This window comes from Symphodus melops, assembly GCF_947650265.1.
Source record: "Symphodus melops genome assembly, chromosome: 5".
Classification (NCBI taxonomy): Eukaryota; Metazoa; Chordata; class Actinopteri; order Labriformes; family Labridae; genus Symphodus; species Symphodus melops.
The window spans coordinates 3,835,248-3,907,336 of NC_136695.1; the positions used below are offsets into that span (position 1 = coordinate 3,835,248).

Below are 72,089 nucleotides of genomic sequence, written 5' to 3' on the forward strand. Positions count from 1 at the left end.
ATTTAGTTGTGTTGGAGCAGTTTAAAAATTCTTTACCTGGCCACATTGCGGTTTACATCAGCGAGCATAAGGTAAAGACTGCTGCCGAGGCTGCTGCGCTGGCCGATGAGTATGTGCTGACGCACAGAGGTGGTCGTGACTTCAGGGTCCGGACTGAAGGGGGTACGTATCGTTCCTCGGCTAGATGGGAGGAGAGTTCTCATTCTGGTCAGGATGAAGTGACACATGTCCAGTCTCACTTTGACCCTTCTAAAGTATGTAATTTCTGCAAAGATAGAGGACATTGGAGAGTTGATTGTCCTAAAGCTAATGCCAGAAGGTCAAATAGCGGGGGTCGGGGTAACTCTGCTGTTTGTGCTGTGTCTGTTGAACCTGTCCCTGTTTTTTCTCACCCGCAGGCAAAGAGTGGAAAACCCAGTAGTTGGGAGGATTCAGGTTTCTCGGCCTTTGTGTCTGACGGTCGTGTGTCACTGGCTGGGAGTGACATCAGCAGGCCAGTAAAAATTTTAAGAGACACTGCAGCATACGACTCATACATTTTGAGCTCTGTATTACCTTTTTCTGAGGATTCAGATACTGGGGATTTTGTTTTGATGCGAGGTATGGGATTGAGCGTTGTACCTGTTCCACTACATTCTGTTGTGATCAGCTGTGGTTTGGTACAAGGGGAGGTTGTCTTAGGAGTGCGGCCTGCATTGCCGATTGGAGGGGTGGACATCATCCTTGGGAACGGCCTGGCTGGTAACCGTGTGTGGCCTGACGTTCCACCACCTCCTATAGTGTCTGCTTCACCCACTGTGACTGAGAACCCAGATGAGAGTGCACAAAGTTTCCCGGAAGTGTTTTCAGTTTGTGCTGTTACACGGGCTATGAGCTGTGCACAGGGGAAATTGGAGCAGAGTGTAAAAGAGGTGAGTGAGGAGAATTCTGTTGTTGTTCCTGACTCATTGTTGTCTGTCTCTCGCACTGATCTAGTGGAAGAGCAGAGAGTGGATTCCTCTTTACGTCCTTTGTTTGATGCCGTACTGTCTACGATGGATGGAGACAGTTCTGCCAGTGGTTATCTGCTGCAGGGGAAGCTGCTGGTGAGGAAATGGTTGCCACATGGGGAGGACTTTCTTGGTAAGCCAGTATTCCAGATCGTGGTTCCTGTGCGATTTCGTGATGACATCCTGAAGGCGGCACATGACCAGTCGGGGCATCTGGGTGTTCGAAAAACGTATAATTATATGTTGCGTTATTTTTTTTGGCCGCGTTTGAAGAAAGATGTGTCCCGCTTTATTAAATTGTGTCACGTCTGTCAAATGACCGGTAAACCCAATCAGAGCATTAGGCCTGCGCCTCTGTGCCCCATTCCTGCGATCGCACAGCCATTTGAGTATCTGATCATTGATTGTGTTGGCCCTTTACCACGTTCCAAATCTGGTTGTAGCTACTTACTCACTGTGATGTGTCAGAGCACGAGGTATCCCGCCGCGTATCCACTGCGTTCCATAAATACCAAGGGAGTAGTAAAAGCACTAACTCAGTTTATTTCCATTTTTGGAATTCCAAAGGTAATTCAAAGTGATCAGGGCTCGAACTTTTCATCAAAATTTTTTTTGCAAGTGTTAAAACAGTTAAAAGTTCAACATAACCAGTCTTCAGCTTATCATGCACAGAGCCATGGAGTTTTGGAAAGGTTCCATCAGACTCTTAAATCATTGCTGCGTAGTTATTGTGTTGAGCTAAATCAGGATTGGCAGGAGGGGCTGCCGTGGCTTCTATTGGCTGCCAGGGAAGTTGTGCAGGAAAGCACCGGTTTTAGTCCAAATGAACTTGTTTTCGGGCACACCGTACGAGGTCCGCTTGCGCTGTTGCATGACGCTATCGCACTATCTGAACCTCCTCCTAGCCTTCTTGAGTATGTAAACGGTTTCAGGCATCGTTTGTACTCAGCTGGGGAGATGGCTAAGGAAAAGCTGTTGTCTGCCCAGGGTAAAATGAAGTCCCTTTACGACCGTAAAGCCGAACAGCGACTGTTTAGTCCTGGGGATCAGGTCCTTGCCTTGTTGCCGATTTCTCATTCACCGTTTCTGGCCAAATTTACTGGACCCTTCACAGTGCTGCGTCAGGTGTCTGACCAAAATTATCTCCTTTCCACACCAAAGCGTAGGAAATCAACTCAACTCTGCCATGTCAATCTGCTAAAATCTTACTATGCTAGGGAGTTCAAACCTGTTTCAGCAGCGGCAACAGTGGGGAGTTCATTATCAGCAGGGGAGGATGATGGGGTCACCGCACCGGATGAAAGTTTGTTGCGTGGTAGACTGAAAAATTCTGAAACCTTGTGTAATCTTGAGTCCTTGTTGGGTCATCTCTCTGCAGAAAGATGTGCTGAGTTGTCTGCTCTTATTCACAGTTATCCTGGGTTGTTTAGTGATACACCGAGTCAAACACATCTCATTGAGCACGACATAGATGTAGGTGATGCACAGCCCATTCGACAGCGTTTCTACCGGGTGTCTGAGGAGAAGAAAAAGGTAATGGATGCAGAAATAAGCTACATGCTTGAGAATGGAATAGCAGAACCTTCATTTTCGAGTTGGGCATCCCCTTGTTTACTGGTGGAGAAGTCTGATAAGAGTCCGAGGTTTTGTACGGACTATCGCAAGGTAAACAGGGTTACCAAACCCGATGCTTATCCGCTACCCCGGATAGAAGATTGTATTGATCAGGTTGGTTCTGCATGCTTTGTCAGTAAGTTTGACCTACTGAAGGGTTATTGGCAGGTCCCTTTGTCTCAAAGAGCTAAGGAGTTTTCTGCTTTTATTACACCCTCCGGGTTGTATTCGTACACTGTAATGAGTTTTGGACTCCGAAATGCACCATCGACTTTCCAGCGCCTCATGAACATGGTGTTGTCAGGGCTGGAAGGGTGTGCTGTGTACCTAGACGATGTTGTAATTTATAGTCATAATTGGGAGGAACACATCGGGCGTATTAAGGAACTGTTTAATCGTCTGAGGGATGCACGACTGACCGTGAACCTGGCGAAATGTGAGTTTGCTAAAGCCACGGTCACTTATCTTGGCAAAGTCGTGGGACAGGGGAATGTGTGTGCAGTTCAGGACAAAGTTGTCGCCATTGAGAAGTATCCTGTTCCCACCACGAAGAAAGAGCTTCAGCGTTTTCTCGGTTTAGTTGGGTATTATCGCAGTTTTTGCAAAAATTTCTCCACTGTGGTATCTCCTTTGACTGATCTTTTGAAGGGAAAAGTTCGGTTTGTTTGGTCCTCCTTGTGTCAACAAGCTTTTGACAATGTCAAATCTGTTCTGTGTTCACCGCCTGTTCTCGCAGCTCCTCGCATGGATCGGCCTTTTAAACTGCACGTGGATGCAAGTGATGTGGGTACCGGAGCCGTCTTGTTTCAAACAGATGGTGATGATGTTGATCGTCCCGTGAGTTTTTACTCAAAAAAGTTTAATTCATTTCAGTTAAACTATTCTGTGATTGAGAAAGAAACTCTCGCACTCATCTGGGCTCTACAGCATTTTGATGTTTATGTCGGCTCTAGCGTTCCTCTGGTTGTGTACACTGATCATAACCCCATAACCTTTTTACATTCTATACATTGCCCAAATCGCAGGCTGATGCGGTGGATGTTGTATTTGCAGTCCTATTGTCTAGACATTCGTCACATCAAAGGCTCTGATAATGTTGTGGCCGATGCTTTGTCTAGAGCCCCTATCTCTTAAGTACTGTTTAACGCTCTGGTCTTCTATGTCTCTGTTCTGCCTTCTTAAATGCTCCTTCAGGCGCTCGAGTTGCTGAATGGGAGGTATGGAGGCGGGTTTAGCTAGCTGGAGAACACTACTTCCCAAAGGGTCAGTATGTTTGTAAATACAAGTTGTATAAATGTTGTTAAAAAAAAAAAAAATTCACTGTGGGTCCGTTTAGCTACCGGTGTTCCTATTGGAACTCCGTTCTTATGGGGGGGGGTGTGACGACCCCTCCACACCAGTTGGTGTTCCTGTGCTGCTGGTTATATTCTGTTGCAGGTTCCAGGAGGCGGGCTCGTAATCAGTGGATGTGCTGCACCTGGGACCAGAGTAGTCTTCCTCCATAAAAGCGATTGAGGAAAGATGGCGCTCTCTCTCTCTCTCTCTCTCTGAAGACCGCACAACGGGACCGTGGGAACGTGGTGGCGCAGATGTGTGGCTGTATGGCTGGATGACACGAGTTTGGCTGGATGTGAATAAACGTGATTGCGTTCTGAGCAGAAATCGTGTCCGGGTTCATGTTTCTTGTTGCGGCCGAGAGCCGGGTTGTAACATCAAACATGTCTTAAATAACAAATACCAGAGTCATCTGCCCTTAAACATTTAGCCTTTACTTATAGATGAATACAGATCCCAACACTGTTTTTCCTCTGTTATAATAAACAGCTCACCATGTCAATGATGTCGGCCATGGTGAGGATGAAGATGGCCGCCATGGCCCAGGTGTTCCGAGCCCAGCGCGTGTGGTCGATCCAGGTGGAGAAAGACACCAGCTTCTTGGGAAACACCTGACACACACACACACACACACACACACACACACATACATCAAGTGAGTGAAATTCACATGTTGCTGTGTGAGGACTTTGACTGTTGAGATTCTCCTGACGTCCTGACATTAAATCACACATTTCTAAAAAAAAAAAAAAAAACGAGCATTTTTAAAACGTTATTTGTTGCTTTAAACTTGCAGAGAATTGACTCTACATGAGGTCCGAGTGCGTTTATCAAACCACCAATATCGTGGATTGAAGGTGCCTTAATGGAAATGTTATCAATGTAATCATGAACACGTGTTTTTTTTAATTCCTCATGCAGACTGTGACAGGTCTGAATGTCAGCAGTGACGAGCTCAGTGCTCTCATTCAGACACGTGAACACTAATGGACTGATTGTGTTCGTGGAAATGGTGTGTAGGCCCGAGGCTCTGTCATATTACAGCTCATATTGATGAGCAGAGAGAGGAGCCTCGAGCATCATTCACATCGTCTCAGTGTGTGTGTGTGTGTGTGTGTGATCGATTAGCTGGCCGTGCTGCTGATGGTTATCAATAACTCTGACTTTCCATCACATGGTGAAATCAAAAGATCTGTTTAATGCAAAACAACTGAACCATACACACCCAATCTGTGTGTGTGTGTGTGTGTGTGTGTGTGTGTGTGTGTTGTACACCAGTGTGCTCTCCTTCAATACACATACTTCAAAATCACCTGTCCAAAAATTCAGAAAACTTTCCTTTCATAAACTTTCTTGTGCTTTTATTAACGAAACGGCGACCTCTGCACTAGTTTAAAGTGGAAAGGATCGTCTCGTGCAGAATGCAGAGCGCTAAAATGTGCCAAGCCTTAATATCAAGAGTGGGGCAAACATAATGAAAACAATCCCTGCATCATGATGAGTGTGCACACTCGCCATGATGCAGGGATTGTATAAATCTGTTTAAAGGGACAAACTCCACAGACACGACCTGCAGGGAGGAGCACAGACTGGCGGTACCATCACCGCCGATGTTCGCCACACTCGACCATTGTTTACCCGCTGATGCTGTGAGGCTGTTCAGCCGAGCCCGACAAAAACAACAACAACAACAACTGTGCTCATAATTGTTTTTGTAACTTACTCTGGGGAAGATGGCCGCCAGAGAACAGATGGTCAGGACGAGCAGCAGAACTTCTCCCACAGCGAACGTGATGTAGTTTGCAATCAGCCTGTCAAAGCACACACACACACACACACACACACACAATGAGACAGCTCCTGTGTGACATGAGTCCATCTGACCAGGGGTCTATGAGGGCCTCCATGGCTGCAGTGAAGAGCAGCACCACGCAGGAGCAGCAGAAAGCCGCTCCGCTCTGCTTCTCCTTCTCCACAGAGTACCGAGTCTCCAAGTCCGGGTCCACGAACCTCAGAGAGAGCCTGTTGGTGTGTTTCCCCTTCAGACTGAACACACACACACAACAGAACCAGAGAGACAAACAGTCTGCTGTTACGTCGATGGCAATTTCATATTCACAGCGCTTTTAATTTATGATTCCACTGACTCTTCCATTGTTTGTGCATTATTTGAATCAAGGTCAAACTAAGGTCAAACTCTTGTTGTTACATTAGTGCAGCATGGACTCAATTTATTTTCCTCACAGCCACTTCATATGTAAAATCAGGGCCGAGGTTTAGATGTGAGAAACAAAAAGTTGTCCTCAGGAAGCAGCTTGATGGATTTAAATGTAAAAAGATGAGATCAGCGTGATCTCTTATCTGTGTGTAATCAATTTATCTAAATGGGTTCAAATGAAAGCAAAGAAGTGAACGAGTCAAGAGTTGGGTCATCTGACGACCCCGTCCTGACAAAAGACCTTTTCAAACTGCCTAATTCGCAAAAAGTGGCGTGTCGACGTTCAGCCGTCATCGTGTCTATGTAGGTTGAAATTGATTCCAAGGAGGTGTTTTATCTGTGAGTTCATGTTACATGTGCTGGCTGAGCCGAGCTCAGGTCTGAGAGAAGGTCATGATCATGATCACGTGTCTCTTACGCCTGCACCGTCTCTCTCTCCAGCAGAGCCTCGTTCAGCAGCTTGTTCAGCTCCTGCTCGTTCTCCTGGGCGTCGATCACCCGCTCTGCCAGGTCTCTCAGGCGCAGCCTCCGGCGAGGGTTCGGGAACGATGGGTTCACCACCTGAGCACCACAAAACATCTCCTCTTCATCCTACAAACACCAGATCACTGACATGTGTCCGCTTCAGATACACATTTACAATAAAGGAACGGCGTAAAGGGTTGAAATAAAATCAGCCGTGTGTGTGTGTGTGTGTGTGTGTGTGTGTGTGTGATGTCCTCAGATGTGCAGTTTAACTTTGACTGATCCTTGAGCAGTTACCTTGGTGTCCAGCTCCTCAGGCTCCTCAGGCGTGGTGCACGCCGTGTTCACGCTCCCGTTACACTCTGTGGTGTTGATCAGCAGCGGGGAGTTTCCATTGGATGACGTCACAGACAGCTTCTGATGTGAATGAACAAACAAAGAGGAGGCAGAGAGTGATAATCACAGACCTGAACAACTGAAGTTTGAGTATCGATTGGAAGTTATAGGAACATCTGCGTCGTAGGTTTTCACTCACCACCCCGTTGATGCCGTTCTTGCCCACCGCTCCTTTAGGAACCACCACCAGGTACGTCTCGATGCCACGCTCTCTCAGGTAGTCACAGCGCTCTCCTCCGTCTCCGGGCTCAATGTCAAACTCTCCATGCAGACACTCCATGGTGCTCTGAGAGATGTGGACACGCCTGACACACACACACACACACAGTTGTGAACTAGCAGTGTAAGGTCATATGTACGGTGCAGACGTCACGCGTCAAAGAAAGACGCGGTCTGAGTGGAGACAAAAGGAAGCAATCACACATGGAACTTTTTTTTTTTACTGACGGTTGAACAAAAAACACAAGAACAAAGAACAACGCAGCACGAGTTCGAAGCCCCGCCTTCTTCTTCTTTGTTGATTGGTTAAATGTTTTAGCATAGTTGCACTGTCATTATTTGCTGCTCCTTGAATTCCTTGAATAAAGCAGTTGTGCAGGGAAACTTCAGCCTTGAACATGTTGGGGAATTTAAGACCAGAGGTGCCACTCAGTAGAGCCAGGCAGTGAAAGAGATCTTGATCTCAACGGGTTAATTACCTGCTTAAATAAAGGTTAAATAAAAAAGGACAAATAAATCACTGATTTTTAGAAGAAATCTTCTGGATGTGAGAGCAGAGAGAGCTTTTTAACTTATTATCAAAGGTGCTTTTTTGGATGTATTTTGCTAAGCTTACTGGAGAGCACTGTGGTCCGTCCTGGCTGTTATAAATGTGCTCTATAAATGAAGCTGTCTGCTCTTAATAAATGAAGGGAACCTGCATCAACCCTGAAACCAAACCCTGCTGCTCAGGTAGTGCAAGTGTAACCCAAACAAACTAAAGGTTGAGTTTTGTTGCCATGGTTACAGCTTGATAACTTTCATCTCAATCGAACACATCAACATGTTTTCCAGCTCTCACCCCGGTATCCCTCCGGCCTCCATCTTGTTGGCCACGGTGACGTCGGTGGACCAGACGTCGTACTGCCACCGTTTCTGACCCAGAACTCCCCCGAGAACCGTCCCGCTGTGGACTCCAACACGCATGTCCACGTCCGTCTGAGTCTTCTCTCTGACGTACCTGTGGACACGTGACGGAGCAGACGTGTGAAGACACGACACATTCTGGTTTCAAACCTCAGGAACGTCGAGGGACTAAAGGACGTGTGGCGTCACGGAGGTCAGAATGAGTCACACCTGTTCTACAGGTGAACACAGGTTACAGCCATGACTTAAACGAACACTGCTGCGTTACTTTTGGTTTAATCGGCTGAAGACCTCTTGAGTTGAGAATGAGCAGCTGTTCACACACACTTTGATGCTGATGCTCAGCGTAGCAGGCCGAGGGTTAAAGCGTCACGCTGACATGTGACACACGCAGCTGGAACACTTCCCCATGTTTTCAGGAGGTTTGGTGCAGACGTGAATCTGTCAAACTCTTCAATCCTTTTTCACTGAGCTCAACAAAGAGTGACAGGCTTGAGGAGACCAGCAACCCTTGAAGTATGAAGATCAACTTTATAAAGTGTTCTTTTTAGATTTTTTTAACTGAATTTGAATATAATTTGCATCAAAGCTTTGAATAAAAAACGAACTCAAAGCTGCTGCAGCGGTGAACCAATCAAACTGTCTGATCGGTCTGTTGGGCGTCTTCTAAAGATGTTCTGATCATGTCTCTGACACAGACCGAAGCGGAGGACAGGACACGCTGTCGAAGTCGCACTTACACAGTTGTTGTTGCCATGGTAACAAAACTGGTATCGATAGTTTGATTTCTGATGATTCTGGTACCTTGCATGGCGTATGTATCATTTATTCATGTGTCGGGGCGGCTGTGGCTCAGTGGTAAAACTGGAAGGTCGGGGGTTTGATCCCCAGCTCCTGCAGGAACACGTCTGCACCCCAAGGTGCTCCTGCTGCTTTGTCAGCAGTGTATGAATGTGTGTGAGCTGACATCAGAGTGTGCATGTGGAGCTGCGCTGTGAAAACGCTTTGAGAGGTCAGAAGACTGGAAAATAAATAAATCACCATTTATCAGAGCAGGAGCAAAAGTCGCTGCTTCTTGTCTGGAGTCTGAACGAAACGTTGCATCACGCTCAATCTGACCTCACTGACCTTTGAGGGTCAGCCAGCGCTCACATCTGAGGTCCTCAGAGGGTCGATAACAGCCCATCAGAGAGATCAATGAGCCAGCACATCAAAGCCCCCCTCTCCCCCCCTCCCCCGTACTCACGAGATGGCCTCCACCATGGCGAGGCCCATCATGATGGAGCAGGCGGCGTGGTCCTCCCTGTAGTCGGGCAGACCACATATACAGTAGTAACAATCTCCCAGGATCTTTATCCTCAGCTGGTGGTATTTCTGACAGAGTGAGGGAGAGGAGAGATGATCCTCTGAGTGAGCGGACATGTCTGAAATACTTCACCGCTCATTCTTATCAAACATAGATGATTTTAAAATATGACTTCTAATGTATTGTCATCAGTGGGAGTAAGAAAGCTCTAAACACAGCTGCTCATATCTCTTCATATCGACTGATCATTAATCACATTCAATAAGAAACTTCAAACCCGTGTGAGTGTTTAACCTGATAAAGACCTGACATCAGCGTGTCAGTGTGTGTGTGTGTGTGTGTGTGTGTGTGTGTGTGTGTGTGTTGTTGTGTGTGTGAGACTCACAGCAGCCAGTTTGTCAAAGCGAGCGAAGAGTTCATTCAGCAGTTTGACCAGTTCCTGAGCGCTGCAGGATGACGACAGCTGAGTGAAACCCACGATGTCTGCAAACAGGATGCTGCACAGGAGAGACACACACACACACACACACACACACACACACACACGTACACATGAGACACGTTGAGGTACAGGAGCTTCCTGTGAGCACGTTGCAACACTAAAATCAAAGTGAGATGAAAAGCCTTCAGTCAGTGCGAGGCTCGGGGTTACCTGACGTTCTCGTGGCGGTACATGTACATGGTGTTAAACTGCTGCATCTCCTTCTGACTGGGCTCCTTCTTCATGTCCTGAAGCATCTCATCTGCTATGTGCTTTGGCAGGATGGACAGCAGGAGGCGCTCCTGAGGACGACAGAGAGACAGGCGTGATGTTGACACTTCACTTCTTCTTCTACTCTACTGAGATGTAAAGGTTGCCAGTTAGAGGCTGCACAAAGGAAGCATGGATCACGGATGACAACTGGCGTACAGCGTGACGTGATGCCGGGCAAATAATCAAGTTTCCATTTCTATTTAAGCCGTGGCAAAGCGGCGAAGAACGGGCCCTCGCCGCAGTGTGTCGGGGAACAACATCAGGCCAGACACTAAACGCTCTCATCAAACATGTCAAGCTTTGGCCAAATGCTTCAGAGGTAGTCCGAAGTGATAGCCGTGTATCTGCTGAGTGGACAGAATCATCCGACCAGCAGGAGGCGCTGTGATCTAAAAAACAAGGGTTATGTTTTATACTTCCAACACACTGATGGTTTGATCCAGAACAAAATAAAGAAAGGTTCATTTTGCTAATCTGATGATAATCGGATTATGTATTTAATGAACAGGATCCTCAGTGGGACATTCTGATGGTCGGCGTGCAAACAAAGATGGACGACAGGAACCGTGCGGCTCGCTCACAATCTCAATGACATTATTTATTTTTTTGTCAGTCTCTGTGTTTAATAGAAACGCTTTTAACAAAGACAGAACAAGGAAATGAGAAGCAGATTAAACAGTGAAGAGAGATTACACACACAACGCACACACACACACACACACACACACACACACACACACACACACACAACGCACACACACACACACACACACACACGACCGGTGAATACATAATTAAGTCAGGACTTCTCACACGCACAGACACACACTCTTATCAGAACCCGGCGGCTCTGTGATTACAGCTGACACAATCTCAGGAGGGTGGTTACCGTGGTAACCACCAGCCACCGGATGCCAGTTGATTGGTCGGCGGCCCTTGTCTCCCAGCATGCCCTGCTGCTACACTATCAGCATTCTTCGAGTTTCTTGGTTTTTAACACAATGACTGTCAGTCTATTCCTCTCTGACACTCTGTCCTGTCCACACACACACACACACACACACACACACACACACACACACACACACTGTCTCTCTCTCTCTGTCCTCTGTGTTTCCTGCTTGCTCGCCCTCTGTGCTAACCATCTGTTACATTTAGAATCATGATGGGGGAAACCCCGCGGCCACAGGTGAGAGAGAGGAGGTGAAACAGAGTCAGCTCAAACAGACAGACAGTAACAACACAGCACAAACACACAAACCAGTGACCAGTTTACTTCAGACGCTGAGTGATATTAAAACATTTCAGACAGTGGTTACCATGGAAACTGCAAACTTAGCCTGGTCCAGATCTGACTAGTTCCCATGTTAAAGCTAACCCACTGAAATAAAGAGCTAGCATATCAGCTATAGTATTTACATTGCTTATCTGCAAGTTCAGCATGCTAATGATTAGCATGTGAACTCAACATGTGGTGTGTTGAGTAGTTGTGTTGCTGTGTGTCTGACCTGCTGCTGGCTCTGCTCCTCCAGGTTCAGTTTGACCTCCAGGGACTGTCTGGCCTCCAGGAAAGCTTTGCGGTGTTTTCTGTCGGCCATGTAGTACGACATGACGCCCACCATGATGGAGCACACGTAGATCACCATGTTGGCCAGCAGCTGGAAGAGACGGGCCGCAGTGTTACAAGAATGAAGCACATCTGATTAAAACATGCATAATAGCAGAGTAAAACCACGTCTTTGTGATGGAGACTTTTCAACACTCACTCATCTAACAGTCAAGTTTTCAGACTTTTTTCCCGAACACTTCCTGGAGTTATCAGTTCGGTTGCAGAGCATGTACAGAGGCTACAGACCTCCAAGCAGACGGCCCATGTTTAAAACTCACATACCGCTCCTTTCTGCATCTGCATCGGTCTGTTGGGGCCCGAAGCAAAAACTCATTGGGGGACAGATAACTCCTCTTTATTTTTTCATTGATACATTTTGGTTTTCACAGGAACACTTAGCAGGGCATTGAGAGTAAGTGCAGTAACTGTCGTTGCAATATTTGCACATTTTGAGGCAACCCTTTGGTTTAAAGTCAGGACTTGAACCAGCAACCAGCAAAGTATTACGAGCATCATCAGAAGATGCAAAGAACGTGTTTCCATCCCCTCCTGATGTGTCTTCAACACAACATGCAAGCAGTTTACTCTTCACATCTCACCATTCAAGATTTAGCTACATTAGCTGTTCATTCTAATGTAGCATTATGCTAACTCAAAAGTGTGCTCTTCACACTTTAGGTGAAATCATCGTTACTGCTGGATTAACAAGGTTTGAAACTCCCAAGTTGCATTCAAAGAAAACATCCACAAACGTCTGGAATAAGACAAATAAAAGGTTAAACCGTGTGTGTGATCCCACAGCTCAACAGAGCAGACACTCGGGACGAAGCACTGCCTTCATCAGGGACTATTTACAGCAGCGGATGAATCCACATGAGGGCTGTAGTTGTAATATGTGTGTGTGTGTGTGTGTGTGTGTGTGTGTGTGTGTGTGTGTGTGTCTGTCTGTCTGTCTGGTGGTAATTAAAATACAGTGTGTTGAAAACTTCATCCTGTGTAACAGTGCAGATCACTGATGTGTTTATATCTCTCAGAGGCAGTGTATACACACACACACACACGCACGCACACACAAACACACACACACACACACACACACACACACACACACACACACACACACACACAGTCGGCCTCTGTTCATTCGTAAAGTCAGTCTCTCCATATGACTCTGTACCTCCATCGGTTCAGCTCTTCACAGTCTAAACGTTTCTGCATTATTATATTATTATTAACTGTGAGGATAATTTCTCCCCTCTCTGTTCGAGCAACAACATGTACATTTTCCACCGTTTGGTCACATGTCCTCCTCCTCCTCTTCAGTGTAAATAAGTTATGAGTAAACATGTGTGTGAAGTGTGTTGCTGTAAATCCACTCTGATCCTGTATTTGATCATGTCTATAAACCCCTCTATTTCAGCCCTGCTCAGAACAGGCTGTTTCTGCGTCTGTAGCTTTAAATATGTAAATGAGCTGTGTCTGACCACGCCCCCTCTCTGGAAGGGCTCGGGTGTACTCGCTGCTTTCTGGCTCCATGTCCTATTGTTTACGGTGAGAAGGCAGACTCAGAGGGCAGAACAAACACCTAGCTGTGGGAGTGTCACCCACCTGGGGGAGGGGCTACTGCCCCTTGTGATGTCATGAAGGGAAAATCGCCAAACGAACTATGAGGACAGAACGGTTCAGATTCTATCAGAACACATTGGTATCTAACGTTCGGCTGTCCCGTTCGGCTAACCCTAACCCAAGTTAGGTTTCAGGTTTGCAAACAAATAAATAAACAAGTCCATTTTATGCTTAAACAGTTCCTCATCGATCTTCAAGTTAGCTTTATAAGTTTGGAACCATAGAAAACCATCTCAACATCATCATGCGCACATTTTTGGGTCAGATTACTGAATTCTGTCAGTCAACATGGTTCTGTGGCTTCACGTAAAAACTTTTGGTGTTGTCAGCAAAGAAATTGAGAGACATTCTGCTTGTCAACAAAAGCATGTTGTCAATGACGGGGGGGAGGGGGGGGGAGCGTCGTCATTATCAGCACCATGTGTTTGAAAACAGTGCAGTGACACTCGGAGACCTCCGGTGGACGCCAAAGCGCATCGACCCAAAGTCGTTTTAAATATGACCCAAAGTGTATAAAGTCAGCGTATGGAGCCTCTCTCGTCGGTGATCCATTTAAATATGATGAGAGACTCCTTCATCTGTCACCCCGTCTGACTCACAGGACTGTTCAGACTCCGATCACATAAAACTGATGCTAACCATTAAACTGTTCCCCTGAGAGGATCCTCACAGAGATCAATGATTTTAATATACACCAGAAACAGCTGCTCCATCACTGTGCACACAGACAGCAGACTCCACAGAACACGAGCTGCTTCTCCTCCAGGACTCTCTGAAGGACTACGTTGTGTTTCCACCAAATCTGCCGAGGTATCAAAGCAGTTCTGGGGTAAAAGATCTACCTCTAAAAAAACACCCTGCTCGGGCTGATGTACTTTCTACATGTCCAGGGACTTTGGAGAACAGAAAGACTGTGTTATTATGTGTCGCATGAAAAGATTCTACCGGTCCAGGTGTCAGGAAACAGGTCGGCAGTGATGCTACCGACCTGCTCGACCTGCTCGACCTGCTTGACCCCCCCCCTCCGGTGGGCGTTACAGATCACTGTACGTCAATAAAACCAGACACAAGAACAGTTTCTTCCCCCAGGCGGTCGCTCTGCACGGTCACAGAGTGTCAGACTGAACGCTGTCAAAATACCCTGGAACCAAACGTGCACTGTGAGTGTACCTAAGACTATTCAATAAACATATCCATCTTAGCACACTGTAGCATATACTGTATATAAATGGACCCACCTGTCACATCAGAACATAGCCTATGATAATGTTGATCTCTGCATCAGTGCACTTCGGTCTTATTCAGTCCTGCACATTTTAGTCTTTGCTTAACTTCTGTCGATATTTAATGTGTTGAGAGCTCAGCTCACGGAGTGTCTGGAAACAAACCCGGCAACTAAAGCCGATTCTCATCCTAAAGTGTTTTTTATTTCACCATCTCTGTTTGTTTCCTCTCACCGGAAAAAAAACATATCCTAAACCCACACGTGGGTATGAAACCTTTTCCTTGTTTAGGGGTGAAGAGCAGAAATAATCACGTGTGGTTGATGATCTGCCGACTCACTCTTTAACGAGATCAGTCCTGATTTGAGTGTTCAGGTTCGACCTTGGAGAGATGTTTACGTTAGAGAAACATCTGGATGGTTCTTACAGTGAGGCAGAAACAGAGTGGATTAAGAACGTTTGCCAATAAGTCAAAGAACATGAAGAAGACGCTGACGGGACGTTTATCTGGCGTTTGGGGTTCACATTAAACTCGGACGGGGTGATGAAGGTCTGCAGCTGATGAAGACCATGAGAGACGGGATTCAGGATGTAAGAGGAGCATGAGGGAGTTATTTTAAAAAAGAAACATAAAACACTTCCTGGTCTCAGTCTGTAGTCCTTAATGTGACTCTAATGCTGCTCTGTGATTGGCTGAGAACTTCTCTGGAAACGGAAAAACAACTAAGGCTGTTTTTTTTCTTTCTTTTTTGCATCTGCCAAAAGCTCTGGTGTTAGTCATGTTGTTTTCTTACCTGTCGTCCCAGCGCCGCCCCCTGGATGTCCTCCTGCTGCTGCTGGGCGATGGTGACGCCCAACACCAAGGTGTGGACCCCGCAGGACACCGTAGTGATGAGGACAATGGGCGTGAGCCTGAGCGGCAGCGTGAGGAAGAAGGAGAAGCTGAAAAAGGCCTGCCAGCCCACCGTGTCCGATGCCTGGTGGAAGCGGGCGTAGTTCAAGCCCAGGTAGCAGAAGACCTGCGCCGCAATGAGCACCCACAAGGCGTAGGGCACCACCCGCCGGGTCACGCGGTCCGGCAGCAACCCAAAGCGGCACAGCAGGTATAGGATGATGTCCGCCGCCAGCCCCAGAGACGCCACCAGCACAGAGGCCAGCTTATCAGAGGTGTAGATCACGGCGCACATGACGATGATGTAGCTGTCGAAAAGAGCGGCGAACACCACCAGTACCAGCAGCGTCTCGTGTCTCTGCCTCCTGAAGTAGGTCTGGTACAGGTTCTCCAGGGACTCGGGTGCGAAGGTGAGCCTCATGAAGCGGGGCAGGCAGAGGCAGCACCCCGAGCTCCGCACCGTCACCTCATTAGTCCGGCCCACCGCCTGGCCAGGGTCCGAGGGCAGCGTCACCGAGCAGTCCGCAGAGTACTCGGCTGAGTACTCGGGCTCAGAGAAGGCCCGGTTCCGAGGCATGATGGATTCTTTGAGAACTGAGGATGTGTTTGTAGTCCGTAGTCTCAGGCGTGCATCACCTGTGCATCTGTGTCGCGCTCGGTTCTCTCAGTCTCCCCCCTGAGAGGCGTCACAAATCAGCGCGGCGAGTCTGATCGCTCCATCTAAAGCCAGCCGCTTGCATCGTCAGTCCTGTGTGACACGCTCAGATCGGACACGCCTCCCCGCCCTCGGACACGCCACCCAAACACCCGGCTCCTCCCGTCTCCTTGTTCAGCGGCGCAGACGTGGCTCCTCCCCTCCTCCTGCGAGCTCCTCCGTCCTCAAACATGACAGATCGCTTCACCTGAGCTCCTGCTCCTCACATGGCCTGAACGAAGAAGAGACTTTTAATACCTCAGAATTAGACACACACACACACACACACACACACACACACACACACACACACACACACACATCTGACTGAGCACAGTGATCAGGGTCCTGACAGCAGACATTTACATTTAGAAATCCTCCTGGTGAAGTCCTGCACACTTTCTTCATTGAACTTTAAAGTCTATGTGAGCCAAGACCTGAAAACAACAGAAGAGCCTTTCAGGAGAGGAGGAAGAAATCCACCATCCGGAATTTGACTTTTGCATTTCATGACGATGAAGCTCGTGTTTGGGTTTTTGTTGTTTGTTTGTTTGTTTGTTTTTTTTACAGCTAATCAATCTGAAATAGTCAAATGAAGTCGTCAGGGTGTTTGAACACAGAGTCCAGTCTGTGAGCTGCAGGCCTGCACAGCTACATGTTGCTCTCTGAGTCACACACACACACACACACACACACACACACACAGGTTGTAAAAACAATGAAAACATCATGACAGTGTCTACAAAAACCTAATCACGTCCTGTGAGGGTCTCAGGTGAGCTCCGTCAGGTGATGGAGGATCACTGTCACTGATCGGACTCTTTAATGGCTGCTTCTTTAGCATCTGAGCTGCTCACTGTTGATCCAAACCTTAATCCGATTATTCCTCCTCTTCTTCTTCATGTCCAGTTAAACCTCTGAAGTCCGATTACCGCCCACACTCTGCCCCCCCTTTTTTTTCTTCCTCCAGATGTGGACAAATGTGAAAACAGGATCCAGCCTGATGCTCACCTCGTCTTCTGGAGCCAGATGTCGTCTCCTCTGAGTGCTGATTCCCCTGACACAGCTGTGCGTGTGTGTGCGCGTGTGTGTGTGTGTGTGTGCGTGTGTGTGTGTGTGTGTGTCCTCAGTCACACAAAGAGACATCAGTGTGATTTCAAATATAAATCGATGAATTGCCTTGAAGGAACATGAGCCACACAATCCTCGCTCCTGGTCTCTGAGCTCCCGGTTTCTGTGTTCCTGGGTGTTTTCCGCAGAAGAAACAGGACAGATACACCATCAAGCTGCACGTGTTCCAAACAACAGGACTTCCGGTGGCCTTCAGTGTAAAACATGCATGTGAAGCATCGAGGAGGATGAAGCATCATTTTCAAGTTTGGGATTATTTACAGCTTTAGTTTGAATTAGTGTTTAATGCTGGTTTGTTTGTTTTAGTTTAGCTTTAATTTTGTTATGATGATATACTATTCCCGAATGTGCCCTACAAATAAAATTCATTATTATTATTATTATTAATATATTTTTTTTTCAACACTGTAGGATGCTGATTGTTCTGAACAACAAACAGCTTCATTTTCACCCTTACTTTACCTGTACTTTTTTTCCTTCCAGCCCATCGAGAGAAATGTTTTTTTGTGCATGCATTTATTCATCAGCAGCTGATGTTTGAGTCATGCACGTGGCGAAGCTGCTTTTTACCCTTTTCGGATCTCCAGTATATTTTTTTCAATGATTTTGTTTTTTTTCTGTGAATATGTTCAATAAAATGTGGCATAAAGGCATACAGGTCACAACAGTGTAATGATGGGACATATGAATATAATATCCAAATAAACCTGTATAATTGAAATATTATGTTGCTGACGAATGACAGAAAATACCTAGCTAGTGCCAGCTTTAATTTAGAGGTTAAGGTCAGGGCCAAAATATTGAATACCCAAATATAAAAACAACAAGAACTAGAATCTGTCAATTCAATGCCCTCACATCAGACTGATAAGATACACATGCTTTTAATTTGAAAGTAATTATCTAAAGGTTTTCGTATTACCGTTTCCTGTCTTGACGTACACCCCCCCCCCCCCCCCCCGTAGCCCCGCCCTCCATCCTCCATCCTCCGGGAGGTGAAGTTGAAGACGTGATCAGAAAGGACGAGGTTCAGCCTGTGTGTGTGTGTGTGTGTGTGTGTGTGTGTGTGTGTGTGTGTGTGTGTGTGTGTGTGTGTGTGTGTGTGTGTGTGTGTGTTGCTAATACATTTATAATACTTTCTGTCTGTGTGTAAACAAATATGCCTTCCTCGCTGCAGACTGGTTGCTATGGTTACTGATAGTTCCCCCTGTAACAGCTGCTCAGTGAGTGGACTGTCTGCTGCCTTGCTCATTTACTCTCCTGCAGGTTTACAGGTCTGTTTAAGTGAACAGGAATGAAACCTGCAGAATATGACCATGAGGGAGTGTTAGGGAGCGTCTCGTTGTTTTCAAGCAGCTCCTGTTAATGAGAAGAACACAGATAACTTACGGATGATATAAATGTTGGACAAATCTTCCTGTTTGTGATTGGAAAGAGCCGTCGTCCCTGGCAACAGTTCACTGTCATTTCCTCACTGCATCGTGTTTTTTTCTAAAATAATTTTGTTACAGAGAAAGGATTGAGGAGGAAATTCAATTCCAACGGGAATATTCCAATTGAGGAAAGGCTGTTAGCGTGACGTAAATCTGGATTTGATCATGTCATATCAAAAGTGTCTTTGCATCCTGAACGTCTGAATGACTCCGAGCTGAGGAGACCACTGAGAGAGAGAGAGAGAGAGAGAGAGAGAGAGAGAGTGACGTCTTACACGCAGGGCGCATGAACCGACCACAGCTGCATTGAACGAGAAGCGGGTTACACCATGGACAGGTCGCCTGTCAATCACAGGGCTGACATTTAGAGACAGACGGATGGAGCATTCATGTTGTGTTGGACACATCGGAAAAATGAGTTTCCGAGTTGTAAAATGCTCATGAACACCTGCTCAAGAGGGGATGACAACTCGGGAACTCGGGAAAATAATAACGCGCCCAACCTGACATCGAAGTCTTCATCACCTGAGGGGGCAAAACACGTTTTGTCACGTGAACATACTTTTTAATTCACGTATAGCACATCAACTTTTTTCAGAGTTACATTTCATAGATCATCGTAGCATCAACGCTGTTTTGTGCTGTTGTTACAACATTAGGACATTCCAAGCTGAAGAACGACTTCCTACCTCGGAAAATTGGACCTTCCTGAGCAGCACAACACAGTCACACACACCTACAGACAATCTAGGAGCAACCAATTAAGCTAACCAGCGTGTCTTTGAACTGCAGCAGGAAGCTGGAGCCCCATTAGGGACCCCACGCATGCACAGAGAGAACATGCATGGAAAGGTTTTCACCCAGCTGGGGATTAGAACCAGCAACCATCTTGCTGTGAGGCAACAAAGCTAAACACTGCACTGCCATCTGCTCATAAATATAAATCATAAATGTCCCTCCTGTGTTTAGAAAGGCTGATCCATGCAGTGTGTATGTGACATTTACATTCTTTGAACAGTCCCTGTTCTCACATCCAATATGTCTCATACTTCCTGCTGATGCAGTGTGTGGTCTTTGAAGTCTCATACAGATTAAACAGAGACTACATAAGGACTGTCCTGGAGTTTCACTAAAAGTGGACCCTGCTAAAGCATCATGATACAGACAGAGTCAAAAGAGTAAATCGTCTAAAGAAAGGATACCAGTCTCACACTGAGCCTTAAGAACCTGAAATGCACTTCTCCAAACACGTGTTATCGCCATGCGACCAAACGCAATCTCCTTGCAGATAATGAAACAGCTTCTTTATGTCAGCTGTTCTCCAGTACTTTCTTTTCGACTCTTTGTTCATTCAGAGAATTCAGAACTTCATGTTGCAATGATATAAAGGGAAAAAATGATCATTGTGTCTGAAGCTGCTGCTTCATCTGCCTGAATCGCCTCCTGAGACCCCCCCCCACCCCACACTCATCTCCCACACAAGATAGTCTCCCACTGTGAGGTGCATGTCTGAACAAGCAACTCAGGAAGACTTCAGAGACGTCAGCGTGCAAATAAGTTCCATGAAACGTTCAGGTGTGCATTATTATTATTATTATTATTGAAGACTGTGTTTCCGAAGAGACGTTTTCCCTCTAGCTGTTTCCACACTTTTAAGTGTAAAAACTTCCAGTGCATTAATGTGTGGACCTGTCTACATGGAGCTTACACCAGCAATGTTTAATATCACCCCGGTGCCATCAGTCTGTATTGATTGTTCCATTGAAGCCCATCTGATCATTATCACGCTGTTTCACATCGATCGTAAACTTCATCGGCATCATCCTCGGCTCTGACCATCAGTGTCCTGAACTCAGTGTCAAGGTCGCACAGCTGAAACACTGGATGACTGTATCCATATAAACACACAGACAGGAGACAGCTCTGAGGAGGAGGAGGAGGAGGAGGAGGAGGAGGTGTATTCACAGTATTTTAGAGGGGCAGAAGCTCGAGTATAGGGACCAGAGGGTCGCTGGTTCAAGCAGGGACTAAAATATGGAGGTTGGTCAGGCAGCTGGAGAGCAAGGCACCAGACCCCCGACAGCTCTGCTGCACTTCCTGACACTCCGACTCCCTCTCCACTGGTGCATATCCACATGTGCTGTTTGTGTATAAAGCAGATCCTCAGGGATAAATATGAGTATGTAAAATAAAAAATAATGTATGATTCTCAGAGGGTGTCTGAGTCTAAAAATCTCAGACTGTGAGGAAAACATGTGTGAAGACAAGTTCCTGAAAATGTTGGACAATGCGTGAAAGGTCCACTTATGTAAGAGAGATGGAAAAAAAAATATCTGAAAATTTAACTTTAACAAGTATCCTGATGTAGCCTTGAAAATCATTGTGAAGATACTTTTGGAGATATTCTCTTCTGCTCTTCATTTTACACTTTATTTGAGCGTGTGAGGCTCACTGCTAAATAGACACGTTTCTCATTCATTTACAATCTTATTCTTAAAGATATTTTCTTTAAGAGCTTAAAGACCTCCGACCCAATGGTTAATGGTCTGTTGATGACATCATCAGGTCACAGGATGATGAAAAAAAGATACCAAAAGACATCACGTCTTTCCTTGAGAGAGGACCATTGTACCTTGATATGCAAAGAACCATGATAAGTGTCTTCTGGTCCCCCCTGATTTATAGAAGCGCTGCTTGTCAACATGCATCTTCACTGTGTCCCAGGCCAGCAGGGGGCAGCAGAGTGCTGACTTTAAAATACAACAGTGGTTAAAAAATATACACATTTTGCAATGACTGTCGGAGACCTCCCTAAGGGGGCCCCATCTGACACCATTCAATCTCGTTGAGTTCTTCATATTTTTACAATAATAAGAATTTATAAACTTTAGGAAAAGCAAGTGTTATCCTTTTCACTTGGTGTCACATGACTTATTACATAATGGGGATAAACACTGGTTTGAAGGGACCCCAGGGAGTTTTACCCAAGGACCCCAGCAGACTTGAGAAGAAGCACCACTTGACTGGTAATAATAAATCTGAACGCAGACTGAGAGATGAATTAAAAACAGTTGTAGAGGGGCCAAGCCGTTAGAGAACGACAGCGTAGTGCCGGACAAGCGTAAAAAACTGTCTCTGCAACCCCTCTGACAGAACATTGGAACAATTTTATTTTTTGCAGAAACAGCCAAGTTTGTGCCTGAGTTGTATGATGAGATCATTAATATGGAAGTTGAATATTCAGAGCAGCTTAAAGACATCATCATGTTTCATGCTTCTCCTGGAGCACGCTCAGTGTGTCCTCTGAGATGTAGAATGACTTTAACCACACATGAAGCATGATCACACTGTGATAAGATCATCCAGTGTTTCTTCACAGACACGTTCATAATTAAAGAGGAGAAGTCTTGTTTTAAAGTCACGTGACATGAATGGAAAATCAAAGTTATTTCTCAGAATCGTTAATGACCTGCGTGGAGTGGCAGGAATTATTAAGAGGTTCCTGACTTCTTCTGGTTTCAAATAAATATATTTAATTAATTTCATCCAACATTCAGTTGATCAGAAGATGTTTGCAAAGTCTTGTCTTCATCTTCTGCGTGTTCACAGCAGATTTAAGTCTTTATATTTCTGATTATAAAAGATGGACAGTAAATGGTTTTAAAGCACTTTTGATTGTTACTGTGGAAACAACAATTAAAGCTATAACATTGAAACCTAACCACTCTGCAGTGTCACTTTACAGAGTTATCAAAATATGAATGTAACGTCTCTAAAACCCTTTAATGATAAAGAATACAGGATTGATGTGCGTTTGTGGACACAGGTGATAAATTAGACCCGATACACATCTAATTAAAGTGCTAATTTAAAACATTTCTGTTGTGTGAGTGGTTTCATCGAGGGGTTAAAAAAACTGACCGACGTTCTTCGTGTGACGTCATGACGCAGCCTACGCTGCTGACGTGTACGTAGGGAAACGGCTGTTGAGTTGTATTTAGCCGCCGCTAGCAGCTCGTAGCTCCTTCTCTTCATCACCTGAAGCCTTTATTTCTCCATTGACAGCTCATAATGAAATCATCTCATTTAGAAATTAGCGTCACGATAAAATAACAGCGGGACACGGAGCGGGACTGTGGCACAGGTGAGAGAGTTTGAATGACAAATAAAGGATAGAGCTATCATGCTAACTGGCAGGAAGTTAGTGCTAATAGCTGTTCCAGCTAAATTATATGTTGTTGTTGTTGTTGCTGCTGCTGCTGCTGCACTTTAAGTTAAAGTGAAGACATCCTCCGTGTCCTCTGAATAAAAGACTGTGGACAGCATGTGTAACCTGGTGATGTTGAGACAGAGCTGAAACAGGTTATTCTTCAAACACTGTTTACATAGAAAGTTCATTCCTCTCTACTGTCAAGCTAATATACATCATATAAATATATGTCATCTATATAATATACAGAGACATGCAGACTGATGAACTGCATGTTAAATCATATTACAGAAACATTATTTACAGTGCAACAAAAACAAACCTGCAGCTACCTTCATCAATTTGAATTTCCCTCAGGATCAATAAAATATCAGTGCACTCTCTGGAGAAGAGATCCAAATAAGTTTCCACTTTATCTCCAGAAGTCTGGATCAAATCCCCGTCTGATAGATTCTCTGAGTGGAGATGTTCCCTCCTGTTACTCCCACTCCTCCCTCAGTAAAAAAGACGTGCGTGTCGGGTTAGCTGGAGACCCTTTGGTTTGCAGGAGAGCATGCATGGTTGCTTTTTTCCTTGATGTGTAAACCCTGTTATTGACTGGCAACTGATCCAGGTGTGTACAGTACCCCACAGCTGAGATCCCCTTCAGCCCCCCCCCCCCCCCCCCCTCGTGACCCAGAACCAGAGTGTTGGATTCTGTTTTCTGGCCAACACAAACACTTATCTGTAAATATCGGTCTGATGTCGTTTGATTATTAGATTCAAAATGTTAAAACTGAAGAGTACAACCCTGATGGATCATCCTGGAAATTGGTGATTGAGAAAATTTCTGATTTCAGGTGTCTCTGAGGTAACTCTATAGGCTGCATCGCTTTGTGACATCTCCAACTTTAATCTTTGTGAAACCAACACAGGGTTTGTTACTGACGGACGTGTGACCTGTGTCCATAACAAAACTTCCCGCTGTCTGTTCCTCCACACAGGTGTGTTTGAGGCGGAGGGTTTATGAAGAAGACTGAGTGACCTGCACACACACACACACACACACACACACACACGATGGGGAAGAGGAGGGTACCCGATCTGTACAGGTCACCCTTCCCCCTGTACTCGGTCAAAGTGGACCCCAGGACAGGGCTGGTGATCACAGCAGGAGGAGGAGGAGCCTCGAAGACCGGCATCAAGAATGCTGTGGTAAGAACTAAGACTACGGTGGCCCTGAAGGCTCAATTCACTGCAAGTCAAGAAACCAGATACACAGATAAGACACTGGAGGATGTAGAAAAAAAGAAATCAAACGCGTGTGTTTCCTGTTTATGTTGAACCCTAACTAATCTTTAGTTGTATAGTGATGTAGAAACATATTTATTATTATCAGAAGAACATTAGTAAATCTGTACTTAAAGCCCTGAGTGAACGTGCTTTTAACTACACATATGAACACATGACACCAGCCTCATGTATCCTGCAGAGGTTTGGAGCGTTGTTTGTGCACGTCTTCACAAAGTGTGTGTGTGTGTGTGTGTGTGTGTGTGTGTGTGTGTGTGTGTGTGTGTGTGTGTGTGTGTGTGTGTGTGTGTGTGTGTGTGTGTGTGTGTGTGTGTGTGTGTGTGTGTGTGTGTGTGTTCGTGTTCAGCACTTCCTGGAGCTGCAGCTGGTGGGAGACCACTCGTACTCGGCCACCCTCCTTCACTCTCATGACACGGACACTCGGGCCACCATGAACCTGGCGCTGGGTGACGGCGTGATCGCCGCGGGTCAGGACGGGACCTGCTGCCTGATGAAGTTCAAGCACGGCAAAGCTGCGAGTAAAGACGGTGAGACTCCCCGCTGTATGAGGCCATGTTTGATTACACGGAGTAAATCATGTTACAGGTTAGCGTTGATATTAAAACCAAAAGTCTTTACATGGCGTGTCGCTTTGTCCGCCACGTGTCTGTTCCTGAACTGTTCAGGAGTTATTTAACCCCTCTGATTCATCCTGTGTGTCTGTGATCCAGTACGTTTGTTCTGTTTGAGGTGCACACGTCTTAATGATTCATTGATGTTTGTGTGCAGAGGGGAACAGCGTGCAGAAAGGAAACGCCCGCAGACGAACGGGGAAAGGAGACAAAGGAGGACAGGAAGCTGCAGCGTCAGGAGACATGCCAGACACCAAGGATGACACGGTCCTGATCTCGGTCAGCGCTCTGGCTGAAGTCCAGTCAGACCTGAACCCTCAGGACCCGCTCCAGAAGGTGGTCCGCTTCAGTCCGGACCTGAGCCTGCTGCTGACAGGAGGCACAGACGGACACATCCGAGTCTGGGAGGTAATAAAGTCATGTTGGAGTGTTCAGTTTGTGGAGCGTCGCTGCTTTATTTAGAAATGTGTAGAGGAGCGTGAACTCAGCGGTGTGATGTGTGAAAGCTTCTCAGGTCAGGCTGTTCTTTGAAGCTCACAGAACGCAGAGGTTAGCAGACCACAGTCATCTCTGTCAGTCAATAACAGAACCAAGCCCAAAGTCGGAGCATCCATAAACGTTTCTTTAGAAAGAACAAACTTCCAAACTTTCTCCCACAAATCCAAACAATGGATTAGAAGTCATCTCGACAACTTCTTACAACTCAGGGAAATGTCTACTTCATGTTTTAATGGTGATGGTTGAAGGCAGCAGTCGACCAAACACTCCTCTGTCCTGTGACGCCTCTGATCGAAGGGCTTCTGACGCTCTGACGGACACACGTCCATCGAACCCCAGAAGGTCATAATGATGTCATTGTCTTCCTGACTTTACAGTTTCCGTCTCTGAAGAAGAAGTTTGACTTCAAAGCTCATGAAGGCGAGATCGAAGACCTGGATGTGAGTCCAGGGAACAAGGTGAGTGGCTGACTCCTCCTACGAGACGTGTGCAGAGCGAGCGGCGTGATGATCCGTTAGTCATGATGAACGTGTGGTGTTGTCACGCAGCACCTGGTGACGGTGGGCCGGGACTTCGCCTGCAGCGTGTGGAGCGGGAACCAGTTAGCCATGAGTCTGAAGTGGTTTGAAACGATGCCTCACATAGCTGACAAGACGTATCGCTACATGGCCTGCAGGTAAACAAACAAACAAACAAACAAACAAACAAACACATGGGGTCATGGTCTCTGAGACGAAGAGTGAGACCTGCGGTGTGTTTTTAAGGTTTGGGAAGGTGGAGGACCAGAAGGACGCTCTGAGGCTCTACACGGTCCAGATCCCCCACAAACGGGACAGGAAACCTCCTCCATGCTTCATCACAAAGTGGGATGGGCGGAGCTTCCTGCCCATGCTGACGGCGCCGTGCGGCTCCGAGGTCATCTCCAGTCTGGCTGTCAGGTATTAAACCCACGTGAAGGTTCAGGATCACGCTCCACCTCGAGACCTCGTTGAGTCAGATGTGTAATAAATAAATAAATAAACAGTGACGTCTGTCTGAATCCCTCGCAGTGATTCTGGAACGTTCCTCGGTCTGGGAACCGTGACGGGATCTGTGGCCATCTACATCTCCTTCTCCCTGCAGGTAAACACCACACTGTACACCCAAACGTGTGTATGGATTAACCAATCAGCTGGGCTCTGTGCTGATGTGTGTGTGCGTGTGCGTGTGTGTGTGTGTAGAAGCTGTATTACGTGCAGGAGTCTCACGGGATCGTGGTCACCGACTTGGCCTTCCTGCCTGACCACAAACACATCAGAGGGAACAACGAGGCGGCCATGTTGAGTGTGGCTGTGGACAGCCGATGTCAGGTTCACACTGTCGCCAACAGAAGTGAGTTCTTCATCATCATCATCTTCATCATCATCATTTAGATGTGAAACCATCATTGAGGAAGGAGTCTCATGAGTCTACAGTCGTGTCCACCATGCGGTCCGGTTCACTTCAGCCCTCATTTGTTGGCGTTTCCTGTCAGCAGTTGGGCATAGTAACAAAAGAAGTGATCTGTTCAAGCATGGGGTGCCAAGCGTGCCGGTCTGACCCTAAGGGGCGGAGCTTGACACGCTGCAGCCTGCTGATGACCACTTCTCCTTCGACAGCGGTCACAACGTGCCATGTTTAAATATCCCGAGTGATTTCATGGCTGTATGTCAATAATGTCAGCTAGTGGCTCCGCCCCCATCAGTCGACCTCACAGGAGCTGCGAGGCGTTCTTCTTCTGTATTGAAGTCATTGGTGGGCACGACTGTGATGTCACACGATTTACGTACGTGGATTAGCCAACCAAACGGGGCCTCTTGGGTGGCAACCGGGTTAAAGAGGAGGGGTGTGACATGTGACAGACCGACAGCAGTCACATGTCACATGTCACATGTCACAGGAACCCAACAAACAAGAAGCTGACATGTTATGGAACAAAGGGTTCACATCGAAGTGTTCAATAAGTTTGCTTCAAACTGCTGCAGATGAAGATTTACTCCTCAGAGGAGTTCAAGTCAAATCTGTTTTATTTATTATTTACAGTTTCACATCTGACAGTAAACAAAACAACAAAAGGACAGAACATGACCTAAAAAGACAACAACAACAGACACGGGGCTGACATGTAAAGTACTTAAAGCCTCTGTACACACACACACAGGTGCGCACACACACACACACACACACACACACTGATTAGCTCTCTGATTAGAGCAGGACAGCTGAGGACTTGTAGCGTAGTAAATCTCCAACAGGTACGATAAGAGGAGACCACAGGTCAGCAAGTCCAAATGATTTCTTCAAAATGAACGAGGAAGTGGAGCTGTTAGGCCACACCCACACGTTTCAGAGACGTCTGTTCACGCTCTATAACGCCACTTCCTGGATGATAACCGCCATGGTGGCAGCACAGAGCAGGTCACTGTGTAAGCTACTGTTTTTAGAGCAGAGAAGAAGAACCTGATTTGTAATTCAGCTCAGTTGTCTTTTTTCCATCTTTTTTTTTTTTCCCGTCCTCCAGGATCGTTTCCCATCTGGTTGGTCCTCTTCTTCTGTGGTGTCATGGTGGTGGCGGTCGTCCTCCTCCTGCAGCACCTCTTCCCGGGGTTCATTTAAATCATGAAGGTCGCAGACGACGGAGACCGACAAACCTCAGCGTCCTCTGTGTGTGAGGATCTACCTGCAGCATAGACCCCGCCCCCTCATGACCACTCAGGGGGGGGTCGCTGCTCTCAGAAGTCTGACACAAATTAAAACCAGTAAAAAAGAACAATCTATAAACTAGAGGAAGGGGCCATCGAGGACAGACTGTGGCGTTCTATCAGCGGTGCAGAAAGGATCATTACTTGGATTCATGTTGAAGGGATTACGTCGGTGAATGTATGATTGAGGGGAGGGTCTCTTTTTATCCACATATTTAAGATGTAAAATATAGAAATGATCTACGCATCATGTGTCTGCTTTACTGTTTGTCTACAGATACTTTTAATACCTGCGAGTCTCAGGTTGTGTTTTCTGTCAAACCCACCAGAGGGCAGCAGAGGACAGAACGTCCTGACTGTAATGAAACATCCACCAGTCTCGTTTTATTTCAAACAGCTTGATGAAGACCGGGGTCGCCCAGTGCTGACTGATGGTTCAACACAAAGTTATGAATAATTTGGTTTATTTAAAAGAAAAGAAAAGTGTCAGTCTGTGAATTTTTTTTTTTTTTTTTTACCGCAGTGAGAGCTGTTCATCCCCTTCTTTTATGAAGACCTGTCACCTTTGATTCATTTTATTTTAAAACACTCAGCTGATGTACAAAATGTGAATGACTTTTTAAATGACGCCCTTTATTGTGATTAACGCGGTGAATGAAAGAAGAAATAAAACTAATAATATGAGAAGAAAACCGGAAAAAAACCCTCGCTGCTTTTTGTGTGTTGGACCAGTTCACAGCTTCCTGTGCAACCCTCCACAGGACCACCAGCAGGATGAGACCCTTCGACAGAAAAGTGACCGATCACGATTCAATTATTACTCTTCAATAATAATAAAGAGGAAATGTCTGTAAGTTGTGATTAAAATACGAAGCGTTTGGCACAAGTGATCATTTTAATCATCTCTCTGTCCCTGTCTACATCTCCATTAAACAGTCACTCACCTGAGTACCTACTGTCCTGGATCATGTGGACTCTGCTGGTGTCTTCTGGATCTGCGTTTAAAAACAGCTCCAACTCTGGCCACTAGAGGGAGCCAAACAGTCATTTTATTTCACTCTGCCTGGACTCTTCATATTTCTACTGATGCAGATGTGGAGGTGTTCTAATGACGTTTCTTTGTTGCGTGTGATTTGATCTTTGGTGTGTTGAGTGTGCACACTTTGTGTTCTTCCTCTGCGTGTCCGATGAGCTGATAGGAAGAACCGGACAGATACGCATCGACATTTCCTTTCTTTAACCTGTTACCTGAACCCAGACTTCCATCACTTTCCCCTCTACATTTCGCTTCCTTCAGGACACAACTTCGTCAAGTCAGTACAGTTTAAATTAAAATATTCATGGTCATGATCAGAACAAACACCAAGGAAACTTTTCCTCCGTTAAAAGTCACGCAAACCAGACCTGGTTTCTACGAGTGTCCACCCTCACTTTACATTTCTGCACCTCCAACCAAAACAAGTTTATTCCTGACATGTAACATAAGACAAAAGTAAATAATAATAATTAAAAACAGTGGAATTTATAATTCAGAAAAAGAAATAATAAGCAAATAAATTTAGATGATAAATTATTATAAGTTACATTTCTGCAAACGAGTGGGAAGAAGTATTACATTCATGATCTGATGGGCCTGACAGATAACACCTGCACTATCTTTTTTTGTTGTCATTAGATCTTTAACGTAAGTGGTTTTGGTCCCTGACAAGTCGGCACTCTTTGGAAGTCCGTTCATGTTCGTATAACTCGTAAATCCGATGTTTCCGAGGCACATGTGAAGACTTCTCGTTAACTAGGACACCCCTTCAGTTTCATTCACGACTTTATCCTCCAACCACCAGGAGAACAAGATCAGGTAGATGAAATGATCACTGTGCTGCATGCTGTGAGGTGTCGTCATGTGTTGGCCACAAGATTACATCAACAAACCTACTGTAAGTTTATTTCTGTGGGTTTTTCAACATTAGTTGTTTTAATTTATTGCTTGTTTTTTTTTTTTTTAAGTTTTATGAATATTTAAGTGTGATAAATGCACAAAGTGTCAAATAATCATTAATCATTAGAGCAGGAGTTCTCAAAAAATTTTAGACCATGGATCCCTTTCATTATTGTAACGTTAATAAGCATTGTGTTAATACAATGTGCTGTGTAATATACTATACTATAAGTAATTTTATAATTTTTGAGAAAATGTTTTAGGTTTTTTTTTCTTTGTGACGATGAAGTGACAGACATGCCTCGATCATATCCAAGTTCATCTGTTGGGATCAAACTATAGCAGGTTGAGTATTGGACAAAATGGCTGATTAAGTTGGTGCAAGAAGTCCCACTTTGTAGATCTTTTACATTTTTTGTAAATTATTCCGCAGACCCCCAAGTTGTGGTTCGTGGACCCAACTTTGAGAATCACTGTTTGTTCATGTCACAGATTTGTCTTACACAGCTCTTCATTGGAAATTCAGTTTTCTGATGGTAATCTGAGTGATGTTCTCTGTGACACAGACGAGCAGCCTCTTGTCACACCCAGCCTGCCCCTGAGATTGGTGTTGCAGTACTCGGAATATTCATGGACTTAGTCTTGCCCTGCTTTGGTCTTGTTCTCGACTCAGTCTTAACTCTGACATGTCTTGGTCTCGGTTAGTCTGGTCTTGACAAAAACACGACCTGAAATCTTCTTGAAGTTCCGTCCAGGAGGCTGCTCTCTTTAAAGTGATATAAACAGTGTTTTTGTGCTGTATCAGGGAAACAAGTGGCCAGGACAGTTTACGTGCAGTTTATCTTAATTTCTCTTTTTTTTTAATGTTTGTCAGCTAATTGAAACATTTGTCGTCTAACAGGGATTAAACTTTATAAAAGATGCAGCTCCACTGTGTTACCGGGTGGCTGCACACTTTTGAAGCTCGTTTTGCCTTCCAGGCTTCGTCACATAAACGTCCTCACACTCGCCTGCAGTGAAACGTCCGGATTATCTCTCTCATCGGCTCGGCTTCAGGTGGAAGTTTTACCGAGGCTAGCATGAAAAAGTCTGCGTGCAAAAGTTACAATAGCAGCTCAGCTCCGAACACTTCGGGAAACTTTGAAGAGTTTTTGTGCATGTTTGAAAACAGCCTGTGTGAAACTGCAGAATCACAGAATCATCTCCTGTTGCACAGCGTTCATCCTGTAAAGCCTCAGAGCCGCAGTGGTTCAGATCCTACCCGGATTTCAGCCCCAGCACAGTCACGCATAGCCCAACACAATGAGACCCCCCCCCCCCCCACCCACCCGCTCCCTCGACCTTTCTAAATGAAAAACATACACACTGCTGCAACACAGTGATACCATCACACAGCTTCATTCATGATGTGAGTGTGTTTAGTCTCTGTAATCAGAGGCTTTGTGCAGAGTGAACAAATCCCGTGAAGAGTTTGAGTTCTTCTCCCCCTGAAGGTCAGAAAAGATGAATCTGTTCAGAGATAAAGGGCCGTCTGAATCCTCAATCTGTCAGCTCAGTCGGATACAGGCTGTTGTTTAAAGATGGCCGCTGAAGCTCTCTTTGGATCAGGAGCTGATATCGCCCTCTCCTGTTGAAGGATCCTGATCGCTCTCTGATTACTGAACAGAAGTTTCTGATATCTGTCCTGATTGTGAAGTCATGCGGAACAATCGGCAGGATGATCTTTCTGCTAAGTGCGTGTCCTTCAAATGTTCTTTAAAATAAAATGAATCTTTTGGACTCATATCAGATAGTTATCTTGAAAAGAAAATAGCGTCTGTTATTGGTCTCTCCAGTGAAGCGCCTTTAACCTGCATTTTTTTGTAATGTCCAGCAGGGGGCGACTCATTACGTTCAGGAACATGAAAAAGTTAACGACAAATAATCTGAGTCGTGTTCTTGCTGTCTTTTAAGTACAGCAAATATTAAGCACAGCTAACGGCCATCACAGGGGGAAGTGCAGGTTTACTTTGGTAACCTATAGCAACAGTAAGCACCAATGAGAAGAGGTCGTGAGCACAACAAAACGTTTTTATCAACCCGCTCTCGTCAATCTGCAGACAAATAACACGACATTACACTTTCAAATGACGTGCATATGCACGCAAAATTGCAATTTGGCGAATGCATGGCACGTCATTTATACGTGTAATGTCGTGTTATTTGTCCGTGAGACCAAGTTGGTTTTTATTGAAGTGACTTATTTGGCATGGTTGGGTGGAGGGGTTTCCTTTCACTCGTGCACGTCATGCTCAGCCACAAACATGATGCCGAAAAGACGGCTGAATTTATGTCCTCACAAACAGATGAATTCAGAGACGGAGGGAACACACAATGAAAACTTATTAAACTGGTTTAATTTGAACGACTCCCCAGACTCCGCTGATCTCATCATGAGACACTGGTTGTGCTCTATTATTCTCACTTTCACACGTTCTCGCCCGCAGCACGAAGCGATCCAAGACCAACAACACAAAAGAACGGACAGAATCATTGAGCTCTTTAATTTAATCTTTAATCGTTGTGCAACACTTGTTTACAACACGAGTGGAAAGAAGTGTGAGAACAGACTTCAGCTTCTCGGAGCTGATGTGTGCTCCCCGCAGAGTGACAGTGTGTGTGTGTGTGTGTGTGTGTGTGTGTGTGTGTGTGTGGTTCTGATGAACTGTGTTAGGAACCTGTCAGAGGACCAGATGAGTTCGGTGAGGACTGTTTACATGTGAAGCTTTCATTCATAAAACCAGAGCTCAGTGACTCAGTCGTCCTGACACAGAAGGCCGCGCATGCTGTTGAATTATCCACCAATGAGGTGAGAGCTCAAATGTTGCTCGAGGCAGACACTCTCACAGGCATCTCAGGACAGCGAGCTTTAGTTTAATAAAGAGGCTCACAGGGCTGTCATGTAACTCCTGCTCATTATCAGGACAGATTTCATCTGTGTCTTTTAAGATGAGAAATAAAATGTTGGCTTCTTGTGTGAGCCGTTCATCTGAGAGCTTAATTCAGCGTGACAGTGTGAGTTCTGGATCTGATGTCCCTGTTTAAACTTGGTGGGTCCCCGTGTGTGTGTGTGTGTGTGTGTGTGTGTGTGTGTGTGTGTGTGTGTGTGTGCAGGAACCACAGGAGGTTCATAGCTTCAGATCCTGCTGTGTCGGATGATTTCAGACCTGCAGACATGTATCAGATAGATTTAATTCCGGCTGTGACTGGATCACTCTGTCACTCTTCATCATCATGTCTGTGTGTGCTCCGTGCTCCTTGTGTTCTACTTCACACACTGGGGTTCTACATTTGAGCGAACACGTCACATACAGTATGCACAGACACGAGCCCTCTTCAGATCACCTGTTCAAAGGTGTTTACACCGCCGTGGCGTCTCGCCTTCATCGTGAAGGTCATCCAGACGTACTAGGGATGATCCCTGCAGCTCGGGGCCGCCATCGTCGGTGGTCACAGAGCCGTTTCTAAGAGTGAGACAGGCTCGGTGTGTGTGTGTGTGCACGTCTGAGTGTGTGTGTGTGTGTGTGTGGAGCTCCTGCTGCTTGTTTACACTTACACTGTAAAATCACAGAGTGGGAAACTAATATGTCACTGTTGTGCCTTCTCAAAGAACAAAGATGTAAAGAGGGCAGAGAGGTTCGCTTACTGCTGACTCAGGTGTGTCTGGTCGTCTGTCTCTATCTGTCAGCACGGTGAGTGGCAGGCACTTTAACCCCGCCTCTCGTCCAATGACAGCTGGGATCGCCTCCTGCGGTATAGATAATGCATGGATGGAGTATTGAAAAAGTACAGAGGTTGTAAAAAAATAGAGATCTTCAGTCATATCGTAGTTTTATTTATTGTTTTAGTTGATGTCGAGTGTATACACATCTGTCCTCCAAAAGGTTGATTTATTTATCAGTTTGGAAACAAATAAATACAAAATGTGCTCTTCTTTAATCTGTGGCAGATAGAGACTTTTGTTTAAATCTTGGACTCAAAGTATGCAGCTGTTTTTTGTATCTTGTACTTGTTTGTGTTTGTGTGTGTCAGGTTTGTAATTTTGTGTTTGTGAACATCTCCTCCCCTCGTCTCTTTCCCAGCAACTCGTCTGCATCTTGACTTCATTAAAAGGCGGCTGGCAGAGGAAGCTCGCAGTCTATGTAGGCCAGATGGCTGTGTGTGTGTGTGTGTGTGTGTGTGTGTGTGTGTAAATGTACAGTTTGTACACAAGCTAAAATAAATGACTCTGTACATTCATACAAACATACATGACACACGTGTGTGATCCTCTCCACACTGAAACAATCATAGAAAGAACATTTGATTGAACAACATGCTGATCTCGATTCTTCCTGGTTTGTAAAAACATTTCCTCCTTTGCCAAATAAAAATGTAAATGACCTCACATAACACCCAAACAAGTTTCATGTAATGTAACATCTGCCCTTGTTTAACGTGCTCACACTGAACATGCAGCGTTCATGAAGTCCAACAGCTGGATGGGACTTTTCCACCGCTGAACCTCAGACAGCCATCACGTGTCCTGCTCAGGTCTGTTTATCAGGTGAGAGCTTTAAAGGATGGATTCAATTTAATTCAATTCAAAAAAACTTTATTTGTCCCCGGGGGGCACACAGAGCAGGAAATGAACCACAATGTAACTATGCTAAAACATTTAACCAAGATAAGAGTCAACAAAGAATAAAGTGTCAAAATGTTGTCGATGTTGATGTATATAGTTTTTTTTAACAAGTCTTAAAATAAATCAAATTTACCTCACCAAGTGTACGACACAGAAAATAAAAGCCTATCACTCTACATCTACAACTACATTTATTTACCCTGATTGAATTTGATAGAAAACAGATGAATCAGCGATAAGACAGTTTTCTGTCTCATTGTTTAGTTCTGAGCGAAACATCTTCCAGATCTTAATCAGGTTCAGAGTTTCAGACGTGCAGGGATGCAAAATGAACTACTGTGTAATCTGACAAAGGCCTGTGCTAGTATGCTAAGATTAACAGGAAATTCCAATATATACCGATCAATAAGAGACAAAGACGTTTAGTAGGAAAATAAGGGTTTTATTTTTATGGATTTAGGTGCAGTGTTTGGGATTTGAAAAAAAGTGTTCCTTTTTGCTAATGTTGCCTCTAAAGGTTGATCCTCTAAACCAGAACCTTGTGTGTTCAAAGCTGAATGTAAAAGGTTGCTTGTTAGAGCAGGGACAGCGTATGTGTCGACTCTGTTGAGTGCATGAAGCGCTGCACGCCGCTCTCCTACGAAAGCAAAAAAACAGAAATCTCCACCATGAAGAAACCTGCCATTAAAACAACTGGGGATTATAATTCAAATTGAGAGTCAAAACAGCTCACTTATTGAAAAACTGTCGGGTTTAAATCTCAGGCTCATTATTACAGTTAATGGGCCGGTCCGATTGGACAGAACCTACCTGGGCTCTAAATCACAGAGACAACGAATCACACGGGACTATTATGATGAAGTAACCTCTGTGTTTGATGAAATATGGTCGGTCATTTGCAGTGAATTTTTTACTTTACATATTGTGGACAGATTTAGATCACAGATGACCTTTACGAGAGGTCCCCGGGTCACACTGGTCCAGTGTGAATTGGGCTTTAGTTTGGTACTTTTACACGTTGTTCCTTTGGACAGGGATGAGCAGACACACTGGAACACACTTCCTGTCACTTTTATTACATTATTATTCATTAAAATCAAGTTCCAATTGTAACCAGAGGGTTTAAAACTGGACATGAGCTGCTCCACAACAGGACCATTAAGTAGAGTTCAGCCCTCATTATGACTTTCATAGTATGTGTGGTATACGGGATGAATCAGGAGGCACGATTATTTTACACTATCTCCAAAGTTAGCGCTCTTTATCTGCCTCCAAAGTGGGTCAGTGGTGAAAACAATTTGCTCCCCTTCCCAGTGTATTCTGCATGTAGCACAGTCCACGTAACGCCTCAGACTGACAAAAGTGATTTATAACCATCTGCCATGCACACATTTTTCTATTGGCTCCCTGTCTCTTCAAATTTAGTTTTCACTTCACTCTTCGACATGTCGTTGCCACAAACATCCCCGGAGACGCAGAAGCATCCAACTCCTCAAACCTCCAATCATAAGTCTACTTTTGATTCGTATCCAGTGGCAGTCTCTGTGTGTGAGTGTGACACCCATCTTGGTGGAAAACCTTTCTGGACCGTCGTTCTTCATTTCCTCCGACAGGCTGCGTCAACGCCAGCTCTTAATGTGATTACTGAAAGCATCAGTGAACATTTAATGTTCTGTTCTGTTTTTCTTGTTTGGCTGTTTCACTGTGTTTTTGAACCGTGATGTCAGATTACAGAGCGAACACCTCATGGCTGTGTACATGACGCCATGCAACATGTCCTTTCATTAACATGTTGATTGTATTATGAAAGGCAGGACAGCACAAACGTTACCACTGTGAGCGCTCAGTTTAGAGGACGGGTGAGTAATACGAGTTCAAAGAGAGGCCATCTTTAATTTTAAAGTCCTGCGTTAAAGGACAGGCGCCTGAGTGAAAATCATCTTCTCTCTTTCAGTGTTGCTCTGAATCGTTCCTTGTTTACATCCCACCCCAACCCCCAATTTCCACACGCTCTGTCAACGCCGCCGTTCCCTTTCACTCTAGTCACTGATTGTGTTTCCACAGCGAGCGCCATGGTTCGTCTCTGGAGCACGCCAGCAGCGCCGCTATGCTCTGCAAGTCTATTTTTGATGGTTCATGCTGCAGGCACACGTCAAGCTGCACAGAATATAACAACCCAGACAGGAAGTCAGACAAGAAAACGCACAGAGCGTCTGGACATTTTCAAAATAAAACACACTATATCAGGACTCACGGTCGTCTTTACCATCAACATGACGTCAAAACAGGAAACAAACGACCTGCAAGTCATCATCAGAAAGACAAAGCAACATGCTGTTTGGACATTTTTATCTTTATTCCCATGTGACGTTGTAGTTCTCTGTAGTTCTCTGTGATGTGAGTACAGCTACGCTCACGTTCCAGAAACACGTCTGGTTGTCAGTCAGGGAGAACATGGACATTTTTTTTTTACGGCTCTGTAAATTCCCTGCGTCTGTCAAATGACATGCACATCCTTATATTCCTTTGGCTTTCTTCCATCCATATGCATGGTTCAATTCTCAGGTAAAAACCCATCATGGGAACCGTGGAGCCTGCTGAGAACCTGCAGGCCGTGTGACTGGTTGTGGCGCAAACATAGAAGCATTAAATGACCTCTGACTGCTTTGACCAGTTGTTTTTATTGGACCTCAAGAATCTGACTTAGTAGGATTTCTCTTGAACTGAAACGTTGACATGTATTTTAAAAGCCCTGTTTTAGGGGTGCAGATAACATGGTGGTTAGGTCGATCAAGCTTTATTGGTATAGTGCAGCTTTTTTTTTATATTGTGTGTTGCATGAAAACAAAGCTCTGTTACATTTTGAAGCCCTTCATGGAAATGAGATTCCTAAACTCTGCCTCCTCTCTGACAAAGCGTGCATTGTTGGGACAGTCACATTTCCCCATGTGTTAGGCTTAGAGATGTAGGCTGAGATTGTCTGGCCACCTCCTTAAACTCTTTGATATTTAAATGAAACATGGTGCTGCACAAACAGCGCCAGCGACTGAGAGACTGTGGACAAATCCAAAGGAATTCCTGTCACATGAACAGAGAGGCCCTGACATTTCACCAGGAGCGGCTGGAAACAATGTGAGCATGTTGGTTCGAATGTCATGGTGGCTATGATGACGAGGGGAATGTGTAAATGTTGGGTCTGGCCCCGCCTGCTGGATGTGGCGTGATGATATCAGACCAACACAGACATACATGGCCTGACTCGTGACGACAGATTGTTTGAAGAGGTAGACGTAGCCTCTTTGTTTGAAAAGTGATGCCAATGGAGAAAGACCTTAAACCTGCATTCTTTTGAATGGCCAGCAGGGGGCGACTCTACCACTTGTTCAAGGAAGTATTAGTGCACAAAAGTCTTTGATCACATGTGATGTGTTTACATCAGTAAACATGATCCTAATGAGTTCATGGTCTCAATCTCTAGCTTCACAACACAATGTGCATTTTGTAAACGATGGCCCCGTTGGGCCCCACATGGCCCCATTGGGCAGCAGTAGCTCAGTCCATAGGGACGGAGGGATGCCGGTTCAAGTCCTGATGTGGACCAAAATATGGAAGTCGGTCTGGTTGCTGGAAAAGGTGCCAGACCACTTCTCCAGCACTGCTGAGTTGCCCTTGAGCAAGGCACCAAACCCCCAATAGCTCTGGGGATGCTTCCAGTGGGGGCTGCCGCCACACTCTGACATCTCTCCATTAATGCATGTACCCAGGTTCTGCTTGTGCATGTGTGTGTGTGAGAAGCATGTCACTAAAATAATAGCAGAACCACAATTTCCCCCTCTGGGATGAAGAAAGAAAAATTCCATGTAAAGAGGCAATAAGGCGAGTTTGGATATTGTGAGGAATGACAGGTGACGACGACAGCTAGTATTTATCAGGTGAGACTTTTGGGCTGATGGTGTTTGCAGGTGTGCAGTTTCAGTTTGCTGTCAAACCACCAGATGTGTGTTATTTTAGTGTGATGGCACGGATCGGTCGGGCGGCTGTGACTTAACACGGTCGTTTGTCTCTCAGCTGGAAAGTTGGGGGTTTGATCCCCAGCTCCTGCAGCAACATGTCCAATGTGTGGGGGCAAAACCCTGCTGCTTTGTCGGTGGTGTGTGCATGTGCAAGTCTGGGATTAGTTACTTCTGGTGGCCACTTTACACAGCAGCCTCTACCATCAGTGTGTGAATGTGTAGGTGTGACCTGCAGTGTATGCACAGAGCTCACAGAGCTTTTCTGGTTCGATAAGACTGATCATCTTGTTTAATGTGTGGATCTTAAAAAATAAAATAAAAAGTAAATTAAAAGAAGAAGTTGACTCATTGTTTGCTTTGGCACATCAAATACACCACTCTGTCTCACTGTGACAAGAACTGGTCCAAGAACACCGTCGACAACAAGTGCAAGTGTAGGAAAAATGTGTATTAAAAAAACATATTGATTCAAAGCAAAAGTCCAAAGCAAAGTCTGAAACTCTCTGCAAATGAAGGGAAACATACAAGTCATTTCTGCCGCAGGTCAGTTTCCCTTGTTGGCCGTCGTACAGGACTCACACTGCTCGGAAGGTTTTACTCCGGGCTCAAGGTGTCAAGTGCCCAAAAAGACTGGCTATCCCTCACCATGAATAAACCCTGACATGTTTCTTTAGGTTCTGACTGGAGGACAGCAGGACATCGTGAGACATCCTGAGACTCCCTGAGGGTCCTGACAGTCGCACAGTGAATTTAAAAAATAAGTTCCCTGACCAGAAAAGACCTTTTCTCGTCCTCGCTCTCCCCGTCCTCATCAGCTCAAATTTAGCTCTCCTCCAACCGACTGAATGATTACATTCATATCCCACAAAGAGCATTCATGCCATCCTGTGACGTGATCCCTCAGATCCGCTCAGATCCCCGTGTGCCAACAGGCGACGTGAGACTCCAGCCTTCAGATCTGTGCCAACCCAAGCCCGGCCTACCCCCCCTCCCCCTCTGGTGGCCTACGTGCAGACTGGCAGCACCTCAGATCCAGCCTCTCTCCTCTCTATTAGATTCAGCCCCCCCCTCCCCTCTGTGTGAGTTAACATCACCCCATATTACCGTTTGTCACGACCACAGTGTTTAATATGCGCATTACAAGTTCACACACACACACACACACACACACACACACACACACACACACACACATTAATGGTAATCGTATGCAGGCTGCTTCATTGGCAGAGAACAGTGTCAGGCTGCTTTAAAGACGTCTGAACGCAGAAAGCTTCCTCTGATGTTTTACTCTCACCTGAATGAATTTTACTTTTCAGACGTGGTTACGATGAATCTGAACGCTTTGAGTTGGTTATAGTAAACACTAGTTTGTGTTGCATAGATAAGTGTGTGATGTAAATTCTTGTTGTCATAGAAACAGCTACTTCATCTATCTCATTAGGGATTATTAATCTAAAGCTTTTGTGGAGTTTCTGTTTCATTCAAAAGTTTTTTTTCTTACTTTCTCTGTGAGTTTTCTTCTTTCTTTCTTTTTTTTTAACAGACATGACAGAAAAACATTTATAATTCAGGGTTAAAAGTTTGTTGATGGTGAATAAAAGAAAAAACTTCTATTTCATCTGAGCTCGTTTATATGAAACTGTATCTGTAGCTATATGCTTGCTTTATTTAAATCAAAAGATGAGAGATGTTAGTGAAGACAGATGAATTTAAGAATTGCTCTTATATACTTGGAATAGAAATTTACTGACTCGTGTGTTGGTGTTAGTTACGTTTTCAACGTTTCAATTAGGCCTTTTTTTTTTTTACAGATACAAATAACTTCTTAAAAATAAACTTCTTGATAGATGCCCCCTAGTGGTTGATGTGTGCTATGAACGTACAGAGTCTGTATATGCCTGGGTTCATATCCGACTTGTGGCTCCATGTCAGTCTCTCTAAAGGCATAAAAGCCCCAAAATAAACCTTGAAGGATCTCTGTGAAGAAAAAGTTTCTTGACGAAACAGAGTTTAAAAAAAAAAAAGATCTGACGTGCGTTTTGTTTTATAGTTTGACTCATGTCAAGAGCAGGTTGGGTTGATGAACTGTACTGCAGCCAGCCAGTAGGAGGAGCTCTGAATGTTCTGGCTTCACTCCCAAACAGCTGTCACTCTGTCCATCTTAATAGACAGTCATGGTTTGCACACAGCTTTGGGGGATTAATGAAAGTAAATAAGTGTGCAATACATGACCTAAAAGGTCTCAGTATCATGCATTATATAACTGAAAGTCAAAGTCCTTCTGTCCTTGGTGTGAGGGTGCGGTTTGACTGTCTGAGCTAACACACAGGTTATGTCCACTCTGATTTATTCAGTTCTGTAGTCATCTGAAATTAGAGGAGCACTCGTAAGTGGTAAAAGATGTTTTTTGTGATGCAACCGTTTCTGCAGTTTTCATACCAATGAGTTTGAGGTTAAAGATGGAGTTCACGAAGGTTTATGTGAGGCCCAAAACGTTTATATAAAAGTCCAAATGTGTTCGATGTCGCCGTATTGAAGGTTCCCTGCTGCTATAGGTTCAACTCCATTTACTCCTACAGTGAAGAAGGTGGCAACAAAGTCTTTCACTGTCTTCTCGTTGTGTTGTTGGATTCCAGATTTGAATGAGTAAAAACCATAATGTCGACATACTGAAGCCGCTCGTTGGAGATCACACGAAAGAAGGAGGGAAAACACGAGAGACACACAGAAAGCATGTAAAACTTCTTTTTAGCTCGGGTACAATCACTTCTATCTGAAGCAGTTCCGCTGCCCGCTTCCATCGCTGCAACACCTGTTCACCTGATAACTGCTCTCATATCTGGCAAACCCAGGGGCGTCCAAAACGGCCTTCAAAGCCCCGCCTACCTTCTCTGGTCCAATCAGATCCAGAGCATTCAGGAGCAGAATCTAAAGTTAGAAGGAGGACATACTGGCTGCTGCATTGTTGAAGAGAAGCTTCAACACAGCAGGTTTCCTTCATGATTGCAGAGGAGGAGAGCGTCATTATTTCATTCAGCAGAGATACATACATGTGTACATACATGTTGGACCTGTAAGTTACTCCAAAAGTTACACTCAAGATGACCTGACGTCGACTCCTCGTCCAAACAGCACAGTCGTATTCTGACGAGTTGGGACACACACAACCACACGCACACACACACCAGGGCCTCACGCCACGAGATACTAAAACTTACATTTTCTCCATTTATGATTTAAGACTTTTTATATCCTGCACTGAAAGGATTTATGTGTTTATGGGTGTAGTAACACTTCTACATGTTCTGTCTCTTTTGTTTTTACTCATGCATGTGTGCTGTTCTGAGGACGGCCTCCAGCTATCATTATCCCAGTGTGCTTACATAGTGTGTGTGTGTGTGTGTGTGTGTGTGTGGAGTTTAAAACATACATGAGCTGGACTGGATGCGTGTCTCTGAAAACATGCAGGTCCACTCAGAGAATCACTAACAGATGCTGCAGCTTTTTAAAATGTATTTTCCCCTCCCAGTAACACCAGAGTCCCCCTCTCTCTCTCTCTCTCTCTCTGTATCGCTCTCTCTCTTTGATATATTAGAGTTATGGGTGGAGCGAAGTGCATTTCCTATTGAAGTTTAGACCAGTGTTTATCTGTCCCATGTGTAAATGAAGGAGATTAGAAACACCTGCTTCATGTCAGCTTTATGCCCTCTGACGTCCGCAGAGACTCGAACAACACTGGGAACAGTCAGTGTCTCTCAGATTCTGCACGGTCATGGTGTCCTCTCCTTCACTCTCCTATTGGTGTGTGTGTGTGTGTGTGTGTGTGTGTGTGTGTGGAGTGGCGGGGGGTAATTGTTTTCTGAAACAGTGTCAAAGCAACCTGAGAGTAAAAAACGTGTGCTGACATGATGAAGAAACGTAACGTTGCTTTTATCCTGTGGTTGAGCAGAAATCTGCAGAACATTACTCGTCCCTCGAACATTCACGCCACCCTGACATCGCGCGTTCAATATGAGTGTCACAAAAGCATGATGCATGTCCTGGGACCAGGATGGAAAGAGGTTTATTTCTGTTGTCATAATAGGCATTTTTAATGGGTGTTCTTCAAGTGGACACACCAGGAACTGCAGTTTTTAGCATCTCGCTGTTTGGTCCTTTGCTATACGACCTGATGGAGAAACCAAGGACTTTGCATTTCAGTCAGTTATTGTTCATGTGTTGGGAAGGCAGTGCATATACATTAAGCTTTTCATCTGTAAATATGGATTCAGAATGTAAGGATGGGGGGGGCTCGTTTAGCTCAGTCAGCAGAGCAGAGCAGGCGCCTCATAGTCTTGACTCTTCGATGCATGACGACCTCACTCCCTCCTCCCCACATCGCCTGTCTCTCTCCCGCTGTCCTATCAGGGAAGAAGAATCATCTTTAAAGCCAAACAGAAATTAAAAAGTAGGAATAAAAGTTTTTTTTTGGTGATTATTGTGAGTGATTAGTCATGATGTTTGGAGAATCGGTGGTGACTTTGCTTCAGCAGGAACTTTTGCTTTAAAGGAAGAATGTGCGACGTGTTGATCCACTAGATGTCACCCTGGAGCAAGCTTGGCGACACACCTGCCGTGCTGATACCTCCACTCGCTTTGGCAGGAAGGCATAATCGAATGGAACGCACCAGAAGAACCCTTAAAGGCAGGGTTGGTCATTTTCTGAAAACTAGCATGATTTTGAAAGTAGCATCCTCTCATTCACTCACCCCCTCCCCTCTGTGCTCCCACTGAAGCCACGCCCCCTCACTTACATGCACAAGCGCCATTGGTCCAGAAGTGGATTTCAGCTCATGATTTGAGTGTGGACTCGTGCATGTATGGGGTAGAGAGGCGTGATTGGTTTAGAAATGTGTGCCGAGTGCAGACATTGGTCAAAGTTTTTACGCGTTTACAAACTGTCTCAGATGACAGATTTTTTTTTCCGTTTCTTTTTCAGAGAACATGAGTCATTAATTTCTGTCAGGACCTAAAGACAACTTCAACCAACATCTTAAAAAGTGTGTCTGGAGAAAATTACCTACCCTGCCTTTAAGCGCAAGCAGTGGAGAATTTTGTCAGTGGCCGAGCGGCCTTCAAACTTATCCTCGCCTCGAGCTGCGTTGCTGTGTTAGCAGGCTGACGGTAGCACTCCAGTTCAATCGCTTCACATTGCATGCACATTTCCATGAAGGATCTAAAGACGCGTCCATGACATTCAAATAAGCAGTGAGTAGGCCTACAGCACGTTCCTTTAAACGGTCAGTCTTCACTTCTATGGAAACTCGGGACTCGCATGTCGCTCCCTCATTGTTGACAGTCATGACTCAGAGAGACGTTTACATAGACTGTGTTTCAGCTGTATTTATGTGGAAAATGTCCTGAATGTTTTTTTTTATGAAAATGTTGCAGGGTGGGGCAAACGCGACTGAAGCACATTGAGAAGTATGAACGCTTCTTTGCTGACAAATCTCTGATTGGCTGTTTGGTTTTTGAGAGCGCAGAGATCCCCCCCCCCCCTTCCCTTTAACTCAAGTCTCTTTAATATTTGTCTCTTTTAAATGACAGCACGTCGGCCCACTATTTCATCAGATCTCTCTGGGTGAGTCTAGCTCAGGGGTCCTCAAAGTTTTCAGCTTGTGACCCCCAATAAAACGGTGTTAGAGACTGGGGGACCCCTATTAGGCCTCTCCAAACACTGGCACGGACTCATGTGACCCTCTTTGTGCTCAGAGACGGACATTTTCACTAGGGGGCGCTCCTAATTTAGTAAACCAACAAGTCTCTCAGTTAGATCCGTGGACACAAGAACAAAATCATAAAGTTCCTGGTTAATCTGACATCTGAGTCGGCCGGTCCGGTTCCCCCCCCCCCGTCTCCAGAGTGGCGCCCCCCCCTTACCCTGACTTTTAATCAGCACGTTATCTGCTCTCATGAGAGTTCATCCGGACTGCAGACTCACACAGAGTTTGGACCAGGTTCTTGATTCATTTAATATGAAATTAAATCATTAGTAGACATGATCTGATAAATTATTATTACCCAATTAATCTGCAATATATTCCCTGTGCTGCGTCAGATCTAAAGCAGTTAATGAAAGTGTGTGTTGGAGCCAAAGGGCTCATCGTCTTGTTCCCGTAAAACGTTCATCTTGATGATTCAGGATGTGGCCTCCTCTCTGACCTCTGACCTGACTTCAGGGTCACTCTCTGTTCAAACGTCATATGTGATTGTCGTGATGACTGCAGGGTACTTTTAAAAAAAATATATTTTCAAACCACAGATCTAATATAAGTCCCTCCGAGGTGAAACACAGATCATGACATATTCAGAGTGAGATCCAGATGTTTACTCTGCTCTCTGTGTCTCTGGGCAGCACAGTGCTGGCTACCAGCCAGTTCTATGTGTTTCTGCTCGCTCAGCTGGGACACATCCTCTTCCTGTTTCTCAGCACGCTGCCACACCGACACCAGCCGTCTCTGAACGCACGCACCGACACCAGCCGTCTCTGGACGCACGCGCCGACACCAGCCGTCTCTGAACGCACACGCCGACACCAGCCGTCTCTGAACGCACACGCCGACACCAGCCGTCTCTGAACGCACACTCCGACACCAGCCGTCTCTGAACGCACGCACCGACACCAGCCGTCTCTGAACGCACACGCCGACACCAGCCGTCTCTGAACGCACACGCCGACACCAGCCGTCTCTGAACGCACACGCCGACACCAGCCGTCTCTGAACGCACACTCCGACACCAGCCGTCTCTGAACGCACGCACCGACACCAGCCGTCTCTGAACGCACACGCCAACACCAGCCGTCTCTGAACGCACACTCCGACACCAGCCGTCTCTGAACGCACACGCCGACACCAGCCGTCTCTGAACGCACGCACCGACACCAGCCGTCTCTGAACGCACGCACCGACACCAGCCGTCTCTGAACGCACACGCCGACACCAGCCGTCTCTGAACGCACACGCCGACACCAGCCGTCTCTGAACGCACACGCCGACACCAGCAGTCTCCTGAACTCAAATCATCCATCTGAACACAAACCATCTTACTCTTTGTGCAAACCATCATAGTCTGAACACAAAATCAACCGTCGCTGAACGCAAACCAGCCGTTTGTGAGCAAAAGCTACTTCTGTGAACGCTAAGCAGCCATCGGAACTCAAACCTCTGAACTCAACAAACTGTTTCTGAACAACAAAAATCCAAAACCATCGCTGAAGGCAAACCAACCGTCTACTGGACTCAATCAACGCGACACTGAATCAGAACGCGCCTGAACACAAAACAAAGGTTTCTGAGCACTCGCCGTGGAGTTCTGTTCTTCTTCAAGGCCACCTACCCATCCGAACCCAAACCATCCGTCTCTGAACACACACCAGCTGAACATACGCTGCACACTATGAACACAGACCAACAGGTCAGAGAACATAAACCACCCATCCTGAAAGCACACAGACTGAGTCTACATGTGAACCGCCCATCTGAATCATAACTACCCATTTAAAGTCAAACCATCTGTACAAATCCAAACCAACCGTCTCTGAACGCAAACCACTTGTGTTAACAGAAACCGACTCACCTCGTCTCCTTTAAGGACCTCTCAAAGGTTTTACAGTCATGCGAACCACGACGCTACAGCGTAAGACCCTCCCGTGTCTAAGCACATAACATCCGCTTCTGAATGCAAACCACAAATCCAAACACAAACTCTCCGTCCCTGAACTCAAACCATCGGTTTCTGCACGCAAAGCCGTCTATCTCTGAGCACAAACCGCCTCGTTAAAAACAAACCACGTCTGTGAATGCAAAACACTCGGGAGACACGGTGATGACATGATGGATGATGTGTGTCACATGGTTGTGTTCGTTATGTGTGAGGTTCGTGTGCCCGTGTTTAAAGGAGGTTCACACACCACGACCATGACGAGGCAGTTTTTTTGTTTTTTGCTCTCTGTAAAATAAATCAGCCGTTCAGCACAATTATAAAACAGAGGCTTGTTAAACAGGCCGGAAGTTCTAATGTCTCGTCATCTGGCTCGTCTGGTCTGCAGCGATCAGCTCGGCTCTTAATGAGGGCCGTTAAATTGAACTAAAGACGGTAATTAGACTGTCGTTAACTATGTGTGACACCCGAGCTTTACGCAGCTCCACTGTACGACGGCCCTGTGACACAAAAACTTTACATCCTACGGTGCAACTCCTCAGCTCTGTGTGTGTGTGTGTGTGTGTGTGTGTGTGTGTGTGTGTGTGACTCCACTTCAAAGCCTTAGAAATCTCCTGTGAGAGCTCGTTCCAGCTGATACAGAAACAGCCCTCTCTCTCTCTCTCTCCATATGTTGGCGTACCAGCTGTGATGGTTTGATCTACAGCAGGGTGTGTGTGTGTGTGTACGTTGGTTGGGCACCCACCAGAGAAGGAGGACCCCATGATATGACATAGAGTTAGAAAGGATAGAAGTGAACCTCTGAATGAGGTTAACTTAGTTTTGCACGCTGTCTTGTTGGACGCTCTTGGCCCAGTTGTACAAAAAAAATTTTGCAGCGATCCAACTGGATCAAATCTTGGAAGCGATTGTTCTGAAGAGAAATAGTATTTTTCTTCATCCAGTGTTGTTTTTGAGCTCGATCCAAACCTTTTGAGTGTTTAGTAATCGACAGATTGCAAAATGTGATTATGTAAGAGAAGGATTTGCCGAAGTGATGCCTGTGGGAAACAGAAACAAAAGAGGTTGGAGAGAGCGTCGATGGATAAGACAAGAGAGAGAGAGAGAGAGAGAGAGAGAGAGAGAGAGAGAGAGAGAGAGAGAGAGAGGGGGCCTCCGCTTTGACATCTCGTAGTGAACGCCCAGCATCAGTGTGCCATGTGTGCCTCCCGCCCGCACAGCACGGCTGCAGACAAACATCAAAGAGCCGACACACACCCCGATGTGATCTCATGACCAGCATCCTCCTCCAGGTCTGAGGCTCCCACATAGCTGTGCAGAAACATCAGCCTGGAACAAGTGCCGCTGCTGGGGCCCACACCCGGCCCCGGCCCCAGGGATCAAAGATCAACGGACAATGGCGGGGACGCGGAGACGTGAAGGAAAAGTGTTTGTTTACCTGTGAGCATCGTTTACCGTCATGTTCGTTTTTATAGCTCACAAAGTGTTTGCGGGAAATGTTGACGCCAGTTTCAGGCCCCTAAGAAACAGTTCTAAATGAGATCCAGGGTCTAGACTAGAGAGTAATCCTTTTTCTCTTTTTTTTGTTGTCATCGACCCAACATCAATCCACCATGAGTCAGATGAAACTTTGAACAGGCAGAAAGTAGAAGCAGACGCATTGGAGGACAGAGAGCGAAAGCAAAAGACGGGAAAGGATGATGAATGCGAGATAGAACGACAATAGAAAGATCTTTCACTCTTAACGAAGTCGTCCTCATTGGAAAAAATGACAAAAATGCTTGAGATTACCAACCTCCAGTTTTAATTCTCAGATACGATGAATTACTGTTTAAACTTTTTTCAGCAATTGACCTTCATTTTGGGATAATTATCCAAAAACCAAAGACGGACTGTTTGTTAATTTGACAGGAGACATTTAACGGCCTGTGTTTAGTAAGGAATGTACATTTTTCAGTCTGAACCCAACACTGACTTTATTTGCGTCATAAAATCTGTCGTAGAGGAAGTTGCTGTTTGGATATGTGAAAGATAAACTGAGGGAGACGGAGGAGAATTGCGCACACTTTTAAATATGATCAAAATGAAATGAGGACAGGGTCGCTAAAATCTGCTGAGTAATCCATCAGGATCACTGAAGTACGACTACACCCCCCCTCCATCAGACCTCAGTAATCTGTCTTTAAAGTTTCTCTCATTTTGATCCTTCGTGAAGTCTTGTTCAACGAAGCGAGCCAGATTTAAAAAAGACAACAATCCAAGTGAGAACCATACCAAACCAGATTAGAATAACTGTCTTTCCACAAACTAACAACAGATGCTGCAGAGACCGAAAATTGAAATAGACTTTCACAAATAAGTACGTGGCTGGTTGCATTATGCATGAGCGAGCATGCTAACAGGAAAGATTAGCAAAGAATAGACGACTAGCACACACATAGTAAACATTTGTGACAGTTTCTTTTTGGTAAAATGCTTTAAAGTCTCTGAAGTTAAGCGTGTAAAAGCTTCGACAGTCTCCAGAATCTTTCTGATTTATGACTGAGGTCATGAGTCACTGTCTCCGGAGGCGTGCGAGCAGCGAGCCGAGATATCCACATGCTGAGCGTTGGAACCAGCGTATAGCAGTCCAAAGTAGCGAGACGCATTTCTCCACCGAGAATGAGAAACGTCTGCCTCAAAGAGATCATTAGACGTTTGGCTCATCAGGAGAAGTGGGTTTGAGTTATCGTCCTGATCACAAATCATTTCAAATAAATTCTGTGGGAAAATGAAAATGGATAGACATTGTCATAACGATTTTCTCCCAGTCTCCAGTAGGAATGTCACGTCATAACAAACTAATACAATTTAACATTACAATTATTATGGACGATTTAAAAAGATTTGACAAAAATATACAATGCAATATGTACTTTAAGCCACCAGAGGGCGCTATCTTCTTTTTGGCTTCTGGTCCGACATCAGTAGCTGAAGAAGAGAGACATCCAGACGAGAGAACGTCTTGTTTCCAAGCATGAGGCGTGCAGGTGAGACGAGTCGAGTGTGCAAATATGGGAAGAGACTGAGGAGCGACGCAAACATCAAAACCACCATGATGCGTCTGCAGCGCGTGAAACGGTGAAACGCTCGAGACAATAACACATATTGACAACATGCTTTAAGTCGCGCCGAGCTGGACAGAATATCCCAACCAGGACAGGATGTCAGGAAAGGAAACGCACAAAGAATCTGGTCAATTTCAAAATAAAATGTAAGGACTTGCGATCACATCACGTTGTCAAAGTTAGAAACGGAGCCAGTTGGGCAGGGACAGTCGCCATCTGACGGAGCAGAACCGTGGCGCTGACGGACCCAGTGCACATGTATAGTATCAGGAGATTGGTGGTTAGCGGATTTGAGTTCTGCTTGCCAAATTGAGTGCAAGAACCACAGCTATGACGACCACCACAGACTTGGATATGGACTGATAATTAACACGTGAGAGTCAGCGAACCATTTGATTAAGAACGTGAATGAAAATGTCTATTTAGTGACGCCAAGTTATGAAAATGAAGTCTGCTTCAGTGCTGGAAACACAGGCTGTAACTGTTTTAAGACACCTTCCATAATCGTGCGACACATTCAGATGTTTTGCTTTTTGTTTCTACTGATTTTTTTTCTCCACTGATGATAAGATCGTGTCATCTATCATATCGTGTGTTAAACGTATTGTTACCACCACCACGTGGTTTCAGCGCTGAGTATCACTTACAGGTCATGTCAGGTCAGCTCAGTGTGGCTTCAGAGAGTCATCGGCTGAAACATCAGAATTGTTTTTTTTTCTTCATGTTTTGACGTAATGATGAAAATTGTTCTTAAAAGTCCATATATTGTGTTTTATTTTGAAATTGACCAGACGTTCTGTGAGTTTCCTTGGCTGACTTCCTGTTCCGGTTGTTGTTTTCAGTCCAGCTTGATGCAAGCCTGCAGCGTCATCGAGTCATCGTTGAGTATGTGGGGATTGAGGGTCAGTTAATATCACCACTTGTACCTTGGGTGGACTGTGTCACGTCGGGTCTCATCATGACAAGGAGGAGCTACAACAGGACTACAAGTGACCTTTCAGTTAACTTGCCTTTTATCGGTGAATTGTTTCTTTAGTTAACAAGAAAAGTTCTGCATGTCCAATTTCATCTTTGTACATTTTCTTTTGTCAGAAGTTTGAGTTGTGTGTTGATTGCTTCAGACAGGCTGTAGCTCGTTCTTCCTGTCGTCATAATTGTCATTAAGTGCAGGGGTTCTTGTTTTTGAAAGTTTCACTATGGTTAAATCACATGATCTCTCATATTGTCTAAACATCTGCATCTGCATGCTTTGTAGATTGACTGAAGTAAATTAAAACCAGGGCCAGAATAAAAACAAAATAATGGCCTGAAGTCTTAACCTCAGCTCTGTCACCATCCTCCGTCTCTAATGTGAATCAGAAGCATCTGTTTCTCATAGTAACATCTCAGAGAGGAAGGAGACAGTGGGAAACATTCACTGAAACACAAACCCTGCTTGTCCAGAGACCTCCAGGACCCTAAGATCAAACCGGACCCTTCTGGATTCTGATTGGCTGAATAAACTGCATCAATACATCGCCCCATCACAACCACTTCTGGGTTTCTTTTTTTTTTACTGCGTGAGAATTTGCCTCGATTGTAAAGTGTTGTATCCGAGCTGTGCCAGGACTCCCGTGTGATTTGATTGGCTGACGTTGAATTTGAACATCTGTGTAACAGCTGCCTGCCACACAGGAACACACTGAGCCCCCTCATGAGGACAAATCACACCACAAAATACAAACGGATGCAGAATGAAATATGGAGGACTAATGTGACAATAGCTGAACATTAAGCCTTTAAAAGTGTCAACAGTTTACTTATCAAACACACGTCTTGTGAATTGTGTTTGAGAGAACTGAACACGTACAAAATTTGGCTAATTGTTTAAACGCTTCCATAATCAAAACCTCAGGGGATTAAGAGTTGAAATAAAACTGAAACAAAGTGCCAACAAAGAAGACATCTGGATGTGATTGTACTGACAAAAATCAAACTAGAATCCAGACCATAGACTGTGAATACTTACTGACAGCTTCCCGACAACTCAGATCAGACCCACAAAATCCTTCCAATCCTGACCATACCAGAGCCCATGTTCTCCAAGTCCAGCATGGCCCATTAAATGGATTCATGGGCCACCAGAGCCAGATTTAAACCCACCAGTTTTAATTTGTGGGCTGTAAAGTTTAAAACTTCGGAGTGAGCGGTTCAGTTTAGTTCTTCCCGGTAAGGCAGGCATTTTGTTGGATTCATGGGCCACCAGCGCGTGTTGCGTTTCCATAGACCTACTTTTTGGTACACTTATTTTGGCGTGCCAAGAATATCGATCTGACCCTAAAGGTTGGAGCTAAACACTGCAGTCCGTTGATTGGTCGAAGAAAATCATCACTTCCTGTGTTACAGTGGAAAAACACAACCCTGCCGTGTTTAAATACACAGTCAAAAATTGGACTTAAAAGAATGAACCCTGGATAGACTAAGTATCATATATTTGAACAAGGTTTTAAAATATAGACCCTCTATCTATAGACGTATCTGTGAACACATTTAGATCAATGAACAGTTACGTTCATGATACGCTGCCTGTTGTTCAAGAGAACACAAGATTAGAAAAGCAAGTGCTGGTTAAACTCAGCTGGAAGAGCAGCCAGCTCATGTTCAGAGGCCTCAGCGCACTGATTGCTGGTTTGACTTCCGGCCGTGACATTTGGTGCATGGCATTCTTCCCTCTCGCTCACCGTCTCTGTGTGTGATACGGTAAAGCAAAACTATTCTTCAATGGTGTCGTTGATTTCCCACTCATTGCTATGGTACATTTTTCATTGTTTTGTGTTGTTTTGGCTCAAACTCAAATCCCCTCCTTGAGCTGCGTGTCTGACACGTTCTGAATGCAGGACTACAAAGACCATCAGAGCACGTTAGAAAGACAAACACTGACACAGCCTGAGTGTGTGAGATGTGTCCACACCATGCTATCACTGTGTGTGACCGTGTGAGCCGGTTGATGCGTGCTGTGGTCCAGCTGCAGCTCGCTTCCTGCCTCAGACAGCTGAGCTCACCCCCTACATCCTGGTTTTACTGGTTTCCACAGCGTGACAGCTTCAGTCAGATTTGTGAGGAAAAACTGTGCTGAACTTCAGACTTGTAAATGAACTCGCTGATCATTACAACTTTAATACACCTTTGTAAAGCTCTGCTAAATTTTTTAGATTGATATGAATGCATATTGGTTTTCCTATAAACCTTTCTGCGTTCTAACCTCTCTCCATGTTTCAAAAGCATCTCCAACATTGATCCTAGTTTGAGCAGCTTTCTGCTGCTGGAGCTTATTAGAAACATGCAGAGGCTTGTTAGCTCGGGTACAATCACTTCTATCTGAAGCACTTCCACTGCCCGCTTCCATCGCTGCAACACCTGTTCACCTGATAACTGCTCTCATATCTGGCAAACCCAGGGGCGTCCAAAACGGCCTTCAAAGCCCCGCCTACCTTCTCTGGTCCAATCAGATCCAGAGCATTCAGGAGCAGAATCTAAAGTTAGAAGGAGGACATACTGGCTGCTGCATTGTTGTCAGAGAAGCTTCAACACAGCAGCTTTCCTTCATGATCACAGAGGAGGTCTGATTGGTCCTTAAATTATCTGAAGTTCATGTTAGAGGCTTGTGCATTATCTACACTATCTATCATCTCTGACCTGACAAAGAGCTAAAGTGAGACAACAAAACCAGAACAAACAGGATTTGAACCCTCAACCTTCAAACCTCTAACCCTCCTCCCAACACGCTGAGTTAAACCTGCAGTGAGGGTTTTCTTGGCGGTCTGAGAGAATTCTGGATTTGTCTTGTGGGTTCAGGACGTCATTAAAGAGTCTAACCCTTCAGGGCTTTGAGTCCTAAAAGTCTCTTGAAATCTTTCAGAGGCTGTGACAGTCGTTGATTCAGTCACAGCTGATCAGCAGCTGAAGTGGTGTTCAGTGTAAAGCCATCAGCAGCCAATCAGCTCTTAGCGTCTTTCGAAACGACTCATCGATCTGCTCTTCACTCAAACACACCAGCATCAAAGTGGACTATAACTGAGGGGGATTTGAACCCACAACCTTCAGACTGAAAGCCTGATCCTCTCCCAGCTGAGCTAACCAGGGGTAGAGAGATAGCCATGACATCAGGTATTTGTATGTGCTGGTTGAAGGTTTGTCGGTGTGAACATGATTTGGTTGATGAAGTCAGCCATCTTTGTTTCTCTTCATTGATGTTATTAAAGTTTGTTCAGCTTCGCTCTCATCTTCTTCCATGCTCCAGTTCTCCTCTGATTTCAGCGCTGAAGACGGCCGAGTGGTGATGGACTCCGCCTGTCAACTTGGACACCTGGGTTCAATCCCCGCCTCAGACGACCCCAGGTCAGTCACACAAGCGAGTGTCTGTGAAGGATGAATGTGACTTCAATTCTGACTTTGCGATTTCTGAGTTTCCGTCATTGCGCTTTCTCGTCAATTTCAACTTGTGTCACTTTGGAGCGTCCATTTCAACGTGTGAATTTCCATCGCCGACCATCAAGCAGGTGAAAACTAAACACACCTGAGCCCATTGGGGTCCAGCATGCTAGCTTGATAGCAGCTAGCATGCTGGACGGGCATATTTATTGTTTGTTTTGGTGACTTCTGATTCTGGTCAGTATTTCAGTCCGACAAGCAGCAGAGAGAGAGGAGCTCACCTTCACCTGCATTCATCACATCCAGTCAGCTGTTCACCTGCAACCTTTCACTTAGAAACTATGAAAGTTTAAAAAGTTTCAACCTTCAGAATGATCCAAAAAGAACTTTTTAGAGGTCACCATGTGGTGGACACTGTAGCTTCAGTGTTTAGCCAGCTCTGCATGGGTCTGTAAAGCTTTCTGCGTTCTAACCTCTCTCCATGTTTCATCTCCAACATTGATCCTAGTTTGAGCAGCTTTCTGCTGCTGGAGCTTATTAGAAACATGCAGAGGCTTTTTAGCTCGGCTACAATCACTTCTATCTGAAGCAGGTCCACTGCCCGCTTCCATCGCTGCAACACCTGTTCACCTGATAACTGCTCTCATATCTGGCAAACCCAGGGGCGTCCAAAACGGCACTCAAAGCCCCGCCTACCTTCTCTGGTCCAATCAAATCCAGAGCATTCAGGAGCAGAATCTAAAGTTAGAAGGAGGACATACTGGCTGCTGCTTTGTTGTCAGAGAAGCTTCAACACAGGATGTTTCCTTCATGTTGGCTCATATTGTAATTTATGACTGTATTCAGTATTTATCTTACATCTTAGACTTTGAATTCTTTTTTCTCTGTACTGTTTTATTTAAGAAGATATGTAACCTAATGATGTCCTGCTGTGTTATTTCTTTTAAGTCTTTTAAATAAAATCCGAGCACAGCTGCCAGAGCCTGTCCATGAAAATAATGAACACAGATTATATTTACCAAAAAACTGACTGAGGGATAAATAATAGATAGTACCAGCTGTGTGATCAATGACCGCTGTCACTGAGAATTAAATCAACAATAGAAATGTTTTATAAATCCAGGCAGAGCGTTGAAATAATGATGCAAATGTGGAAGTGCTAAAACCTGCCGTTCCTTGAGTGTCCACATGAAGCTGGCTCATTAATACAGCAGAAATAAACATGTTTAAATGGTTTGGAAACAACTGTAGCAGGTTCAGTTTGAAGACAACTCGTCTTGTTTGATAATCTCAAAGCTGAGAGTTATTCATATTCAGGGCGTGGCTGAGTTGACTGTCAGGTCGTAAACTTAAAGCCCACCTCAGTATTTTTGCACGTTTTTATTTATTTGTCTTTCTTTGTTTATGTTTTACTTTTTGCACCTTGTAACTAATTGTTTTAAAAGTGCTATATATATATATATAAAGACTTACTTACTTAAAGTATCGCCTCTTCGCCTGTTGGAAGGCTGACAAAAAGTTAGTTTGGGACAACATTTCCAACATTGTTTGGCCTCTAAAGCCCATGCAGACACCAGTAAGTTTTTATTGTCTATGTGTAAGACTGATTTAGTACAAAAGTGACACATTTCCTCTTGTCTATCAATCTTACAATGAATGAAAATGTCTTTCAACATATTTCATAAAAGCAGTGACTCATTCAGAAATCTGTATTTGTTGTTTCTGACTGCTGGTTTGGTTGTCTGTGGAGGACTTGTGGCTCAGTGTTCGTTCCTGCTATGACTCTGTGATGATCAATCCGTCAGTGATCCATGGACACAGACCGTGTCAACTCGCAGAGGAAAGTCTGCCTTACTGTGGTCTGCTCTTCAAAGTTTACGACTGTTTGTGTATAATCATCCTCGTCATTGTCGTCCTGTTGATGTGGCTTTCTTCTTCATGGTTGTGGTTCTCTGTGTTCACCGTGTCACGCTGTCCTGCTCTCTGCTCAGTTCCCACACTTTTCTTTTGTCCTGCGTTGAGCTGCTCACTCTTTGCAGCTGTGTACCATTTCAGGCCAAATAATAACCCTTATTTCCTGTAGCATTGTGAACTTTGGTTTGAATAAATCTCTGCATACTGAGGGCGACAGGATCCAGCACAAAAACGTCTCTGGCCCTCTCGCTGCAGCAGGGGTCATTCAGAGTTAATATTTTCACAGACAGGATGTCAGGTTGCACAGCTGTCAGGTGAACACGACTTCTGCCAAGTAAGAACGAAGGGTGGAGACGAGGCCATCGATCTGTCTCGATCTGGATTTTGCATAAAAGCAAAAAATAAATAAATAAATAGTCTCGGGGTAAGTGGGGAAGAGTTTTGTAAAGTTTGAAACAGTTCATCGACGGGATTGAGAAGATGATTTATTTGTTTTTGTAAGCATAGATCTGCATGACAGTGAAGCCAACAATCCATCATGGATCAAACGTTTCAACTTGATCTACATTTGGTTTCCCTGAAACACATCAGAAATGGCCGAACTGACATCCATTGAACAAACATTTGTTGAAGTCGTGTTCTTCCCCTCGCGGAGACAACCCGACTAAACTCGACTTTTTATGAATCTACATCATGATGACTTGATTCCCTTTAAAGTTTTCTTTTGGAGATGTATTTTTGGTCTTTTTTCCTAAAGAGACAAAGGAGCAGGACTTGAACCAGGGCCCACTTGGAGGACTACATCTGTGCCCTGCAGTTCCTCCACATTAGAAGTAAATCATAACAAACAACGGTTTGTTTTTCGGGTTAGGGTACCTCAACTTTTCAACAACAAGTGCAGCTCATAGGTGAATTTACATTGCAGACAGAAACGCCACACAGAAAAAGGAAGCCTTACCTGAAAGTGGTTTCATGCTAGCAGCTAGCCGCACCAGAAATAAGGAGAAATTCCCCTCTGTTCCCAGAGTCAAACAGTCTACAGACGATCACCTGACGATATATAGATGATGATTGCTGAAGGACTCCGAGCGTGTGACGTATCAGATCCCAGATCTGCTTTAATCTCCGTCTCTCCTCGCTCCCTCTCAGGCCTCCACCATCTGGTTCAGTTTTGTTTGCACTTCACAGGACTCCTCTCGTCCATACATCTCATTCATGACAGATTTATCAGACTTACATATTTAGGATTGTTCTACCTTTGGTTGGTAATAAATTCACTTCCCTTTGTTTCATGTGTGACACCCGTCTTTGCCCCTTACTTTCAGCCGGTTCGTGACACAGAGAATACTTCGATAAAAGAGTCAGACTGGAAGTCTTCGTGCAAAAGTGTGACTCAGTGAAAAGGAAGTCTTTCTGGGTTCCACATCAAGCTGCCATCTGGTGCAGGTTATCAGGACAGCTCCTCATTAAGACCTCGTGTAAAACCAGATCCTGTGTCCTCCACCTGCACAGTGTCATTTTTCACTGCCATGTATTTCACACTGTCTCAGGGAACACATGTATCAGGCCTCGCTTTTATGAGCCGATAAAAGACGATTCTCACCACCTCCCAAACGCGGTTTTATGAAAGGATGCTGTCGACCCACAAACGGCATTGATGAGACGCTTCATGGGGCCCAGTTGCTCGTGAGTAATCCATCGGGGTCAAAGCTATTGGATAGGATTACATCTTCAAATATCTGGATAAAACCACCAGTTTGTGTTCAAAACTTTAGCTAGAATTAGGATTATCATGAATGAGGATGATCCTGATCCCAGCAGACGGCTGGATTCAGACTTTATTACAGGGTGGATAACTAATATGTTAGGTTTTTGAAAATAAAGGCTTTTGGCCCCATAACATATTTTACCAAATAACATTCATTGCAAAGATTAAAGCCTAATTTATAGGTACGCATCGCGTTGACGCCGTAGCTCGATGTGGACCTCTACGCAGCGGCCCTACGCGCACCTCCAAAAAATCCTGACGACGCGTCGTGTCGGACCGTGATTGGTCCACTCAGAATGTAATTTCCGGCAGTTGCTTTTCCAGTCACAACAGAAATATTAAAAGGCTGTATACGGCGAAGAAAATCGGCCATTGACGTTCCAAATTAGCAAAAGTTCATTTTATCATCCAGGTTCTTCAGTGAGCTAACAAGTGTTTTAAATTCACCCGTTTTCAGCCTCGATTGGTTCAGGGCGTTTAGGTCGCCACTGCCCCCTAGCGACTTGGTGGTGAATTGCAGAGCAACGCGTTCTGCAATTATAAACTAGGCTTTACTCTGCTGTGAGGATCTTTTAATTTTCGTGGATTTTGGCGCCCCCTGTAGAAAGAGTATGTAGTTCCAGGCCCACTTGAACGCACCGGTAATTTGGATTTAATGATCATCATCAAGCAGACGGTAAAGAACTATGAGCGTGTGGCGTCTCCTCACGTCGCCTTTGTCTCGGCCAAAAAGTTGCACTAGAACACGCCGCAAAGATTACAGCCATGTGTGGGTAACAACAGAGCCAAAAACACAGCTAAAAGCAGGGTGACGATCACTCACCGACGCGCCAACCGATGATCTCCTCGGTGTGTCAGGACCATCAGGGTTGATTGTATCCAGTTGTGTTTTTGTTTGTTTTGGAACAAAGTTAAAAAAGTAGGCTGGACTATGTGAACAAAAAAGTTGATTACTAAATCCTGATTGTTTTGACCTGTATCACTTTATTTATACGAGTCGCGTCGTGGTTTTGTGCCTGCAACTCATGTACAGAGGCTATAGTCCTCCAAACAGGCGTCCCGGGTTGGAATCCGACTTGTGGCACCTTCCCGCCATAACTCTCTCTTCCTCTGATTCCTGACTCTACTCACTGTGCTGTCTCTACAACAGAGGCATACAAGTGTTACGGAAGACTCAGTTTGTTGCTGAGCTGTTGATTATTTATTCATTCTTGTTGAGGTAATGAAGGTCATCGTAACCAGGCCGCTCTTGTTGCATGGTTTGACAAAAAGCCTCCCTAATCACGAAACATCTCCATTATCCTCTTTCATTTTGTATCCCATCGCTCCTGGTCTTACGGAGTCTGCAGACGTGAGTAATAACTCTGGTCGATATTGACAGAAAATCTGTTAAGGATTGAGAACCTGACCTTTTCCTCCTCTAACTTTGAAATTATATAACACCTGTTTGGGTGGGTTCCAAGAAAACCTTCCCATACAGCCAACCACTGGGAAGACGCTACAGATTTATGTTTACCAGTTGTCTCTGGGATTACTGAGCTGCTTGCGGATTACAGAGACAAAAAGCAGTGTTTCCACACACGAAGTTTGTGACGTTTTTTCCTATATGAGACCTAATTCCATCTAAATGCTTCTTAATGCCTGTATACGGCACGCTGGAGAGACTGCAGAGAGGAAACTGTAAAAAAAAACATAACAGTAGTCACTCCCTTCAAAACGTGGAAGAAAGGGTGTCAAACATGTCATTTACACACACACACACACACACACACACACACACACACACACACACACAGACAGGCCCTTTTCATTGACAGTCTGGTTCGTGTCATATTGTATGCTCGACCACAGAGGAGTGCTACGTGTCGTCTGGGAAAACCGGGGCTGGGACAATGAAGAATCAGGGTTAGCAGCTCTCAGGGAATTATGTAAAGACGTCTGCTCCATCACAAAGGAACAAAAAGCTAAAGGGAGGGAAAGGAAGAGAGTCAAGCATGTTTGAAAATGAACAAGTGCAGATCTCCTCCTCCGCTTATTCAGCCCTTTTTTTTGTTCAAGTCTCCTTGTGTCTCCTCCACCCCTCCCCTTCCCTCCCCCTTTTCCTCCCTTTCTTCATTCTGTCTCTCTCTCTCTCTCTCTCTCCTCTCGTCGACGGCTTTAACAAGAGGATGGAAAAGTACTGGAGTGTGTGCCAGCTCAGAAGGGACAGAGGCTCTGCTCTGTTTGGACGGGCTGAGCGGATGCAGAGCTGCTGGACAGACCAGCCTGACACGGACGCTCACTTTCATGTGACAGGGCGTGTCAGGCGGGTAAGGAGAGGAAATGATGCTGACGGGATCACTATAGCACAAACGCACAATGAGCATATTCAGATGTCCCTGAGTGGCCAGGGCTGCTATCACAAGGTCTCAGGAGAGAAACAGAAAGCAGGCCAGAGCTAAAGAGTTTGCTCACAAAGTGCAGATAATGCACTGTGATGTTTAATATACATCATGCAGGAGGCTCTTACTGGGAGGTCTGCCAGCCCTGGGGGAGTGTGTGTGTGTGTGTGTGTGTGTGTGTGTGTGTATGTGTGTGTGTGGTGGGGTGTCTGAGTTCACTCGTCAGTGGAAGTCTGTTGAATCCAGTTTAATGGACGCTTGTTTCATATACAGCACAGCACGTCACATCGTTTGTTCTGATTTGTTTCAAGGTGAGCAGCTGACTCCAGAGTCTAACCTCCGGTTGGATTTGGTGAAATGGGTTTGAAATCTGTTTTTGTATCATTGATCAGCATCATTTCATAAGAAACATTACCTCAAGACCCAACAAGAGTCTTTTGAGGCAGAAACCTCGAACAGAACCGGACTCATGTCTGCAGAAACTCTACTGGTCTTAAACAAGGGGATCGATGCAGGAAGAAGTGCCTTGCTCAAGGGAACATTGACAGAGCTCAGGAAGTGAACCGATACTGCTCCAGACTTGGTCAGCAACGGGACTTGAACTGGCGACCCTCCAGTTCCCTACCCCGAGTCTCGACAGAGGAGAAGGAGTGAAACACAGATTGAAATATGAAGATATCAAGATTTAAACATGTGAACGGATATAAATGTTGTTTCATTCATTTATTTATTTAATTAGCCAGAGATTAAAGTTTAAAGATCATCAAATCCAAATTACCAGTGCTTGAAAGTGGATCTTAAACTACATACTCTGTCCATAGGGGGCGCCAAAATCCACACAAACTGAAAAATGCTCACAGCCACACATCAAATATTTCACACAGTTATCAAGGCCAGAGAAAAATACTTCATTTAATAGTTGAGACTGGACACAAAATGAAATCCTCACAATGTTTGTTCATATTTTTAAATGCAAACAAACGTTCAAAATCAGTCAAACGTTCAACCTTTTGACATCCCTCACAGTAATACATGTAGATTAGATGTTATGGTTGCTTATGCAGAGGAGACGCTGGTTGGAAGTCTTGTGATTTATAATTTGAGTTCAGAAAAGTGGCCTCATTCATCACAGCAGTTCATGCTTAGCGGACGAGTGTGAGCGGGCGTCTGCACGATGACCTTTAGAGACAGCGATTAGAAAGCCACTCTAAAAGATTCATCACTGTCACAGACGATGCATCTTGATTACAAAAGCACACCAAAGCTCAACACGAGCTTTCAGACGGATTTAAGAGGAGAGACGAGTGTAAAAGGATTCTGTGCACACACACACACACACACACACACACAGAGAGAGAGAGGGAGCAGACGCAGTTCCTTTCATGTACGATTTCACAACACAGCAAAGAGTGCCGATCATTTCAAGGACGTTAAGAGGGTACGCATGCAGGTCACTTAGCACCGTGAATAAGGTGTCGCTTTGGCGGCATGACGCTGGGTGGACCAGGTGCATCAGCAAGAGGGGGACTGATCAGCCAAATTCCAGAAACATTTCTTTGGAGGAGCCTCATTTTGATATGTCATCTTTTTTAAGTAAACACAGAAATGCTCCTGTTTCCACACAGTGGAGTGAACATGTGTAGCAGTGGAGGGCAGCATTGTTTCGTTGGCGGGGAGCAGAGAGGAATGTGTCAGAGAACATGTGAGTTCATCTTTGTCTGATGGGAACATTATAGCTTTATGGTGAGCAGGAGGAATGCTGTGAATCTTAGGCGACCTGCAGCGCGGCCTCAGGTGTGTACGTGTGTGTGTCAGCAGCTTCGGCACTGCTTGTGTTACCGTCCAAACCTGTCTCAGTCTCAGATCAAATTAGCCCTCTGTCTTGTTTTAGCCTTGGATAAAGTTCTTAAATTTCCTGCTGTGGACAAATGGAGTGAGACTGATCTGCGTCTTGGTGTGAGGCTGACGGATCAGAGAACCCCCGGATAAGAAAAGCCTCTGTGTGCTGACGTGGGATGACACGAGGGGCAGTTCAGGATAAGCTTCTTAGGTGCGGCCCACAAGGACTGATGCACAACCCTACGCTCCGGCTCTGGTCCAAGAAGTGGCTTCATGCCCAGTCACGTCTGTAGTACCCCCCTCAAGACCTGGTCCACACATTCCCTGTCACCCACGGTTCACCGAGGAAGAGCCAGCAAGAGCGTGAATTGAGACTGAAGCTGGTTTCAGATTCAGCCAGTCACTGTTCGCCTCTTCACAAAGGATTCAGTCTGTGGCATTTTTAATCTGTTTCTAGTGACCTGCTGGATATCAAAGAAGGAAAGACGAGGACAAAGTGATACTCCGAGGACACTGAAGTGACAGCATGTTGAGCTAACACATATTTGACGTTTATTTGAAAACAGGTACGTTCAGTTTCTGTTAACGTCTAAACAGAGCACACGGCCTCCGCGACTTAAGACAGCTGAATAAGGAACGCAAAATACCTCAGGTGCTTTTATTGTGAAATGTTGAAATCTGTAGCAAATGAAGACTCCCCCCTGTATCTAAGACAAGCTCTCCCTCCCCCCCGAAAATCAAAACACCTTTGTATGTTCGTCACATTAATGTCTTGTCATGATTTTTTTCTAATAATGAGCAAATCTCAAAAGTAATACTCAAACTCAGAGGGGACCGTGCCTCATGTTCTTTCCTCTTGTCAGCCCGTAGGGGGCGCTCTCTCTAGGGGAAGTTCATGCTGTCTGGACCGGGTCAAAGTTTGAGTCTCCTCTAGACGGAGCTTTCAGTCATCTCATGGTCTTACTTTAGGAATGCAGCTGCAGGAAGGTCATTTTGAATATTTGAAAATGGCTTCAAATTGGAGTGACTGAATTCTTGTTTGGGCAGTGTAAACTCCTGAAGACGTTTCGGTCGGATACCGAGCTTTATTTCCACCCTTAAACCGAATAAAGACTACGCTAACAAACTATGTGATCCATGAAAAGTTTGAGAGAAAGAATGAAAAACGAGGTATAACAACCTGGAAAGCGGGAGAGAAAGCTTTTCTGTCCGTTGCGTCTTAAGTAGCTTAAACAGCTGTAATCCTCCCTGCAGCAGATCAAAGAGTCCCGACCTTCAAATTCGTATCAAATTAAGTTCTGATTAGCTCCTCGGTGTGACTCCGTCTGCAGGGAGGCACAGCAGGGGGGGGAGGGAGAGCACGTGAGGGGCCAAAACACACACAATGCTCCCATGGGTGGGGGGGAAGGCACAAGAAAGAGGGGGCCCTCATCAGCAGGAGGCCCCCCGGAAACATGCCTTAATGGCCCCTCAGATGCTTTCTTCTGCCACAATAGTCAGCCTCTCTTTGAACTGCTGCAGAGCGAGCAGAGGGACGACGGCCAAATGACTTCATACCCCGAACACACACGTGCAGATTGTGATGAATGGAGACTCAGAAGTGTCAGGAGTGTGTGCACATGTTTTGACTGTCAATGTGTGCCCATGCCAGCGCACACACACACACACACACACTTCTGAAGACTTTTAACCAGGCGCTGTTTGGATTGGAATCAATAAAAGCTGCTGTAAAGTCATTTAGGAATGCTGCTTTAAAAAAAAAAAGGTAATAAGGGGCGGAGCTTCACCATGGAAACACAACTGAAATACCTGCATAATCTAAGAACTGGGACAAAAGCTTTTAAAACATTCACGAGTGTGTGAGAGAAGTGAAGTTGATTTCTAACATCAAGATGGCCCCTGAACAAAAGACGTTACGTTTATCACTCGATGAGCTGAGCTGTCTGTTTGAGGATGAACCATCTGACGATGATCATGTGGTCACTTTTATTTCAAAGTGATTCAGTACTATCAAATCACACGGGTGTCATAAGTGGTTTCATTCCTCCCTCCGATAATCTCCTCAATCATGCAGCTTTATGAGTTCAGTCAAGGTAAATGACGCAGAGCTTTTCAACGCAAACTTCAGCAAAGTCTGTGGTTTCAGTTAATGCTCGAACAATGGAGGAGACCAATGCATGACTCTGAAGCGGAGCCAGGCTTATATTTGTGAGCATGAACTTTATTAAATGTTTTACTGAAAGCTCACACACAATCTCCACACAGTCAGCAGCCCTGAGCATGTGTACACAAACAACAGACGCTTTGTCTTCCTGAGGATGATTTGTTGTTTGTTAAACTACGATAAAGTGACAGTAAACACATTTTATTAAAACATTATACATTAAAGTAACATTTTATTTTGAAATTGTCAAAATTCTCCATGTGATTTCTTCTCTGACTTCCTTTTCTTCTGACTTTTCTGGGATGATCTACTCGACTCCTTGCTGCCGTAAGCTCAGCAAAAAAACCTCCCAAAAAACAGAATCACAGCACACTTGAAATGGAGCAGAGCGTCGTGGTGCTGTCGACTCACGCTGTGGAAACAAGAGCGTGGAGTATTTGGAAACTGACAATTACAGCGTCATGCCCCACTGAGCGGATACATCTACTTGTCATGCACTAAAAATGGCACCTCTTTTTTTTTTCCTGAACCCAAAATAAGTTTCTCCTTTATGGTCATTAATTTTTTCCATTGCAGATAAAGTGAGGAATGTAGAGCTCTATGGAAAGTCATCCCTGTAGCCAGCTATGTGTTCCACTGTCAGGAAGTTTTCGGGAGTTTTGCGCTTTAGGCCAAAGCACCATCAGTGAGAAAGAGATTCTACCAGTGGAATCTGCAGAATGTCAGTATTTTTATTAGCTGCATGATTTGTGGCTGTTTACGTTACGGCAGACAAGAGTTTGACTTGTGTTTCGTCCCAATAGAAATGGTTATGCTAGCTTACTGTCTACGTTTCTTTAGGTTAAAGCATTTGATTCCCATGCGCTACCGATCATCCATCCATCCATCCCCAACTAATTTGGTGTTTGGATCACAGTGGGCAGGCTAAGCACCTCAGTTTTGACATCCCTCTCCTCCTGCTCTTCCAGGCCAAGTGGGATCCTTAATCCCTCCAGAGAGCCCTGGGTCGTTAAATCCAAGGGTTAAAATGTCTTCTGTGATCCTAAACCACCCTCGCAGCTCGCATTGTTTCATTTTGTAAACCTTAGACGGCTTCCATGACAATCAGGAGGGTGAGTGTTTGTTGTGGACAAGAGACGGAGGAAGGAAAAAGAAAGAAGAAGTGAGAGATTAGTCAAATATGAGCATGACGTAGGGAGTGCGTTTCCTGTGGGTTTCAGTCCTCCCGGGGATGAGTGAGTCTGGAGGAAGAAACATCCAATAAGTCTGTCCTCTGGAACGCGTCATTGTTAACTGAAAGAGAGAGATTATACACCGCACAGTTAAATTCTCAATAACTAGAAGTGGTGCATTGAATTAAGGAGGATAATCTTTGTGCTTCCTGTAGATTAACCTTTCACAGAGGTTTTACATGAATACCTCCCAGAGTGCTTGACTCGAAGCTCGAGGAATACGTTTTAAGATCCCAGCTCAGAGTGAATGATTTTACATGTTCCAACAAATCCATCATTTTATTTACAAGGTTTTTTTGAGTTAAGTTCAAAGTTATAAAATTAAAGAACTATTAGCAAAGAAAGTTCGACCAAGATCCCTCAATGTCAGGGAGTGCAAACCTGGAACTAGGACACACAAAGTCAATGGAACGACCTAATAAGCGGACGCACAGAGAGAGAGAGAGAGAGAGAGAGAGAGAGAGAGAGAGAGAGAGAGAGAGCGAGCACTCAAAGCAGTACGAACATGCATTTCACTTCAAAGACTTCAGCACTCTTTATGTCTCCGCTCCAACAAAGACAAGGCCGATGGTCTGCAGGGGGAATAAGGACTGGACTTCCTGCTAAGATCAAACAGTGCAGCCAACGATAATGTCTGTCAACACTTCAACATTCACAGGATTTATGTTTGCTTTAATGCAGCTCTGTGGCATACCGGCAAAGTGACCATACATTTTCTAAGTGTGCACACTCAGAGGAACGACTCAGAACTGCTTAGAGAATATAAAGTGTGTAGAGGTTCATTCTGATTGGCCTAATTTAGCCTCCTGATTTGAACACTGAGACACGATTGCTCAGTTGCTCGGATGATACTCCAGCACGTTTGATAATTTGGTCGTTTAAACCGCTCTCACTCACATGTCCGAAATCACCATGGCAACGGCTGGCATGTCTGTTTGTTCCCTCTTCACCCTCTTATCATTAAAAAAAACCAAAAAAACCCCCCAATGTTGCCATGAAATATCTACAGACCTCCAGCTGGCGGGGAACTTTTAGTATAATTAATAATCAGTGATGCTCAGTGTGTACTTGAGCCGTGCATGTGAGACAACTGAAATACACATTTCTGTTAATGATTAAAAACTATTAAGAATGCTTGTACATTGTGTCCGACAATCAGGCCATACAGTGTGAGCACACAAATCATCAGCCTTGGCCATGTGTCGTAAACGATTCAGTCTTACAGTCGCCGCGCAGTGAACGCCAGTCTTTAGCCGCCAGCAGCAGTCAGATCACAAATAAAGCCGTCTTATTGGTCCACAACATACAGTTGGTTATATTCTGAGTAGACAGGGCTACTGCAGGCTCATGAGTGGAAGCAAAAATAAAGTTTATGTGAATATTATGCAACATGAATGAACTGGTATGTGGTTATTAAAGCCGTTTTCACACATGCACTCCGGATAATATCTCGAATAATGACGGGAGAGCTGCTCCAGAGATTCTCCCGACGTGGTCGTTCACGTTATGCTCCTGTGAGCAGGAGACGCTCCCTGTCAGACAGGAGTGAGGGCGGGCGGTCTCCTGAGGTAAGACGTGACGTAAAAAAGGAACAATGAAGCAACACAGTCCGCTATGCGACACTGTTATGAGAATAGTTGTCTTTAAATCGGTGCTGTGTGTCGTCCAACAGGATGTCAACGTGAGCTCGTGGTGGTCGTGTGCAGACACTCGGTGCATCGTGCAGCAGTCACAGACACGTCACCCCCTCTCCTGTTGGATGGAGCTTAATTCTCCGGAGCATATCCTGCTGCGTTCTCACACCTCACCTGACTTTTGTTGGAATAAAACAACTCTAGGCTTTGCATAAAAAAAAAAATCACATAAAGCAATCACACACTTTCTCTATAGATAAAAAAAAATAGCGGAGGCGTGACGGATGTTTGGATAAAATCACAGCGTGCATAACTACTACTGCATTTAGTGAGAGTGTAAGACACAGAAGAAGAGAAGAGCAGGCTGGAAAACACCCACAGATGGAAACACAGGAAAAAGAGAGAGAGAGATAAAGACACCTGAGGGACGAGTTCAGACTCGACCTGAGACATGAAAAACAAACAAAGAAATCAGAAACACAAACACTGAACATGTGGAGCAAGACACTGTGACCCAAATACACCGGTTATCTCTGTTTTACATTTTTAACTCTCTCTCTCTCTCTCTCTCTCTGTGCATGTGTGTGTGTGTGTGTGAGAGAGAGAGAGAGAGCGTGAGAAACAGAGAGAGGACATGTCCTCTTCTTTAACATGTGTTTTAGTTATTAGTGTGATGACATCAGAGAGGGAATCCTGGGAATTGGTGTTTTTGTCACTCTGACATCAGGAAGTTGAAAATGTCCTCCTCACTGTCCCCGATGTATACATGCATGAAACATGTGGTGCATCTGTGTGTGACGTATCACAGTCTTGTTAGTCAGGAGTCTGTGTGATGTAATAAAGAGTGTGTCAGTGTGTGTGTGTGTGTGTGTGTGTGGCTGTGTGTCTGATCAATAAGAAGGAATGAATCTGTGAGTCAATGTAAACAGAGCTGGCGTGTTGTTGGCGTGAGTCTGTGCATGGTGTGTGTATGCACAGAGCCACGTGTGTGTGTGTGTGTGTGTGTGTGTGTGTGGGTGTGTACATTGTTGAGGGATTGTGAGAGCCTGCGGGTGTGTTTCTGTGTTTATACTGAGTGTGTTAGTCACGTCTGAGAGTCTGACAGTTATCTCTGTGTAACAACACTATAAAACTTGATTCATGTCTCAGTCTGACAGTTTCTGTTTTAAAGAGGGCACGAAGGCCGAGGAGGGAAAACCGTATTTTTCCATCCATCACTTCGTCTCTGTCCATCAGTTAATCTTTGCTGCAGGTAAAACCTCCACCTGTCTTTATAAAACACACTCTGTATATGGATGGAGCCACTGTGAAGTCATAAGTTGGGGGTGGGGGGCAGAAGAGACATTCGCTGGAGAGGAGGGAGGTGTTAGCATTTATGCTCAGTATTCTGTGCTGGCGGCTAAAGGATTAGCTACTAATGAGTCTGTTTTTGGATAGGACAGCTGAAGAGACACAGTTGGGAGAAGAGAGCGGGGGGCGCTTGCAGCAAGCAAAAAGGACTACAGCCTCTGTACATGGGGTATGCAACATAACCGCTAGGCCATCCAACACCCTTCTACTCAGCTAGTTAACCGTCCTGTTGCTCACAGAATGAGATGTTTGTGGCGAGGTGGTCCCTAACAGCCTGCAATCTTCTCCCATGAACAGACACAGCTAGCTGCGAAGTGCTAACATGTGAATAAAATACTAGTTTGACTTAATGTAAAAACTGGAGCTCAGACTTGTTTGATGGTCTGTTAGTGAAATAAAGCGCAGAGCAGGAAAAAAAACATGGCTGATGTTTAAAAAAAAAAAAAACACAGCACGAAATACAACTCGCTGAACTTCACCAATTTTTTAGGATTAAAAAAAATCTACTCTAACTTTTCGGTCCCTCTGAATGTTTGTCAAATGTTTTTACGAAACACCTAATTTTTTTCTTGATATTTTTTTGTCACTTCATGAGATGAACTACTCCTTTACATTGTTGTCTTTCTCCAACACCACAAACACGGCCCAGAGGGGACGCTCAGACTGAATTAGCTCAGGTGACACCGAGCAGCCACCACCTTTCATTTAATGAGGTCACATCCTTAATTATTCTTTACTTTTATACATTAATACAATTTAAACAGGTGAGAGGCGAAAGAACAGTTCATAGTGATAAATCCGGGTAGAAATGTATAAAGTATACAAGAATTCATGTTTTTGAGTGATACGTTGATAAAAAGGTTTTAGAGTCAGTGTGAGCTGTGGTCACACCTTTAGTTAGAACAAGCGTATTAGCCTGCCACGTTCACATCAGTGGAACTATAACTTTGAAACTGACTAACAAAATGGAGATTTTTCTTTTTTACAACAACGTTTCAGAAGTGGACATTTGTTGAACTGTGTCGCGAGAGCTGGCTACGGACGCTGCCTGTGGAACAACAACAACTGAGTAAGCCAATGCAAGTTCTCAAGACAATTCAAACCTCTACAGGTGAGTTATTTCAGGTTTCAGTGTGTGCTACTGTAAAGGGGTGATCCTGCGGTAAAAGCAGGGAGTATTGAATGGGTGTGTATGTGACTTCTGGGTCTTTTGGAGCCAGCCCCAAGTGGACACTTGATGAACTGCAGGTTTTTTGCGCTTCTGCATTGGCTTCGTTTTCCAACGCTGGAGGCTGCCTCGTGAGACTGAATTACTTCCTACACTTGTAATAACACACTTCAAAGACTTCGTGACTATAAAGTTCACATAACAGAACCCTTGTTGTTTGACCTTGTCATTCCTGACAGGCTTAGTGAAGCAGGGAGTGAGGAGTGATTGTATTAACCTCACTGCAGAGCCTTCAGGTGGATGATGGAGTAAAGAAAACATAAATTCACGTTTCAGTGAAGCTACAGTAACGTTGGGTTTTGTTTCAGAGATGCTGACATCATTCAGCTCTTATGTCTAAAAGGTGAGTTTCCTCCGTGATGTCGGCTCACTGTAAACATTTTATCCTCTATATAAGCAATCATTTACAGGAACGTCCGAACAGTCGACTCCCTGTACTCCCACACACACTTGTAATCCCTATATTCATCATCCCTTTCTTCATCAGTGTCTGCCTCTACGCAGTGAAGCAGACATGGAGGCGAATGATGGCATGGAAACGCTTCCTCCTAAAGTCCAGGTGTATTTCTGTGTTTAAATAAAGGAGCGATTCTCACGCAGGCTTGAGCACAGTCAGAAGTTTTATCTTGTCTTTCCCTGATAAAGAAGTTTAATGTTCAACAGTGGAACTGAGTCAAAGAGGAGTCAAAAAAAAACCATGGTTACTGTTTGTGTTAAGAAACTTCTTCATCATCCGTGCAGCACTTTGTCTGAACTCTGAGCACTTTGAATGTGCAGTTCTGAGATCAGTCTTTAAAGGGTTAACCCTGAGTGGTTGACTCACGGAGGCGGAGGATTTGTCTGCACGGTGCAGCGCGGCTGTTATAAAAATGTTTGGACAGTAGAGTGGAAATCAGTGTTCTGCTTCATTTAAAGTCAATTTCTCAGAACTGTAGGGTTTGTCATTTATTTAGTATCTGTAACATCCAGCTGCTGAGAAGCATTAGTCAGCAGCTGGACCACACAGAGATCAGATCAGCAGGAGAATTTAGGGCCACGTGAAGAAACGGCTTATTGCTAGCTGAGGAAACTAATTTGAGTTGTTTTACAAAGTGGAGCATGGCGTAGGATCACGGGAACACTGCTGAAAGATGGTTTAAAAGCATAAACACAAATCAGCAAGGTGAACCTATCGGACTGTAACCAGTGCATGAAGGACGGAGGAGCACAAGAGTTTAACAGCGGGAGTAGATTCTAGTTTTAGTACAATGGCTCAAGCTTTGACCGTGACAGATGTAAAGAGGTGCTCGCTGTCTGCAGTAAGAAAAGGTGCAGCTGAGGCAGCACGGTGACCTCGCCTTCCTCATCTGTCCATGACTTTGGGGAGGCACATGTCAGGAAATACTAGCGAATACATCCATTAATACATTTATCCATTAGTCATCAACCCATCCAACTGGCTGCTTTATGTGTCTGTTCTTACATCCAACCATTATTAATTATTAATCATTAATCCATACCATTCAAGATTACATTTATCCATCCATCATCAGCCCATCCGACCAGCTGTATGTTTGTCCTTCCATCATCTGTCTGTGTATCCATCATCCATCATCAATTCATCCACCCCCTTTCAAAATCTCTTCCATCCATCCCTCCACCTATTTATCCATCCATTCATTCATCCAACTAACCAATCCATGATTCATCAATTAATCATCTATTAATCAATCCATTCATTCATCCACCCATCAAAAGTCCTTTCCAACATCCATGGATCTATCTACAGTAGCCTTACACCCAATCATTAATAATGATTTATAAATCCCACGAGGGGACATTCAGTTTACACTTTGTCTTATGAACATGGGCGAGATACACACTCGTGCACAAACATGCATTCACTAGTGACTTGCATTAATGGAGAGGTCTCAGAGCCCACAGTGAGCAGTGCTCAGGAAGTGGACTGGCACCACTTTAGCTACCAAACCAATTTCCAGACTTGGTCCGTGCCGGGACTTGAGCCGGCGACCGTCCGGTTCCCAACCTAAGTCCCTACAGACTGAGCTACTGCCGCCACCTCCCATTATCCACACATCATTAACTCATCAAACTGAATGTGTCCTTCCATCCATCAATCAATCCCTTCAAGAGTCCATCCACTCATTTATTCATTTATCCATTTATACATTTATCCAACTAACCACCCATGCATTCATTCATCTAGTTTATTCTGCTCATACAGAGTCTGGTTGTCAGCAGGTTAAATTATCCTACATGATTCAGACAGAGGGTCGGTAAACAAGAAGGCAACTAATCCAAAGAAGCAGGCAAAAAGGCCGAGTCAAAAAGCAAGCGGAAGTCACTCACGAGTATTTATCATATTAAGAGGCTTCAGCTCGAGGAAACACTACGACCTGGCAACACGAGGAAGAACACGCTGTGATTGAATACACAGACGATCACATCGAGACCCAGCTGAGAGTAATCAGACACACAGGACATGAACAAGAGAAGGAGCACCTGAAACACAGCGACAAGGGAAAGTTTGATGCAACATAATCAGGAATAAATACAAACACAAAACATGACCTTACCTCTGTCCACCCTTGTCACCCTCAAGTGTTC

The 72,089-nt window shown here is 44.9% G+C and overlaps 2 protein-coding genes across 2 annotated transcripts; one reads left to right on the plus strand and one right to left on the minus strand.

The window, feature by feature from the left end:
* Positions 1-4,414: 4,414 nt before the first annotated feature.
* adcy3a (adenylate cyclase 3a) lies at positions 4,415-17,539 on the minus strand (the record flags this gene model as incomplete). Its single annotated transcript, XM_079342759.1, has 13 exons — positions 17,258-17,539; positions 15,455-16,478; positions 11,711-11,860; positions 10,101-10,231; positions 9,834-9,945; positions 9,389-9,516; positions 8,078-8,236; positions 7,157-7,322; positions 6,919-7,038; positions 6,575-6,747; positions 5,823-5,984; positions 5,662-5,749; positions 4,415-4,549 (listed from the first exon to the last, which is right to left on the minus strand). Exons 2-13 carry the CDS (start codon positions 16,127-16,129, stop codon positions 4,415-4,417), a joined length of 2,199 nt encoding a protein of 732 aa, XP_079198885.1. The 5' UTR covers positions 16,130-16,478; positions 17,258-17,539.
* Positions 17,540-22,751: 5,212 nt separating this feature from the next.
* preb (prolactin regulatory element binding) lies at positions 22,752-28,385 on the plus strand. Its single transcript, XM_079343169.1, has 10 exons — positions 22,752-22,954; positions 24,004-24,214; positions 24,657-24,837; positions 25,079-25,329; positions 25,797-25,877; positions 25,968-26,095; positions 26,184-26,357; positions 26,469-26,541; positions 26,640-26,790; positions 27,959-28,385. Exons 2-10 carry the CDS (start codon positions 24,080-24,082, stop codon positions 28,051-28,053), a joined length of 1,269 nt encoding a protein of 422 aa, XP_079199295.1. The 5' UTR covers positions 22,752-22,954; positions 24,004-24,079; the 3' UTR covers positions 28,054-28,385.
* Positions 28,386-72,089: the final 43,704 nt, after the last annotated feature.

Bases quoted from the DNA above. Each gene is read 5' to 3' on its own strand.
- preb (XM_079343169.1), top strand. From the start codon at position 24,080: ATGGGGAAGAGGAGGGTACCCGATCTGTACAGGTCACCCTTCCCCCTG. The intron at 26,096-26,183 runs GTAAACAAACAA...TGTGTTTTTAAG, and splicing joins TATCGCTACATGGCCTGCAG to GTTTGGGAAGGTGGAGGACC. The intron at 26,791-27,958 runs GTGAGTTCTTCA...CCCGTCCTCCAG, and splicing joins TCACACTGTCGCCAACAGAA to GATCGTTTCCCATCTGGTTG.